This window comes from Pinus tabuliformis, chromosome 2_2 (genome assembly GCF_031772625.1).
Source record: "Pinus tabuliformis cultivar Carrire ecotype Pingquan chromosome 2_2, CPIR1, whole genome shotgun sequence".
In the NCBI taxonomy this organism is placed as follows: Eukaryota; Viridiplantae; Streptophyta; class Pinopsida; order Pinales; family Pinaceae; genus Pinus; species Pinus tabuliformis.
Window position 1 is genome coordinate 1,099,132,570 of NC_142300.1, and position 72,089 is coordinate 1,099,204,658.

General features: G+C 35.3%; 1 pseudogene; it reads right to left on the reverse strand.

Moving 5' to 3' along the window:
- Nucleotides 1-5,465: 5,465 nt before the first annotated feature.
- Nucleotides 5,466-41,751, reverse strand: LOC149197227 (casein kinase II subunit alpha-like; annotated as a pseudogene).
- Between the last annotated feature and the right edge of the window lie 30,338 nt (nucleotides 41,752-72,089).

Consider the following 72,089-nt stretch of genomic DNA (forward strand, 5'->3'; position numbering starts at 1 on the left):
CAATTTCCTATGTGTGAGTTGTAGTAGCTATCTAGATGTAACCCTTGAGATCAATAAAATATAGTGTGTGAAAAGACAGTGTGTGTGATTCGTGTTGTGTGAACAATCTCTAGCTCTCTCTCTATTTTCTATTTTCTAGATCTAGAGTTAAGATGGATCTAGGTTAGTTTAGTTATCAAGTATGATTATAATTATTTATTTATTTTATTTTTAATGTAATTTGATTGAGTCAAAATGTTTTAATTAATAATTATCATTACTAACAAATTAATTTATCCAATTATTAACCCTTTGACAGGGTGGATTGGATAAATATCAAGTTGTTATTGTTTTAGTTGGGGCTTAATACACAATTTGTAGATTATATACCATGGCCCTATTAATCAATTCCTATGTTTCCCCTTTTTTCAATCCTCAGAGGGGGCTTCGTCAAGGATTCCCTCTATCCCCTCTTCTCTTCCTCTTGGTCACAGAAGCTCTATGTAGAGCCATTATGGATGCAAAAATGAGACAAGGTATCTCTATCACACAAAATTGCTCCCTCATGCATCTCTTATTCTTAGATGATATGGTTAATTTTATAGCTTTGGACTATGGAAGCCTCCAAACTATCAATCAAATTTTAGATAGCTTATCCTTGGCCACTAAAATGAAAATAAATCATGAAAAATGTACCCTTTTTGGAAGTTAAATTTAGTTTAGTTATAAGATGGAATTTTTTTTACTAATAATGAGATATTATTATTGAAACTATGAAAAAATAAATTAAACTTAGATGTTTTTTTCAAATAGTTTAACTTTTAAAAAATATTTTTTATTCTAACCTCTTCTCATTAACCTCTGTGTAGAGTAAATTTTTATCTTATTTTGAAAACTTAATGAAAGTACAGTGTCTCCCTACGTGGAGTACACCTCTTTTTGACTACTCAAATATGATGGGCTCTATGCTTTACGTACAACATATGCTTTTACATCTACAAAATGTAATATGAAAATTACGACTTTTCCAAAAAAAAAAACTTTAAACCTAAAACTCCACAAAAACTTAAAACTTAAAACTTAACTCTTAATAAAAACTAAACTAATATTAATTCAACTAAACTAATATTAATTCAGGGAAAAACAATACCCTCAAACTTTAACAACATATCACTTTTACCTTTTTACCTTAAAGATAAATAACTTTCAAGAATAAACACCACATCATATCACATGTCTCAATGACAAATCTGCAATAATCACTTGATTTTAGTGTTAGAAATGTGATAATAACTTTTAAGAATAAACACCACATCATATCACATGTCTCGCGATGACAAATCTGCACTTATCTCTTGATTATAGTGTTGAAATGTGAAGGGTGTTTTCATAATTATACGTAAACTGAATTTATATAATATGAATCATATTACATATCTTAATGAGAAATTTATATGTGATATGAGCCACATGAAAAATATCATGATTTTAATCTTGGAATCTAAATAACTTAAATATTTTTTGATAACCACATGTAAATTAAATTTTTTTATTATTTTTTTTAATAATTATATGTAAATTAAATTTTATAATTTTTTTTTCATAATTATATGTAAATTAAATTTCATCATTATTTATGTAATATGATATTTTAATAAAAAATTATATTATTAATGAAAAAATTTAAATATATATTATATTATATTATCTAAATATATTAAGCCAATCAAATAATCCTATTTGCATCTCAAACGTACCTCGTAAAGAAAATTATATATTATATGTAAGGCCATAATAGTCCTTAAAACTCCAAGAACCTGGGAATAATAAAAATAAATCAAATCACATAGAGATTGGGATTTTAAAAAACACCATTTGGCATATCTTACATAAAAGATTTACACTCATCCTTAATCTAAGTGTTTCAAATCAGGAAGAGAGTATTCTAGAATTTGCTAACCAACCACTTTCCCATTGAAATAGACTATCTTTGAAAATATACATAAATATTAATTTGTAGTAGTGGTAGTTAGTAACTGTGATTTTTTATCTGGTTAGGATTATATATATAAAAGTTTAAGTTGAATTTAATTTATTTATTAAATTAGAAAATAATTTATTTATTAATAAAATATATTATTATCCAAATCATAAAAAATTTGATTGAGTTTAATAATTTTTTATAAAGAATTTAATTTTTTTAAAATAATGTTATGGGAACCTTTCTTTATTGACTTTAAACTTAAAACTCCTTATTACTTTTAAACCTTTAAACTTAAAACTCCTTATTACTTTTAAACCTCAAACTTGATAGAAACTAAACAACACTCCAATCTAACGAATATCAATTAAAAAAAATAATATCCCCAAACTTTAACCACATATCACTTTTAACTTAAAAATAAATATCTTTTAAGAATAAACAACCCATCATATCACATATTGCAATGACAAATCTGCACTGATCACTTGATTTTAGTGTTTTTAATTGTTGAAATGTGAACCACCCAAGGGTTTTTCATATTATATGTAACCTAAATTTATATAATATAAATCATATAACATATTTTAATGAGAAATTTGTATGTGATATGAGTCATATGTGAATAACAAATTTGTAATGTGTATGTGATATGAGTCCTATCACATATTTAAATAACAAATTTGCAGTGATCATTTGATTTCAATCTTGGAATCTAAATAACACCAAAAGTTTTTCATAATTATATGTAAATTAAATTTTATCATTATTTATGTGATATGATATTTTAATACAAAATGTGTATTATAGTATATATTTTAATAAGGAATTTGTAATGAAGGTTATATTGTATTATCTAAATATTTTAATTCAGTCATACATATATAGATATGCTTTAAAGATTCACTTAGATTACTGGTAAAGTTTATTTTTGTATGGTTGTTGATAAAGAGTTTGATTTTCTTTGATTCTTTTAAGGTAAGGTGTTGTAATTAGAGCTAACAAATTACTTATATGATATGTTTTAATGAAAAATTTGTATGAATATTATGGTGTATTATCTAAATATTTTAAGTTTGTCAAATAAAAATTATATATATATATATATATAAAAGTGGTTAGATTTAATTGTGAAGTTTTTTTGATAGTGTGTTTGACTTTTTCCATTCTCTTAAGGTGAGGCATCTTAATTAGAGCTAATAGTATCCCTGATTTACCATCTAGGAAATATGGGGAAGTGCTTTGGAATTTTTCATACTTTTATTCTGAGTGTATATATATATATATATATATATATAACCAACCTAGATCCATATTAACTCAAGTTCTATCAAGTGCTAAGATGGATGAAATATGTAGGTGCAAATCTCTTTTTTAGTGTAAAAGAGATTTGATCTCTCCCCGCACTTGATAGATTTAAATTAAAGTTGATCTAGGTTGGTTTATAACTAAATAATGTTATATATCATTTGATTAACTCATCATTTTTAAAAACACCAAGGGTTAGCTCAATTGATCAAGTCCTCTCATTAAAGTACCTTTGTTATTGAGAGGTCATGGGTTCAATTCTCTTAACACTCTTGGGGTCAAGCTCCGTGGTTGAGCTAGCACAAAGTGTGGAATTGGTAATTGGGGTGGTGTTCTCTTAACGCTCAGGTCAAGCTCCTTGGGGTCAATCTCCGTGGTAATTACGGTAGTGTAACAATCACTGTTGAATCAGTAATTGGGGTGGTGTAGACAACTCCGTGGTAAGCTCCTTGGGGTCAAGCTCCGTGGTAATTACGGTAAATACGATGGTGTAACAATCAAGCTCCTTGGGGTCAATCTCCGTGGTAATTACGGTAGTGTAACAATCACTGTTGAATCAGTTAGTGGGGTGGTGTAGACAACTCCGTGGTAAGCTCCTTGGGGTCAAGCTCCGTGGTAATTACGGTAAATACGATGGTGTAACAATCACCGTTGAATCAGTAATTGGGGTGGTGTAGACAACTCCGTGGTAATTAAGGTAATTACGGTGGTGTAACAATCACCGTTGAATCAGTAATTGGGCGGTGCAGTTGAATCAGTAATTGGGGTGGTGTAGACAACTCCGTGGTAATTAAGGTAATTACGGTGGTGTAACAATCACCGTTGAATCAGTAATTGGGCGGTGCAGACAGTCACCATCGAATCGGTAATTGAGGTGGTGTGGAAGTCGTGGAATTGGTAATTACGATAATTACGGTGGAGTCAAGCTCCGTGGTAGTTGCGGAATCTGTGGTAATTATGGTATGATAAAAATGGATGTTCTATTAATTAACTAGCTCTCCAGGTAAGATACCTGGAGAGTGCCCAAGCACTTCACACATACACATTGTATACAATCAGGAGAACAACCTAGTATATATAGGCTTTCTCACAATCAGGGTGGTTTGAACCACTCCCTAGATATTAGGATCTGAGATCTAAAATTAGAGTCTCAATCCTATCATCACTATAACAGTAATCTAAGTTTAGCTTTCTCCATTATCTCCAACACTCCCCCTTAATGGAGAAAGGGTACTAAACAATAACATATGCCTACTAGTCTAGTCTCAGCTAGGCTTACAATTAAAACATGAAAAAAACTTGGTAACAGAGTTTTCATTTTACTCTTCTTGCAGCAGAGCCCATACTTGTTCATTTGTGGATGAGGCTTCATCTTCACTTTCTTTTCCATGAGGTAGTGCTATATCTTCACCTCATTTCTTCCCCTGTGAAGGAAAACTTGAATTCTTGTTCTCACCCTTCTAAGAATTATGGCAAGCTGGATAGGGAAATTTTCCTTCTCACTATTTCCAGTGTCAATCATCTGAATGTCAACGATGATGTCTTCATCATTCATTGATGCAACTTCTGTGTTAACTTCATAAAGACATGGTGTTTCAAGCCATGCTTCGAGAAACTTCAATTCTTCTTCAAACTTCGTTACTTTTTATTTGTTTTTATTAGTAACATCTGCACACACAAAAATATTAATGAGATCATCATAGTTTAAATTTTCTTGAGCTTTGTTTTCTTCTACCACATCTTTGCAATCAGCTTCGTTTTGCTCGTCCCCTTGATCTTCAATACTTTGTTCCTCTTCACATCCTTCCTGAAAAACAACTCGTGAGTCTTCAATCTCACGTTGTTTTAGAACATATAGAATCTCTTGATAATCGTGGTCATTAATAAAACCACTATGCCTGATGAAAAAAATATCATCAAGATCAAATATATCTAAAAGTGCAAACATATTGGAAAAGTCCAGCTTATCTCGCTTTGAGATTTCTTTTCGACTCCACACGGTCCTCTAACGAGCTCCAACAAACCCATTACCACGCGGGCAGGAAACTTCTCCCTTTGGCAGCTCCTCAACTGTAGAACCTTGTAGACTGTGGCTTCTATGCCACGCAGGTCTTAGTGCCCTCGGCTTTGGTGACGAGCAACTAATCGACATCTCACAAGCTAGAAACGCTATCAGTATCTAATTTTGATGCACATATTAATGAAATGGATCTTTCTGAAAAATCATTCCTGCAAACATACAACCAAGGCTCCACATATCAAGAGAATATTCATATTCTTCTAGATCTACAAGCAGTTCTGGGCCTTTAAAGTATCTGGAAGCCACCCGAACATTGTAGTCCTTTCCCAGGTGGTAAAATTCTGCAAGTCCCCAATCTATCAGGCAAAGTTTCTGTTGTTGATCGTCAATCATCACATTGTGCGGCTTCACATCTCGATGCATAATGCCCTGTGTGTGGCAGTAATCCAGTGCCTTGAGAAGCTAAAAAATGTAGTAGTGTATATCATGATCTGAGAACTTTAAATCTATATTGTTTACGTATTCAAAGATCAAGCAAGGTGTCTTAGATTTTGGATCTCTAACCACATCTAAAAGTTGCACAATATTTTGTCCTCCACAAAGGTTCTACAAAATGCTGATCTCTCTCTTAATCTTTTTCTTTTTGACAGGCTTAAGAATTTTGACAATACATTGCTAGTCGGTGTTAGTAGTGTTGATCCCTTCAAATACCTCACTGTACTTTCCCTTGCCCGCTTTTCTCACCAGTTGATATACATCCGGATCACCCCACGGCACAACGGGAGATTCGTAATCCCAATACTTTGAAGAACGCAACACACAAAATGAAAATGCGTAGCCAAAATCGCTCCCTCCAATGCGTAGCCTTCTCAGATGGAAGCCAGAAAAAACACAGCCAGCACAATCGTCGCAGTTATTTTTCTTGGATCTACGACTAGTCACAGATGTACATCTAAATCCTGCAACGATGCAGAGTCAGCCACAATGTCGACGCGATTACTCTTCAGCTTCCCGCGATGATGTCACGTTCCTCAACTCAGCATACAAGCCTCTCCTTCCTGCAACTTTGATACCATGATAAAAATACCTGGAGAGTGTATAAACACTCATACAAGATACACTATGTATACAATCAGAAGAACAACCTAATATATATAGGCTTTCTCACAATCACGGTGGTTTGAACCACTCCCTGGATATTAGGATTTGAGATCTAAAATTAGAGTCTCAATCCTATCTTCACTATAACAATAATCTAAGTTTAGCTTTATCCATTATCTCCAACATGGTAATTACTGTGGTGTAACAATGTGGTGTAGAAGTCGTGGAATTGGTAATTACAGTAATTACGGTGGGTTCAAGCTCCATGGTAATTACAGAATTGGTAATTGGGGTGGTGTAAAGGTCGTGGAATTGGTAATTACGGTAATTACAGTGGGGTCAAGCTCCGTGGTAATTACGGTGGTGGTAATTATGGAATCAATAATTGGGGTGGTGTATCAGTCATGGAATTGGTAATTACGGTGGGATCAAGCTCCGTGGTAATTACGAAATCGATAATTGGGGTGGTGTATTATTCATGGACTTGGTAATTACGGTAATTATGGTGGGGTCAAGCTTCGTGGTAATTATAGTGGTGTAATAGTCACCGTCGAATTGGCAATTGGGGTGGTGTAGACAGTCACCATCGAATCGGTAATTGGGGTGGTGTAGCTGTCGTTGAATTGGTAATTACCGTAATTATGATGGTGTAACAGTCACCGTCGAATCCGTAATTGGGTGGTGTAGTAGTCGTGGAATTGATAATTATGGTAATTACGGTGGTGTAATTGTCACCATTGAAGCGGTGATTGGGGTGGTGTAGCAATCATGGAATTGGTAATTACGATAGTGTAATAGTCAACATCAAATTGGTAATTGAGGTTTATATGGTGTAACAGTCATCGTCAAAATGGTAATTGGTGTGGTGTAGTAATTTTGGTAATTACGGTGGTGTAACAGTCACCGTCGAATTGGAAATTGGCGTGGTGTAGCAGTCGTGGAATTGGTAATTTTGGTAATTACGATGGTGTAACAGTCACCGTTGAATTGGTAATTGGGGTGGTGTATCAGTCGTCGAATTGATAATTTTAGTAATTATAGTGGTGTAATAGTCATCGTTGAATTGGTAATTGGGGTGGTGTAGCAGTCATGGAATTGGTAATTTTGGTATTTACGGTCGTGTAACAGTCACCATCAAATTGGTAATTGAGGTGGTGTAGTAGTTGTGGAATTTGTTTACGTTGTGTAACATAATTGGGGTGGTGTAGTAGATGTGGAATTAGTAATTTTGGTAATTACGGTGGTGTAACAGTCACCATCGAATGGGAAATTGGGGATGTGTAGCAATCGTGGAATTGGTAATTTTGGTAATTACGGTGGTGTAACAGTCATCGTCGAATTGGTAATTGGGGTGGTGTAGCAGTGATGGAATTGGTAATTTTGGTAATTATGGCGGTGTAATAGTCACTGTCAAATCGGTAATTGGCGTGGTGTAGCAATGGTGGAATTGGTAATTTTAGTAATTACAGTGGTGTAACAGTCACAGCCCAATTGATAATTGGGGTGGTGTAGTAGTTGTGGAATTGGTAATTTTGGTAATTACGGTGGTGTAGGAGTCGCCCTTCAATTGGTAATTGGGGTGGTGTAGCAGTCGTGGAATTGGTTGACGGTGGTGTAACATAATTGGGGTGGTGTAGGAGACATGGAATTGGTAATTTTTGTAATTACGGTGGTGTAACAGTTACCATCGAATTGGTAATTGGGGTTGTGTAGCAGTCATGGAATTGGTAATTTTAGTAATTATGGTGGTGTAACAGTCACCCTCGAATTGGTAATTGGGATGGTGTAGCAGTCGTGGAATTGGTTTACGGTGGTGTAACAAAATTGGGGTGGTGTAGCAGTCGTGGAATTGGTAATTTTGGTAATTACAGTGGTGTAACAATCACCGTTGAATTGGTAATTGGGGTGGTGTAGCAGTCATGGAATTGGTAATTGTCGTGGTGTAGCAGTCATCGATCTCTATCTCCAAATCCGTGAACCACATAGAAAATTTTATCATTTTAAAATTAAGTAATAATTATTATTTTTGTGACGAGTGGAATTGATAATTGGGGTGGTTTCATACTCACGTTGACACATGGTTTAATTCTATCCACTAATACCATTATAAATATTAAGTGCACCACACTCACTCTTAAAGTTAACACAAGTGTAAACCAAAAATAGTATATATAACATGCTTTGTTGAATATTTTACATCGTGAAAACTAAATTAAACAAATATTACTCTATTAAAATATAAAGTATATACCAAATTCACTTTTCCAATTATATTTCATTATTTTTAAAAATTTTATATAAATTTCAACATCTATAAATATAATTATAATAAAAAATTATCATGGAATACAATTACTTAATTTACAAATTTTATAGAGTGGACATTCTATGATAAACATTTATGTTTTAGATTATGTATTATAATTTTCCTTATTTATAGAATAAACATTTATATACTATTGTTGTAATATTTTCCTAATTGGTTTAGATTTATTTTAATTTTAGATTTACAAAGTGTATAGAGGGATCAAATCTCTTTTCACTCTAAAAGAGATTCGCACCTCAAGAAATTTGATCTCCCTTATGATTGGTAGATCTAGAATTAAGATAAATCTAGGTTGGTTTAATTATTAAGTATAATTATAATTATTAATTTTATTTTATTTTTAATGTAATTTGACAGAATCAAAATGTTTTAATTAATAATGATAATTACTAATTTTATTTTATTTTGTTTATTAATTATTTGATTTAATTATTATTTTTATCAGTTAGCATAAAGTGACTTTGTGAATGTAGCAATCATCCATCCCCAGATCCCGTGAATGTGAATCACAAAGAAAAAAAAAATCATCATTTTCAAATTAAATAATAATAATTACTTTTTATGAGTGGAATTGGTAATTAGGGTGGTTTCATACTCATGTGACACAAGGTTAATTCTATCTACTAATACCATTATAAGGTTAACACAACTCAAATTTAAACCAAAAAAATTATATATAACATGCCTTGTTCAATGTTTTACATCCTAAAAACTAAATTAAAATATATATATATATTATTAAAAGATAAAGTGTATAAAAAATTCACTTTAACAATTATATTTCATTATTTTAAAATTTGTATATTAATTTCAACATATATAAATATAAATATAATAAAAAATTATTATGGAATACAATTACTTAATTTACAAATTTTATAGGTTGGAAATTCTATGATGAACATTTATCTTTAACTCATGTATTATAATTTTCTTTATTTATAGAATAAATACTTATATAACATTGTTGTGATATCCTTTAAATTGGTTTAGATTTATTTTAATTTTGGATTTACTAAGTGTTGAGAGGGATCAAATCTATTTTCAGTTTAAAAGAGATTTGCACCTCAAAAAAATTGATCTCTCTTGATGATTGATAGATCCAAAGTTAAGATGGATCTATGTTGGTTTAGTTATTAAGTATAATTATAATTATTAATTTTATTATTTTATTTTATTTTGATTTTAGTTTTAATGTAATTTCACCGAGTCAAAATGTTTGATTAGTAATTATAATTAATAATTTATTTTGTTTTATTTATTAATTAATTATTTTAATTTAATTTAATTTTTTAATTTAATTTAATTTTTATTTTTATGAAATTTGAGTTAGTCAAAATGTCTACATAGCATAACAAGACATGATAGGATATTATAACATTTCTTACATACCGTGCTGGGGAGCATCTCTCAGTGTAATTAGTAAGTGTGTAGTCTCCTTTTGAGATGACCAAGTGGTTGGTTATATGGGATGTTATCTCTTCCACATAGTTTCAAATGCCACGGGGGAGATCTTTGGTCATTTGTGATAAGGCTCAAGGAGTAGGCTCCCACGCCCTTATGGAGTCTCGACTATTACTAAGTCATAAATTCTTGGTATATCTTGCTTACGGACTATTGGAGATATTCCTAGTGTTACAATGAAAGCTACTATATTGATCATGAACTACTCCCAAATTACTCCAACAAGTTACAAATTCATCATAGTAAAAAAAAAATTGTATTTATAACTTCATTTTTTAAGTTTCTATATAACTTTATATTAATGTATAAACTTTACTAACTTATTGACTTTTCGAAGTTAAACGCTTCAAATTTTGATATAAAAATTTTATTCATTTGTAAATATTTGGGATGAAAAGGAGAAAATATAATAACAGACCCCCCCTAGAACAGGCTCAAGAGATCGCAGACCTGCAAATTTTGAAGAAAAGGGACTCGATGTTGGGTATGAATTCCTCACTTCCTCCTTCCTCCTTCCTCTTTTACTTCTGATGTTGTTTCCTCACCCTGTATGAATATTTCATCCCTCATGTCCTCTACCACCTGTTCAATATCTGCTCTTCAAAATATTGCATCCCCCCCCTACTATTCCCATTTTTTCCCCTAATTACCCCTCAAGTAATATGTCTCCTATCTAAAATATACCATTTATGTTGGGTGGTTCTCTTCTCCCCTAGGCCCTTGTGGTCTCTTATCCATATTTCTTGTGTTCTTAGGTTTCCCATAAAGTCGTTGATGACTTAACATTGGCATACTCTGTTCTTGAATTGGGTGGAGGCCTGAGGCTTTTAGATGACGCTTTTCCACACAGCTCGAGAAAGGGAAGAAAATCCTTCATATCACTAGCCATGAAACAATCATCATCGAAGGTTAAATCAATAATGAATAAATCCATCCTTGGGGAACTTAGAGCTTAGGACCTCGCTAAGATCTCGGGATGAGAATCTTATCTTGGAACATCAAGGGTTGGCCAACCCCAAAAAAATGTTGGCCCTAAAAAGATTAGTTTTGATTTTATCCCCTTAGGTTATCTTTCCTTAAGAAATGATGGTTGAAGGCTCCAAAGCAGAATCAATTCTCTCTGGCCCTCTCCCCAAGTAGTCTTTTCACGACACTAATGTTGCTAGAAAACCTGGAGGGCTCATTTCAAGCTAGCAGGCCTTCCCATGTGTTGTGTTGTGGCATGGGCTTCCTCTTCTTGCCTAGCTACATCTCTCTTTGACAAGGCCAATAGATTCTTTTTCATTGGTCTAAATATTTACAACCCTTACGCTAACAGGAAGCCCTTCTGGTAGAACATTTTTAATATGTCATGTTTTGGATCAGATATTTTATGCATTGTGGGTGACCTAACTTTCACCATGGGTCAATCAGAAATATGGGGGCATTCAAACCATGATGATTCCTTAGCTAATTATTTTGTGGATATTCTAGAATTAGTGATTCTGGTGGACATCCTCCCTTCAAGAATCCTTCCCACCTAGTCAAACAACAAAATTGGGGATGACCACATAGCAAAGAGGAATGTTTTCTTGTTTTGGAAGGTTGCTTGGATCAAATTTGCAAATTAGGCTATGGATAACCTCCGAAGGGGAGTTTGATCATAACCCTATCATTATCGATTTGAAAATAGGGTCATATAAGCTAGTGAGCTCTTTCAAGCTAAACAAAGGATGGTTAGAAGACCCCTCCATTATGGAAAAAATATGAGAGTCCAGAGTTTTCTACAAACTAGAACATGGTCCCTCCTCCCGCCGCCCACCCCCCCCCCCCCACCAACAATTCAGTTTCAGGAGAATTTAAAAAGAAAAAAGAAAACCATAACTATCTGGGCCAAGGAAAACATAATTTAGGACGAGAAACTAATAATTGAAGTGGAGAAGAGCTTGCATGACCTCCTTGAAAATTTGGACCATTCAATCTTCTCAGAAGAACAAAAAAAATCCTAAAATCTCTTGAGGAAAAGAGGAGGAACCTTATACTCAATAAGGAAAAGGAGTGGATATTTACAAGCAAAGATTTATGGCTTCAGGTGGGGGATGAAAACACTTAGTTTTTTCATAGAGTGGCCAATCATAAAAATGTTATTAATACTATTTGGGAAATTACAAAATCTGATGGCTCAAAAGCCTCCACCTTCAAGGACATAGCCAGTGAAGGATGCTCCTATTTCAGAGATATCTTAAAAAATAATGAAAATGAAAATATAGATAAAATTATATTTATTGTTGACTTCATCCCAAGGTTTGTAAATGAAGAAGAAAACTTGGATCTTATGAGGGAGGTCACTAAATACGAGCTAGAAATGGTACTAAATAGTTTTCAAAAAGATAAAAGTCTTGGCTTGGATGGACTCCCCATTGAAGTTATTTGGCTTGCTTTAAATTCATTGGTGAGGCCTTGAAAAGAGTTATAGAGTACTCCAGATTAAATGGAAGGATCATTTCTCCTTTTAATTCCACTTTCTTGTCCCTCATTCGAAAAAAACATTCAAGGTTGATTCCTTTGATAAATTTCATCCCATCTCCCTATGAGTTTCCATTTTCGAAGCACAACTCCCTTGAGCAATTCAATTTTTTGAAACATCATCAAGTCCATGAGGCTATTGGTCTAGCACAGGAGGCTCTTCACTTCCTTCACATACAAAACAAAAGGCCATCATCTATAAAGTGGATTTATGAGAAGCCTTTGACAAGGGTGGATTGGATAAATATCAAGTTGTTGTTACTTTATTTGTGGCTCAACACACAATTTGTATATTAGATATATGGTGTATCAACTCCTCCACCATGGCCCTATTAATAAATTCCTATGTTCCCCTTTTTTCAGTCCTCAGAGTGGACTTCATCAAGGATTCCCCCTATCCTCTCTTCTCTTCCTCCTCATCATAGAAGCTCTATTTAGAGCCATTCTGGATGAAAAACGGAGACATCTTATAAAAGGTATCTCTATCACACAAAATTGCTCCCTCATGCATCTCTTATTCTTAGAAGATATTATTATTTTTTTAGCTTTGGACTATGGCAGCCTCCATGTTATTAATCACGTTTTGGATACCTTCTCCTTGTCCACTAGAATGAAGATAAATCATGAAAAATATACCCTTCTTGGGTGTGCACTTGATAAAGGAGAAGTTGACATTTTCAATGGGATTCTCTCAAAATCGCCTCTCCCTTTTGGGGGCCCTTTGAAATATTTGGGTTACATGCTTAAGCCAAACAATCATAGGAAAGTTGATTGGGCCTAGCTCATTGCAAAAGTGAAACTCAAAATTAGAAGTTGGTATAATAAATGGCTCTCTAGAGTTGGTAGACTAGCATTATGTAGATTTGTATTGCAAGATATTTCGGTGTATTGGGTCTCTCTAATTTAGATTCCAAAAGGTACTCTAAATAAGATCAAGAAAATATCTATGAGATATCTCTAAGCAAGACAACAAGATAGAAAAATTTTTCATCGTGATTCAATCTTCACTTATGTATAGAAGAGACTAGGTATCATATTACATCGAGAATCTATTCCACAAAATTGACATTTATCTCATAGATAAGGAAATCTCTTTCAACAAAAATGTAAAAACCTTGGACTTGATTTGTGCAACTTGGACTATTTCTTTCATACTTATATTAGGCCTCAATCATCATTCAAATGTTAAGGATGTATCTCCTCATCATCATGCCTGATAGAATATCAGGCTTAGAGAAGCTTGGATCATCATACAAAGTTCATATCATAATCAACTCAGATCACTGAGCTTAGACTTGGATCATGACATTGAACCAAAGACTTATGTGTCACAAAATTCAGTTCACTTTATTACATATTTAATCTTTGAATCATTGCTAATTGTATTGCACAACCATGCTACATATGATACCAAAAGTTGGACTCCTGTCATGAAAACCAGTTTATGACTTTGTGCTACATTCATTTTGAGAAGTGTATAATCCCTGAATGGCGTCATCCACTACAAGTGGCATCCTCTATCATACCTGCAACTTCTGTTGTATGAATTCACGATACATATGACCAAAATTAGTTGAATGTCAAGAACTCGTTGACAAAGAATTTAAACAACCACTATCGAACCATAATGTCGAGGAAATTGTAACTAAGAAATCATAGATAATTCACGAGTGATCCATAACCACTAAACAATGAATCATACTCTTACTGAAAAAACGAATCATACTAGTGATTTGTAACCAAGAAGAGGAACTCGAATGGGCCACAGAGAAGTTCCATAGATAAGCTTGGATGCTTAATTCGTCAAACTCCAGATTTTGGGTTCATAAAATTCGCACATATGGATCACATTGTTGCGCTCCCCGTTAATGGCAGTGTTGATCCAACGCTCCCCTGTGTTTCGTGGCATGTGCTTAACACTAGCGATGTGTCTGTTTACTAACACCTGCGGGTTTTGGTGTAACAGCAATTGTGTCTCTGACGACGGGTATCAGAGCTAGGGTCGAATATCCACTGTGAAAACCGCTTATTGCCATCGCCTTACTTTGGGAGAATTCGTTAAAACGTTGGTTGTTACTCCTGGAGCTGTTGAAGGATCTGTTGAAACGTGTTGCTGGAGTTTGAAAGGTGGAGATCCATGGAGATTGGAGTTGAAACATGGTGTTTGTAAGTTTTTTTTTACATCAAGCTTGCACGTATACGTCAATTTTTTTTCTCAAACCAACATATGTATGTGTGAAATGTGAAAAGGTTAAAACATTATATATGCTTTTATATTTATTATGAAACATATATAATTATATGTTGGAATTTTGAAAAGTATATTTTAAAAAGGAGCGGGAATTTTGAAAAGGGTATTTTAAAAAGAGGAAGGTCATTATTACTAAATTTTAAAGAGTAATAATTAAAGTTTTATTTTTAAGTGGAGTTTTTTGTGTTTTGGGGCATGAATTTGATTGAAAATGGAGACAAAAGTTACAGATATGGAGAAGTTGAGCGGGGCTAATTTTTCCCTATGGAAATCACAGATGGAGGATATACTGATTTTAAAGGATCAGTATTTGCCGATTGAGGGCACAACAGATAAACCCTCATCAATGACAAATGAAGAGTGGAATAAGCTAGATAGAAAGGCGATTGTAACAATCCACCAATATTTAGCAAAGAATGTTTATTTCAATGTGTCCAGAGAAAAGACGGCTAAAGGATTATGGAAGAAGCTCCATGATCTATATGAGAAGAACACAGCATCAAACAAAGTGTTCTTGATGAAGAAGCTTTATAATGTCAAAATGAAGGAGGGTTCTTCAGTCTCTAAGCACTTGAATGCATTTAATATTATTACTAATCAACTTGCCTCTGTTAAAATCATTTTAGATGATGAAATTAGAGCTATTTTACTAATGTGTTCTATGCTAGACAACCGGGAAAATTAAATTGTAGCTATGAGCACTTCAAAAACTATAGGGACCCTGAAGTTTGATGATGTAAACAATAGTTTAATGAATGAGAAGCTGTGACGCAAGTCAATTGCGGAAAACTAGGGAGGAGAGGCTCTAGCTCTAGCTGATCGTGGTAGGAGAATGGATCGAGGCCGGCAAGGGCGATCAAGATCAAGAAGCCGATCAAAATCAAGGAGAGGCAGAATCATCTTCTTTCATTGTGGCAAACTTGGGCACATGAAGAAATAATTTCCATTCTGGAAAAAAGGACAAAAGGATCAAAGACCATCTAGTACAAATCACAAGTCATCCAACAAAAATGAAGGTGAGACTATTACTGTAGCCACAGATGGTGATGCGTTGTTTACTGTTTCAGTAGAGGATGCATGTGTATATACATCTAGCAGTAGCTTTGATTGGATCCTTGACTCTGGGGCATCTCACCATGTAACTCCATGCAAAGATAGTTTTGTTTCATATAATCCCGGTGATTATGGTAGAGTGCATTTGGGGAATAATCATTTTTGCAATATTGTTGGAGTGGGAGATGTCTAGATCAAGATGAAAGATGGACAAGATATATTGTTGAAACAGGTCAGGCATGTACCAGAAATGCGCATGATTTTAATCTCTATGGGATGACTATATGATGAAGGCTATTCGACAAGCTTTGGAAAAGGGGGCTGGAAAATTAGCAAAGGTGCATTGGTTGTAGCCAAAGGACCCAAGACATGGACATTATACACATTGAAGACACTGATAGGAAAATCAGATTTGGCTGCTGTCACAGAAGAAGGAAATTCAGTAGATCTGTGGCATAAGCATTTGGGTCACATGAGTGAGAAGGGCTTAAAAATCCTTGTTGATAAAAATTTATTGTCAGGTTTGAAATCCTACATTCTTGATCTTTGTGAGCATTGTATATATGGTAGACAAAGAAGGGTTTCATTCCTTAGAGGTGGCCATGACAGAAAGAAAAATGTGTTAGAATTGGTGCACTCAGATGTGTTTGGGCCCGTTAACATCAAATCATTAGGAGGAGCATCATATTTTGTAACATTTATAGATGATGCATCCAGGAAGGTTTGGGCATATACTATGAAAAATAAAGTGAAGTTTTTGGAATTTTTCAAACATTCCATGTTGATGTTGAAAGAGAGACTAACAAATCGTTGAAGTGTTTAAGAATAGATAATGGTGGAGAATATTGCTCAAATGCATTTAAGGAATATTGTAACGGGTTTGGCATAAAGCATGAGAAGACTGTGCCTGGTACTCCTCAACAAAATGGTGTCACAGAAAGGATGAATCACACCATTATGGAAAAGGTGTGAAGTATGTTGTCCAATTTCGGTTTGGAGAAGAATTTTTGAGCTGAAGCAGTCAGGACTGCTTGCTACCTCATAAATAGATCTCCAACTACAGCCTTGGATGGTGGTATCCCTGAAGAAGTTTGGACTGGTAAGAATTTGAATTATTCTCACTTGAAAATCTTTGGATGTGAAGCATTTGTACATATTCCCAAAGAAAGTAGAACTAAGCTAGATGATAAATCTATGAAATGCATTTTTTTGGGATATGCGGATGAAGATTTTGGTTATCGTATATGGGATCCAGTCAAACATAAAATTATTAGAAGCAGGGATGTTATATTTAATGAGTCAGAAATGTTCAAGAGGCCTATAGGTGAGTTGGAGGTTAAGAAGGTTATTAACAAGTTTGAAGAGCAGCAGGAAAACATACCACTAATACAAGAAAATGAACATCAAATTCAAGAGCAAGAAGAACAACAAGTGGAAAATAATGAACAACAAGAAGAAGGAATATTGCAGGAACCTTTACAGGAAATCGAACCTGATAATGCACCACCATAGTTGGTTTGCAGATCTTCTAGGCCTCATAAGCCTTCACAAAGGTATCCTCCTTCAAACTATATTTTGTTGACTGATGAAGGTGAACCTAATTGTTTTCAAGAAGCTTGTAAAGTCGAGCACAGTAAAGAATGGAAGAAAGCAATGGAAGAAGAAATGAACTCTTTGCAGGAAAATAAAACTTGGGAGTTGGTAAACCTCCCAAAAGGTAGAAAGGCTCTACAAAACAAATGGGTGTACAATATTAAGCATGAAGGTGACGAAAAGAAGGAGAGGTATAAATCAAGACTGGTGGTGAAAGGTTTTGCCCAAAAAGAAGGTATTGACTTCACTGAATTTTTCTCACCTGTTGTTAAAATGTCATCCATTAGAGTCATTCTTGGTCTACTTGCTACTTTAGACCTAGAATGTGAACAGTTAGATGTAAAAATTGTTTTCCTTCATGGTGAATTGGAGGAAGAAATTTATATGGAGCAGCCAGAAGGCTTCATAGAAAAAGGCAAAGAAGGCCTTATTTGTAGGTTGAAGAAGAGTCTCTATGGGTTGAAACAGACACCTCGACAATGGTACAAGAAATTTGATTCATTCATGTTGGAACATGGTTTTCAGAGGTTGGAAGCTGACCATTTTGTCTATATCAAGAGGTATGATCAAGGAAAGTATATCATATTATTGTTATATGTGGATGACATGTTGATTGTTGGGCATGATAAGAATAATATCAATAGGTTGAAGAAAGATTTGGGTAGAAAATTTGCAATGAAGGATTTGGGACCAGCACAGCAGATATTGGGCATGTGGATTATGCGTGACAGGAAAAACAAAAGGTTGTGGTTGTCATAAGAAAAATATATCAAGAAGGTGCTTGACAGGTTTAACATGAAGGATGCCAAGCCAGTTGGTACACCACTTGCAGCCCACTTCAAGCTAAGTACTAAATTATGTCCTAGTGATAACAAGGAGAAATAAGAGATGAGCAAGATTCCTTATGCTTCAGCTGTTGGAAGTTTGATGTATGCCATGGTATGCACACAACCAGACATTGCATATTCAGTGGGAGTAGTGAGTAGGTTCCTTACCAATCCAGGCAAACAACATTGGCAAGCCGTAAAATGGATTTTGAGGTATCTCAAGGGTACTAGTCATTATTGTTTATGTTTTGGTCATGATGAGACTGTGCTTGAAGGATTTACAGATGCAGATATGGCTGGAGATATGGATACCAGAAAGTCCACTGCAGGTTATTTGTATACATTTGCAGGTGCAGCAGTATCTTAGGTGTCAAGACTACAAAGAATAGTAGCCCTCTCTACAACATAAGCAGAGTACATAGCTGCAACAGAAGCTTGTAAAGAAATGTTGCGGATGCAGCGATTCCTAGGAGAGATAGGAATAAAGCAGGACAAATATGTGTTATATTGTGATAGTCAGAGTGCCATTCACTTGGCGAAAAACCCAGCATTTCATTCAAAAACCAAGCACATTGACTTAAGGTACCATTGGATCTGGCATGTGTTGGAGGAAGAACAATTATCCTTGGAAAAGATCCATACAGATAGGAACCCTGCTGATATGCTCACTAAGATTCTACCACGAAATAAACATGAGTTATGTAGAGGCATGGTAGGACTCGGTGTGACTTGATGACTCTTATTTGGCTTCAAGTGGGAGAATGTTAAGTGTGAAACCAAATTCACGCAGTATCCTAGATCCTTCTAGATTAGATTTTTCTAGATCTCCAGGATTCTAGATCCTCCCACACCGCCAATAGTTTCTAGATCATTCCAGATCTCCATTTGAATCACATACAGGATTCTAGATCCTTCTTCTGCCTCTATAAATTTGTAATTTCTCTGGCCAAGGAAAGCAAGCCAAGGTCTAGGCTTGTTAAGTAATGCAAAGTAATTTTTGTTCTCCAGTGATTGTTTTATCTATTCCGCTGTTTCTGACTAAGTAATCTTGTTGTTTCTCCATTTATCTGTCTTTGTGAATTATTCTCTGCTATTGCCATCTAAGTCTTTGAGTATAAATCCGCTGTGTGTTATGTATGCTTTGATCTAACACACATAAACATGAAATAATGTCATGTATAGTCTTAAAGTATACAATCCTCTATTACAACCATTCTGATTCAAATCTCTTTTAATTATTTTCCACAAAATTCATGGATCTCGCACATTTCCATAGTAACATGTATAAAATCAAGGAAATTTAACACATAGATGGATGAGAGAACCACTAGGAACCTCTTTAAAATTAGGAGAGATCTATGAAGACAAAGGGATAAAAAGTTGTGAAGAGGTATGCTACAACAATATTAAGTTGTTCTTCTATTCCTCTAATTTTATTTTCTATAAACTGGAGAGTTGATATTTTTTCTGTAAACTGGAGAGTTGATCTTAATGGTGACAACAATTCTATCTCTAAATGAACCAATTAGGGTGACTTCTCTCAATTATAAAAGGATTTGGGAAGGTATCTTGTGTTCTTTTCGATCATTTACTTGTTGTTTAGAAGATTTGATTTTTAATTATCAGCGCTAATGATCATCTTTATGTAGAAAACAAGTTGTCCAATTTCACAATTTGCTTGAAAGATCATCATGCTCCCAGTCTTATTTGATTCCTTGATTGTTGTATATGAGCCTGTACGTTGCAGTAGTTTGAGTTTTTGAACTGGTCAAAGGTCTTCCCACAGACCTAGTGTTAAAATTTAGACTATTATCTTTATCAGTAAAATTAATCTATTTTCTTTACAATCTCTATCTTTGTATACCTCTTATATTTTGTTATATTATTATTCACGGTTTTTCACAACTTATGCTCTACAGGATTTCAAGGTTTTGACCTAAAATCTTGACTAGCTCGTTGTTAATTCAACTCTGATTTTTGTCTTTTTTTAGTCTCCGTTAATCATTTATCTCATTGTGAATATCATGTTTCAGATGTATATACCTATCAGCTTCTCCTTTCTTTTAGTTAATATATATGCAATGTAAATACATCCAAAAACAAAAACAAAAATAACAAAATATTTGCACTTTACCTTGTATATTTTGAACAAACTGTCTCATTATCTTGTTGGGATAATAAGATTCGAGGGGTTGATTAGTTTAGTTTGTTTAACTTAAACCAAACTATCAACATTATCTACATGGCACAAAGGCTACAATAAAATTTTCAAGTTTATGGTCCAATCAAATATGTGAAAAATAACTTTTACAATAATATTGATTTTTTTTTCAAGATTAAACATTATAAATTTCATTAACTAAATTAATAATAATAAAAAAACCAATCTAATAATAAATATAAATATAATAATAATATATATAATATGATTTAATTAATAATAAATATAAATATAATAATAATATATATAATATGATTTAATTAATAACATTTGCACATAATTACAAGGTAAGTTGATCATGCATCTTGTCGAATTAGATAATGACGTTCGACTCAACCACATGCCCTATTGCAACACAACTTTTAGTCTTAAAAAATGTTACAGTTTTGGGAATACAAAACGCGTGAAATCACCAATCGGGAGAGAATATGGGTAATAATCAAATGTTTTGATCTTATCTGCAAATTATATATTATATATAATGTCGTAATAGTCCTTAAAACTCCAAGAACTGGGGAATGATAAAATAATTCATAACACACATAGAGATTTGGGATTTAAAAAAAAATCATTTGGCACATCTTACCTAAAAGATTTACATTCATCCATAATCTAAGTGTTGGAAATCGGGAAGACAATATTCTAGAATTTGCCAACCAAACTGCGACCACTTTCCCATTGAAATAGATTATCTTTGAAAATATACCTTGTATGAGATAATATATATTAAATATTAATTTGCAATCGTGGTGTTGAGTAAGTGTGATTTTTGGATTTTGGAGTTGTTTATAATGCGATTTTTTGGAGATTCTGGTGATGGAATCCGACGGAAGAAATTGAGGTTAAATCTTGATTTGTTGCAGTTAAAATGGTTTTTTAACTATATATTTGGATTCAACACCTGAAAAACCCCTGGGACGCTTTGATTGTGCAGAAACTAGCTATCAAACTTGGGATTCCAATAAATTGCTGCCGGATTTTGACGAGAAAAACCCACCGGAAAGGCTTCCAAAAAATCTCATTATAGACTTGGTCGTGATTTTTTATCTGATTTGAAAATATTTTAATAAATTATTATATATATATATATAAGAGTTTTAAATTAAATTTAGTTGTTATGGAAAAATATTTTACTTATTAGTGAAATGTTATTATTAAAATTATAAAAAATTTAATTAAACTTCAGAAATAATTTTTATTCCCACCTCTCTTCATTAACTTCAAACTTAAAACTCTTCATTAACTTTAAACCAACTAAACTAATATTAATTTAGGAAAAAACAATACCTTTAAACTTTAACAGCATATCACTTTTTCTTTAAAAATAAATAATAAACATCCCCTTTATATCACGGAGTTGTCTTTAGTGCGATTTTTTGGAGATTCCGGTGACAAAATCCGGTGGGAAAAAATGAGGTTAAATCTTGATTTGTATTATTTAAAATGATTTTTTAACTGCATATTTGGATTCAGCACCCTGAAAAACGCTGAGACGCTTTGATTTTGCAGAAATTATTAACTATCAAACTTGCGATTTCAATAAATTGCTACCCGATATTGACCGAAAAAACCCAAAAAAACTTCCAAAAAATCTTTTTAAAGAGAACTCCTATATTACGTATCTCAATGACAAATCAAATCTCAATGACAAACCAGCATTGATCACTTGATTTTAGTGTTGAAATGTGAAAACGCAACGGCATTTTCATAATTATACGTAAACTAAATTTACGTGACATGAATCATATCACATATCTTAATGAGAAATTTACATGTGATCTGAGTCATATCACATATCTAAAAGACAAATTTGTAATGATCATTTGATTTTAATCTTGTAATCTAAATAACACGAGTTTTTCATCTTTCATAATCATATGTAAATTAAATTTAATCACTATTTATGTGATATGATATTTTAATAGAAAATTTGTATGTATCATATACTTTAATATTTGTAATGAATGTTATATTTTAATATTTAAATATTTTAAGTTAGTTTATCTATATTTATTTATTGATATTTAATAAAATTAGAGTTAATATGGATTTAGATGGGTTATATATAAGGGTTGGTGTAAGTGGTTTAAAGTTATTTGTGAAGTTTTTTGATATTGTTATTGATCGTGAGTTTAACTCTTTTTTATTCCCTTAAGGTGAGACTCTCTAATTAGGGTTGATGGTTTACCTGATTTACCATCCAAGAAATGTGGGGAAGTACTATGGAGTTTTTAGTGCATCCTGTGACACTTGATAGATCTAAAGTTAAGATGGATCTAGGTTGGTTTATAACTAAATAATGTTATATATCATTTGATTAACTCATCATTTTTAAAAAGACTTGAGGGTTAGCTCAATTGGTTGAGTCTCACCATTAAAGTAACTTTGTTGTTGAGAAGTCATAGGTTCAATTCTCTCAACACTCTTGGGGTCAAGCTTTGTTTTAGAGCAAATTATTATTACTATTTTGTGACGAGTTGGTAATTAGGATATTAGGAGCACGGCACTCACTCTTAAAGTTAAACCAAAAAATAAAAATTTGATCTCTCTTTATGATTAGTGGATCTAGAGTTAAGATAGATCTAGGTTGATTTAGTTATTAAGTATAGTTATAATTATTAATTTTATTTTATTTTTAATATAATTTGACTGAGTCAAAATGTTTTAATTAATAATTATAATTACTGACAAATTAATTTATCCAATTATTAACCCTTTGACAAGGTGGATTGGATAAATATAAAGTTGTGGCCCTATTAATCAATTACTATGTTTCCCCTTTTTTCAATCCTCAGAATGTTTTAATTAATAATTATAATTACTAACAAATTAATTTATCCAATTATTAACCCTTTGACAAGGTGGATTGGATAAATATAAAGTTGTTATTACTTTAGCTGGGGCTTAATACACAATTCGTAGATTAGATACCATGGCCCTATTAATCAATTCCTATGTTTCCCCTTTTTTCAATCCTCATGCATCTTTTATTCGATATTGTTATTTTTTTAGCTTTGGACTATGAAAGCCTCCAAATTATCAATCAAATTTTGGATAGCTTACCCTTGGCCACTAAAATGAAAATAAATCATGAAAAATGTACCCTTCTTAAAAGTTAAATTTAGTTTAGTTATGAAGTGGAAAAACAATTTACTAATAATAAAATGTTATTATTGAAACTATAAAAAAAAGTCAATTAAATTTCCATATTTTTATAAAATAATTTAATTTTCCAAAAATAATTTTTATTCTAATCTCTCCTCATTAACTTTAAACCTAAAACTCCACATTAACTTTAAATTTAAAACTTAATAGAAACTAAACTAATATTAATTTTGAAAATAAAATACCCTCCAACTTTAACAACATATCACTTTTAGCTTTTTACTGTGTGATATGAATAAACACCACATCATATCACATGTCTCAATGACAAATCTGCAGTGATCACTTGATTTTAGTGTTGAAATGTGAACAACGCAAGGATCTTTTCATAATTAGACGTAAACTAAATCTATATGATATGAATCTTATTACATATCTTAATGAGAAATTTACATCTGATATGAGTCATATCACATATCTAAATGAAAAATGTGTAATGATCATAATTTTAACCTTGGAATCTAATTAACTCAAAGATTTTTTCATATGTAAATTAAATTTCATCCTTATTTATGTGATATGATATTTTAATAAAAAATTGTATCATATCAATGAAAAAATTATAATATATATTATATTATATTATATTATCTTAAATATCTTAACCTAATGAAATAATCTTATTTGCATTAGAAAATTATATATATTATATATAAGGCTATAATGGTCTTTAAAACTTCAAGGACTTGAGATTTTTTCCGAAAATGTTTTTATTCAAAATATAGATCACAAAAATTTAAATACAAAAATAAATCAAATCACACAGAAATGAGGACTTTAAAAAACATCATTTGACATATCTTACATAAAAGATTTACACTCATCCTTAATCTAAGTGTTTCAAATCAAGAAGAAAGTAATCTAGAATTTGCTAACCAACCTCTTTCCCATTGAAATAGATTATCTTTGAAAATATACATAAATATTAAGTTGTAGTAGTGGTAGTTAGTAAGTGTATTTTTTTATTTGGTTAGGATATCTATATATATATATATATATTTAAATTGAATTGAATTTATTTATTAAATAAAAAAATAATTTATTTATTATAAAATATATTATTAACAAAATCATTAAATTTAATAAAAATATCAAAAATATATATATATATATATTAAATAATTTTTATTGTAACTTGATAGAAACTAAACAACACTCAAATCTAACGGATATCAATTAAGAAAAACAATATCCTCAAACTTTAACAACATATCACTTTTAACTTAAAAGTAAATAGCTTTTAAGAATAAAAACCACATCATATCTGCACTAATCCCTTGATTTTAGTGTTGAAATGTGAAGAACCCTAGGGTTTTTTCATATTATACGTAAACTAAATTTATATAATATGAATCATATCACATATTTTAATGAGAAATTTGTATGTGATATGAGTCCTATCACATAATTAACAAATGTGTTGTGATCATTTGATTTTACTCTTGGAATCTAAATAACTCATGAAGTTTTTCATAATAGGTAAATTAAATTTTATCATTATTTATGTGATATGATATTTTAATAGAAAATGTGTTTTATAGTATATATTTTAGTAAAAAAATTGTAATGAATGTTATATTGTATTATTGAGTTTACGGGGCTTTGAATTGATGGTGAATGGGTGTACTGTTAAGGCACTCTTTGTGATAGGTCATTGGTTCAAATCCCCGTGGGTGCTTACCTACCAAAAAAGCCCCACGAGGGTAGGCGAGTTGGTAATCACAATGCAGTGAAGTTCGTTAGAAAGGAGGGCTCCGTACTGAAGGTCACGAGTTCAAATTCCTTGGACTAACCCTGGAGCTGTATAGAGGGGCGAGCGCAGCTGCTAGTGGTTATAGAGGTAGAGGTCAGAATCAACCCCATGTAACGCGAGTCGTGAGGCTGCCCCTGTTGCCGATTCCACTGTAATAAAAAAAAAGAATGTTATTTCGTATTATTTAAATATTTTAATTCAATCATATATATATATATATATATATATATATGCTTTAAAGATTGGTGTAAGTGATTAGATTAGTTGTGAAGTTTATTTTTATATTATTGTTGATAACGGGTTTGATTTTCTTTGATTCTTTTAAGGTAAGGTGTTGTAATTAGAGCAAACAATTTACTTATACTATATATTTTAATGAAAAAAATGTATGAATATTATGGTGTATTATCTAAATATTTTAAGTTGGTCAAATAAAAATAATATATATATCTCTATCTCTCTCTCTTTCTCTCTCTCTCTCTCTCTCTCTCTCTCTCTCTCTCTATATATATATATATATAACCAACCTAGATCCATATTAACTCAAGTTCTATCAAGTGCCAAGAGGGATGAAATATTTAGGTGCAAACCTCTTTCTTTAGTGTAAAAGAGATTTGATCTCTCTCCGCACTTGATAGATCTGAAATTAAAGTGGATCTAGGTTGGTTTATAACTAAATAATGTTATATATCAATTGATTAACTCATTATTTTTAAAAATGCTGAGGATAGCTCAATTGGTCTAGTCTTGTCATTAAATTACCTTTGCTATTGAGAGGTGATGGGTTCAATTCTCTTAACAATCTTCGAGTCAAGCTCCGTGGTTGAGTTGGCACAAAGTGTGGAATTAGTAATTGGGGTGGTGTTCTCTTAACACTCGGGTCAAGCTCCATGGTAATTACAGTGATTATGGTGGTATAACAATCACCATTGAATTGGTAATTGGGGTGGTGTAGACAGTCATCGTTGAATTGATAATTGGGGTGGTGTAGTTGCTCTGTGGTAATTATGGTGGTGTAACAATACGGTCGAATCGGTAATTTGGGTGGTGTAGACAGTCATCGTCGAATTGGTAATTGGGGTGGTGTAGTAGTCATGGAATTGGTAATTACGGTGGTGTAACAATCACCATCGAATTGGTAATTGGGGTGGTGTAGACAGTCATCGTCGAATCGGTAATTGGGGTGGTGTAGTTGCTCCGTGGAAATTACGGTAATTATGGTGGTGTAACAGTGACTATTGAATTAGTAACTAGGGTGGTGTAGATAGTCACCGTCGAATTGGTAGTTGGGGTGGTGTAGCAATCGTGGAATTCGTAATTATGGTAATTACGGTGGTGTGATAGTCATTGTCGAATCGATAATTGGGGTGGTGTAGTAGTCGTGGAATTAGTAATTACGATAATTAATGTGGTGTAACAGTCATCGTTGAATCGGTAATTGGGGTGGTGTAGCAGTCATGGAATTGGTAATTACAATAGTGTAATAGTCACCGTAAAATTGGTAATTGGGGTTATGATGGTGTAACAATCACCGTCAAATTGGTAATTGGGGTGGTGTAGTAATTTTGGTAATTACGGTGGTGTAACAATCACTTTCGAATTGGTAATTGGGGCGGTGTAGTAGTCGTGGAATTGGTAATTTTGGTAATTATGGTGATGTAATAGTCACTATCAAATTGGTAATTAGGGTGGTGTAGTAGTCATGGAATTGGTAATTTTGGTAATTACGATGGTGTAACAGTCATCATTGAATTGGTAATTGGGGTGGTGTAGCAGTCGTGAAATTGGTAATTTTGGTATTTATGATCGGGTAACAGTCATTGTCGAATTGGTAATTGGGGTGGTGTAGCAGTCATGGAATTGGTTTACGGTGGTGTAACAGAGTTGGGGTTGTCATGCCCCTACCTTGGCGGTAGTCTTTCAATCGCACGAAGGTGGGTGCGGCACCACCACCTGTTTTCTTTTTAACATACTCACACATATGCACAATAGATATTTAATGAGAGGGGAAACTCCATGAAATATGAGTCTGCCTGATGATAATAACAATATTTTACAAAATATACAAGTTACAGTCTTTGCTAGGAAACCCCAAGTTTCCTCCTTGAAATTTCTGCCATAATCGTGCAACCCGGCCTGCACTATTCGGTCCATCCGAACCAACGTTCAGAGTGCCCACCAATTCTATCATTTTTCACAGCTCGTTAAATGAAGTGATCGTTCAGCCTACCTCGCGCCTCTGTTCAGACTAGCCCATGGCGTTTCTCCCACTCGGCACCCACCCACAGTTCGACCTGTCATTCTGCACTTGCCTGCACCTTCGTTCACCTCAACTTGTCTCGTCGCACCAGGCGCTCTCCGCCCGTTCACCGGCTCATCGTGCCAACCTATCTACTCAAGCTCATTGTGTCACCCGACTTGCGGGTTGCCCAAATCACTATTTGGATGTGCCCACCCGCTCACCGATACACCGCCAACTCTCCAACTCACAGTTTTCCCAACTCACTGTGTCGGCCAACCTTCAATCCACGGGCGCCTCAACTTGCCCTGCCAACCCGCCCAACTGTGGTTCAATCGACTCGATGCGCTCCCGTTCAGGTCACTCGGGTGCCTCCACCCAACTCACCATTCAATCGGTCGAGTCACCCAAACACGCCCATCGATCAGTTGTATGCCCACTGCAATAGCTCGTTGCACCTTTGAGTGCTCCCACCATTCAACCTGCGGTTGCCTCCCTAACTCGTCCACTACAGCCCGAACGACTTGTCACCCACCCGATATGAGAACACTATATCTCGGCTCCGTGCTTCGGCCCAAGATTCCGCTTGCACTTCATCACCATTTTAGAATCTCCAAGATAGCTCGCATGAACACTTGGAAGAATTGCTTGATGATTTGTCCCACCATCCACCACTTGGTTTATATGGTGGTTGGCCCTTTGGTTGGGGCATCGGCCCACCAAGCCGACCCACTGTTTTGTCCAACTCGCCCCTTCATCACGTCGACCCATGGTGTGGGTGCCCATACATGGGATTGCCCTCCATATAAACTTGCCAACCCATCCATACTTGGCCATTTTTACGATGAGCTATCGTGCGGTCGTTTCACATGTTTCCTCCGTTTGGCTAGCTTGGTGCATTGTGTAGAATTTTTCTACAAATCAGTCAACTCTGATACCATGTAGAAATTCCTACTTGTAGATCACCTGGTAATGCAATGTACTAAAGCGAAACACTTGATCTACTTCTACAAACAATTTAGTGGAAGCTTAATCGAACATGAGCAACATCAATAAGAACACATATAACTGATATGAAGGAACCAATCACACATAACACAGAAGAATTTATCTGGGGAAAGCACCTGCCTAAAACCCCATTTCTGTATTATAATACAAGTGGAAATATAGTCCAGATTACACAAAGCCTTAGCTCGGAAGCTATCTAGCTCTTAGTAGAATCCCTCTACTACTCATAGACAGTCAAAGGCTTCTCACAAACCTTCTCCTTTTCTCTCCAAGCCTCCTATTTCTATGCACAGTTTTTCCTGGGTCCTCTAGCTGCAACCTGTGTGATTCTCACCTCACAAACAACACTGACCTTTGAAATAACTGCACAAACCTGAAGGAGATAAATCCTCATCATGGATGAGCTTCCTTTATAGGAAAAATATTCATCCAACTGATAGTACACTGTCCCTTCTCTGATCTCAACTGGGTCTTTGTTTTAACTAACATGCATGAGTTATTTAAGCTATAATATTCAATTATTTGAAAATACCAATTGTTACATGCATGCAAGCATTAAAAAACTGAATCTCATTAATTTAACAACTTGTTAAATTAATCTAACTGGACTTGACTTAGTTAACTGAGCCAACTCATTACAACTCATCCTTATCTCTTTAACTAATGGATAAATTCACCAATAATAGTTAAATTGTTGCATGTCCTCACATAGACTTCAAGTTTGTTTTTCCTTAACTAATTAACTCATGGAGATTAATTAATTAATATTTTAAACTGTTGTTAAGACCAAATTCGTTTTTACTTCCTATAGATAGACTAGAGACTACTATAAATAGGAAGGGACCCAGAAATGCTATTTTTAGAAATTTCTATTTTTAGCAGTTTCACCTCTCACCCAAGGTGGCCAATGACCTCACTGGCCAAACTGTTATTTTTAGACACGCTGTTTTTAGCACATTCTAAATTTAACATCTCTTGTTGCACATTTTTCAACACATCGTGCGGGCACGCCTTGACTCGCCGGTGACCACCCAGCTCGTTGCTCGCCCTCGCTGACTCGACACATCGCACAATGACTTGGGGGTCTTACATCCTCCCTCACCTCAAGTCATTGTCGTCCTCGACAATACCATCACACGACATCGCAGAGTGTCACTAGCTCCAACATCAGAAATGTCCATGCTGCCCACCTTTGCTTTGCCAGTGCACAAACCATAAAGGCTCATGTCTCCATGAATCAGAAATTCTCCTCAACCCATGATCGTCAACCACGTCTGCCGCAACCCCACATGCTACCCCACCGTCGAAGGCTAGTGTTGAGTCCTGAAAATGTCATCCATTTGCATTACACTTTCACTATTATGTCCATTATATCACTTCCATTTCACCTCCATTTCACTACTATGTCACCACATTCATCCCACTTTCATTATCATTGGGCCACCTTTATGTTTTTCCAATCATTATTATTTCTAAGCCTTTTAAGTGAATTTGTGGTTAAACACTAGAAAATAATGTGCATATGCATATACCTAACAAATGGGTTGAGTTTGTTGACATGTGTAGGTTGAAAGGAGACTTCTAGAAGACCCTTATGTGGCACTCTAAGGCCAAATTCGAATTTGGTTGGAAAGAATCATGAGGATATGTGTCACATCTCCTAATTGTATTGTAACTCTAAAAAGACATGTGTCTTATTAGTTCCTATTTTGACTAGGACTCTAGAGGTAGAGGGAGAGATTCATGGATTATCATTAATGAGATGGCTCTCATCTTTTTGTATAAATAGGAGATCTCTCTCCTTCATTTGTTAGTCTTTTAGTCTTTCCTTTAGTCTTTTCTTAGTCCTTTTAGCTTGTTAGTCCCATGGCTTTTGAAAGCTTTTGTACTTTGTACTTTTGAAGAAATTGAATAAAGCTTTGATGTTCTCAACATGGAAGGAGATGTGAAGTAGATGTCATGGAGCATATTAGGATGTAAGTAGAGTAGATTTCATTTTGTAAATATTGCTTTGTAGAATGTAAGGTAGATTAGATTTTTCATTCATGCAATTTTAATTCATGCAAGTGTGTTTAATTTTGCTTTGATTTCATGACTAATGGCATATGTGATCATCTTGTCTATGTTGTTGACCTTTATTTTTCTAGTTTGATTTTCATTAGTATCATTTCTTTAACTTGCACTTTACTTTCTGCTCTTAGATATCAAGTTGTTCATCTATTGATGGTTCTTTTTCCATAATCAAATAACTTTATTGGAGCCAAAATATCACTTAGTACAACTTGGTTTAGTTTGCCTTAAGACTCACATTGCTGACTTGTTCATAACTGTTATCACATGATAAATCTAGCTGAAAGGCAAAAAGGTTAAGAAAAGGTTAAAGTAGTGTGATTTGTCTCCTTTATGTAGTGTCACTTAGATTTCACATTTCATTTTCATTTTAAATCAGCAGCATAGATACTGGGCCGATGTCATTAGTTCTTTATTTGATGTCTTTATTTTCGTTTAAGCATTTGATTTCATAGGTAGTAGGGGGGCCCTGCCTTGTATAGTTGTCACTTTAATTTCTTGTATTTCTTTTTCTGATTTTCATGTATATTAATGTACAGTTTGAATTACTGCATTTTTTTTTTAACATGTATATTATTGTACATAAATTGCTTTCAAGTTGATTGTATATTAGTGATGCACATAGCCTTTTAATGAACTAATGACGTGATAGAATCATCTTGTCCTTTTGCTGAAGCAGCAAGGATACTGGGTCTCATAGTCATTCTCTCATTATTTAATTATTGCATTTTATTTTGATTGAACTAGTTGTATATTTACACTTTTGTTTAAATACCAACTCCATCAATAACATGTTTTAAGTTCTTTTGAAGTGCTAAGTTTTGGAAGTTACCATTAAGGACATAGGCCTTGTCTTGAAATCTTTATCCATACTTGTCCTTTAAAAGTATTCTTAAGACCTTAGAAAACCAACAAGAACAAAACCCCAAAAACAAAATAAACTATAAAACAACGAAGTAAGAGAAAGGTTAACTAAGCACATATAGTGCACCACACTTCATCAGTTTACGATACCCGGATTGATAATTTATGTAGAGCAATTTAAGACATTAAATTGACTAGACATTTTGGCGCCGTTGCCGGGGAAGTGTAATTAGGAGACCTTATTTCTTACATCTGAAAAAAAAAATTAATAATTCTTGAGTATGCTCTCCTCTTGCACTTTGTGTGATCTAGAGGATCAGAAAAAGGATTGTTAAGTAAAAAAGAAAAACAATAATTCTTGAGTATGCTCTCCTCCTGCACTTTGTGTGATATGGAGGATCAGAAAAAGAATTGTTAAAAAAAAAAAAAAAAAATAGGAGACAAAATAAACTTCATCACTTCAATTGATTCAAGAAAAAAAGAAAAAAAAGGGAGAAGAAAAAAATAAACTTCATTTCATTTCCATTTTCACTCCATGCCATCCATTTCATCAATAAAAGTTATTTCCCCATGATCATTTCCATTAAGATTGCCTAACTATCTCTATTTAGCTAAGTGGTTGCTGTGACACTGGTTTCCGCAGCTGATACTGGTTTCCGCAGCTGATACCGGTTTCCGCAGCTGATACCACTCTGTTTTTCAAACTTACAGTCAAGATGTTAGTGCAATAAAATGAAAATGCAGGAATGACTAAGCAATATAAAAATTCACAATTTCAGAGAAAAAAAACAATCTATGGCTATCTCCATTCCTAGTTTTCGCTATGGCTTCAATAAAAAATTTGCCTCCCTGATCAAGCTTTGGTCCATTTGGATTCAGTGGTGGATTTTGCTGCCATGTGTGGTTTCAATTGGGGTTCAAAACTCTCTTCAATCATGCATGGGCTTGCTGGGTTATGTCATGGGAATGATTGTCTCAGACCCTAAGGACTTTGGAGTGTTAATACTTGCTTCCTTCCTATCAGTTTCATGTATTCTCTTCATACATATCATATATGATTCTTGTAATTAGATATGCGGCTATCAATAAGACAAAAGTGGAGTAATCTGTTCTTGCCTTGATTGTTTCCTTGATGGAGGAGCGCTGTACCGTTTTGAATATTCTGACAATCCTGCCTTCTTTCTTGCAAAAGTTCGAGGTGGAACTTGCACACTCGCTGATGAAGACCCAGCTGAAACTGTGGTGCATAGAGCGACATACTTATTTCAGAAAGGATTTGGGTTGTACAATGTCTTTAAGAACAACTGTGAAGATTTTTCTATCTACTGTAAGACTGACTTGCTTGTGATTGAGGGAATTAATGTTGGTCGAAGTGGTCAAGCAGCATCAATCCTTAGTGTGCTTGTTGCAATATGTTCTTCACCTCTTCGATTCCTGACCACCAGTATAGGTTGCAAGTGGATTGTATTGTATTAGTAGGGTTGAACCTGTCTAACACACCTGCAAAACAGTAGATCAAACAAGAAAAACGAATGCAAATTCATAAAAGGCAGAACAGTGAGAACAGTAAAACTCAGGAAAAAACGTAACAGCAGAAAAAACGTCAAACTTCAAACGTTTGATTTTCCCAAATGGGGACAAATTTCAAAAAACTAAAACATGGGTTTTCTTTCTAGGACGGTTAATTAGATAACCCAGAAACCGTTTGAGGACATTCGTAGCGGTCTGGGAGAAATCTTCGGTTCTTTGGAGCCTCTTTTTTGCCGCCACGTGAAGAAAAACGTGAGTTAACTGATAGTTTGATGTGTTCGGCGTACCTGCAGAAGGGGAATTCAAATTTGGTTCTATGCTGCCACCTCTACCACGTTCTTTGCCCATATGCCACCCGTTGCAATTCATTAAAACCAGCAGTGATCCAAGTGAAGACGGCTCTGTTTTCACTCCATTACGTGATTTGGTTGGATACGGCTCTTCACAGCCGATTGATAAACGTGGCGTGAACCAAGTACGGCTCTTCTCCACCGTATAACTCTTATTTCCATTGCTTGTCTTCCACTCCCTCACTCACTCACACCATTTCCACTCTTATTCTCGCTGCAAAATCCACGGTTCTGTTTTAAACTCCACGGCTTTGTTTCAAACCCCGCAGCTCTGTTTCAAGCTCCACAGTTTCGTTTCAAACTCGTATTACCTTGCATAACACTGCGGCTATTCTACTTACAGCCGTATTCCATCCATCTTTCCCGTGAGCATCCTCCTTGAGCATCCATACACAGTCAAAGCTTCAGCTGAAGTTGAGAGGGGGAAACTGCTTAGTTTGTTCTTCCCTTGAACGTCCACACACAGTAAAATTTTCAGCCGGAGTTGAAAGCCAAGAATGGGAAAGCTTGGCAGAGCTGAACCGTGAATTGCACTAGTTAAGTTAGTTGTCTTGAAGGGGCACATTTTTTTTTCTCTTCCACGTACACAGCCACTCCATTTCATAGTACTTTCTACACTATGCACTTTCCGCAGCCAATACAACGTTTCCGCAGCTCACACAGCGTTTCCGCAGCCAATCCCAGATTCCGCAGCTGTTTTGTTAAACTCTAGGTTGCAGGTGTCATCAAGCAAAACAAGTCACATGGGTAGCTGGGGGAATGTTGGTACATGGATGGTGTCCTATTCATTCGATCAAATTTGATGAAAAAGACCCCGGTCAAAGGGAAGTCAAATTGTGTATTATCACAAAGTCGCCACACTGAGTCGCCACACTAAGTCGCTGCATGTCAAGAAAAAAATAATAATTTTGAATCAATGAAATGAACAAGTTATTTTCTCACTTTTTTGAAGGTATTGATTAATTTTGGACTGATAATGAAAGATGAATGGCTAACTTTTTATTCAAGATTTTTAGCTACAGAGATGTTCCCCAATTCCGCAGCCAGAAAAACCTCATTGTTCAAATCAGCCTATCTTTCTCATACAAAATCAGATTTTGATGATTTAAGTACCATTGGAAAGATCTCAACAAGATCTATACAATGAGAAATATATCATTAGAGTTTGAAATGGCAAATAATGAAATAAATTGTTGAAAAGAAGCAACATCAACTTGAGGCACTAATTCCAAAGCAGGTATAAATTCTTTTGATTTTTCCTTTGAGAACTTGTTTCATTAATACAAATTCTTAGTTTTGTGTGTAAATATCATAACTAGAGAGATTTATCACCTCTCTCCTTTGATAATCTTACATTCCATTGTAGAAGAAGTATTAGTTTTTTTGCAGGTTTCAGGAGGAAGGACAAATGACTACAAGAGAATGGTGTCTCTCTAAGAGACCAATTTGTTTCATAAGAGGATGATCAGCAACAAAGAGGAAATATGCTGATGTAAAATCAGATCCAAACACTTGAAAAACTTTCAGATACTATTGTCTCCATAATATCCATCCATCACATCCATACCTCATAATAAACCATTCATCCCATTTTCCTCCATATTTTCCACTTACATTCACATACACTTTCCATCTCTTTTTGTCCATTCATAACCCACAAATAAAAGCAAGAGGCTCATTCACATGCTTATTGCCATTGCCATTTCTGTTCTCCATTGCCATTTTCCATTTTCATTTTCCATTCCTTGTCATTTTCATTCCGCAAATAAGCCCTGCTTCAATGCAAATTATTGAGTCCATAGTCCTTTGAGTCTAAGTTCTTTGTAAAAAAACCTTGAGGCTTGCATGTCTTAATGGCAAGTCCTCATGCTGACAAACAATGGGAATACATTAATGTCCCTTGTTTGTTAGATCTTCTAGGTGACTCGACATCAGCAAATTCATTCGTACCTAGCAAGATGTGTTTGGGCATCTTGACTCTCATTGTCATCAATGGTGAGAGTTCTCGTGTTGACTAGTGGCATCCATTAATGGCCACTAAGCCAACAATTTCCTACTATGTTCGACATCAGAACATATTTTCACATAGTAGGAATTGTGCCAATGAGTTTTGAAGACATGAAGACTATTATTTTCAGCATTTTGGAGCAGATTCAACAAGTTTTAGTAGAAGCAATAAAAAATCATCTTATCTCTCTATCCATGACTCCTCTTGATTAGCCACTTGAAGAAGAAAATGATCAGAAGTTTTCACCCACCACACATACAACTCATCCATTCCAAAGGGTAAGTGAAGGTACGGAATTTTCTAACTTTTAACCATAGAATTCCATAAAAAGCTGGAATGATAATTGTTGGAAAAACATTTCTCTTCCTCATTTCATAAAATTGCCAATATCATCAGTTGGGGGGGGGGAAATACATTCATATTCATATCTTGCCATGTCCATATCATATTCAAGAGCTCACATACTTCCAACATATATTAATTATTACATTGCTATTATGAGCATACAATGGCTTTTGAAAAAGTGCTTAAATGATAAATTGGATACAAACAAAATCATGGTTGTCACACAAAAACCAACCATTATGCAATCCAATAAAGATCTACTTTGCAACAATAATCAAAATATCATTATGCAAAGTTCAAAGATCAAAATAGAAGGCAACAAAAAATGGTTGTAACACAAGAACCAACCATGTTGCAATTCAAGTGAAACACTTTGCAGAAATATGAAGTTATCAAATGATATCATGCAAAGTTAAGCCAAAGCTCAAGGATCAAAAGAGTTAATGTAATATATATTGCATGAGGACATGCAATAGCTTCAGTTGGGGGGTATGTTGAGTCCTGAAAATGTCATCCATTTGCATTACACTTTCACTATTATGTCCATTATATCACTTCCATTTCACCTCCATTTCACTACTATGTCACCACATTCATCCCACTTTCATTATCATTGGGCCACCTTTATGTTTTTCCAATCTTTATTATTTCTAAGCCTTTTAAGTGAATTTGTGGTTAAACATTAGAAAATAATGTGCATATGCTTATACCTAACAAATGGGTTGAGTTTGTTGACATGTGTAGGTTGAAAGGAGACTTCTAGAAGACCCTTATGTGGCACTCTAAGGCCAAATTCGAATTTGGTTGGAAAGAATCATGGGATCATGAGGATATGTGTCACATCTCCTAATTATATTGTAACTCTAAAAAGATATGTGTCTTATCAGTTCTTATTTTGACTAGGACTCTAGAGGTAGAGGGAGAGATTCATGGATTATCATTAATGAGATGGCTCTCATCTTTTTGTATAAATAAGAGATCTCTCTCCTTCATTTGTTAGTCTTTTAGTCTTTCCTTTAGTCTTTTCTTAGTCCTTTTAGCTTGTTAGTCCCATGGCTTTTGAAAGCTTTTGTACTTTGTACTTTTGAAGAAATTGAATAAAGCTTTGATGTTCTCAACATGGAAGGAGATGTGAAGTAGATGTCATGGAGCATATTAGGATGTAAGTAGAGTAGATTTCATTTTGTAAATATTGCTTTGTAGAATGTAAGGTAGATTAGATTTTTCATTCATGCAATTTTAATTCATGCAAGTGTGTTTAATTTTGCTTTGATTTCATGACTAATGGCATATGTGATCATCTTGTCTATGATGCTGACCTTTATTTTTCTAGTTTGATTTTCATTAGTATCATTTCTTTAACTTGCACTTTACTTTCTGCTCTTAGATATCAAGTTGTTCATCTATTGATGGTTCTTTTTCCATAATCAAATAACTTTATTGGAGCCAAAAAATCACTTAGTACAGCTTGGTTTAGTTTGCTTTAAGACTCACATTGCTGACTTGTTCATAACTGTTATCACATGATAAATCTAGCTGAAAGGCAAAAAGGTTAAGAAAAGGTTAAAGTAGTGTGAGTTGTCTCCTTTATGTAGTGTCACTTAGATTTCACATTTCATTTTCATTTTAAATCAACAGCATAGATACTGGGCCGATGCCATTATTTCTTTATTTGATGTCTTTATTTTCCTTTAAGCATTTGATTTCATAGGTAGTAGGGGGCCCCTGCCTTGTATAGTTGTCACTTTAATTTCTTGTATTTCTTTTTCTGATTTTCATGTATATTAATGTACAGTTTGAATTACTGCATTTTATTTTCTTTTTAACATGTATATTATTGTACATAAATTGTTTTCAAGTTGATTGTAGATTAGTGATGCACATAGTCTTTTAATGAACTAATGACGTGATAGAATCATCTTGTCCTTTTGCTGAAGCAGCAAGGATACTGGGTCTCATAGTCATTCTCTCATTATTTGATTATTGCATTTTATTTTGATTGAACTAGTTGTATATTTACACTTTTGTTTAAATACTAACTCCATCAATAACATGTTTTAAGTTCTTTTGAAGTGCTAAGTTTTGGAAGTTACCATTAAGGACATAGGCCTTGTCTTGAAATCTTTATCCATACTTGTCCTTTAAAAGTATTCTTAAGACCTTAGAAAACCAACAAGAAAAAAACCCCAAAAACAAAATAAACTATAAAACAACGAAGTAAGAGAAAGGTTAACTAAGAACATATAGTGCACCACACTTCATCAGTTTACGATACCCAGATTGATAATTTATGTAGAGCAATTTAAGACATTAAATTGACTAGACAGCTAGTCCCTCCAACTCAAGCTACAACAACATATCGTGTCGACCCCATCATGTATCGACATTGTGTGTACTGCTGCCATGATACTCCAACACAATGCTAACATATCTCTGTACATTGCTATAGCCCCCATGACTTGAACTAGTTGGGTGATCAGTCCAAATGTCGTGCTCAAACCATGAGAATGCACATCCTCATGCCATCATCAGTCGTTTCTGCTACCCTCCTATCACAACGTCAACTCGATCCAGAATCCATCTCCATCTCCAACAAAATGTAAGCCATACCCAGGTCCATGAAGTAACCCTCATCTCATCTACAACATGTTTTCGATGATGTTGGTGTCAATGTGCTGCAAATCAGTCGCATATATCCCAACATCATCATCCATATATGTGTAGAATCCATATCCTCAAAGTTAAGAGATCCTCTCATCAAACCAACTCTTAATGTGCCACATCCAGGTCCATGAAGCAATCTCCATCTCCTCTGTAATGTGCCATCCCTTAAACCTGCCAAAGAAACAAGTATACACCTGTCTCATCATCCATGTGCTGCCCATGATCATAGACCAATCAGCTTCCATGTATTAAAAGTGGTTAAGTCTCAACTCAACCCATGCCCAAGTTTTGCCACCAAGGCATCGTCACTGCTGCAACTCTATCACTCCAAAGTGTCTCATATCGATCCTCCACATCAAGTCACTCTCTCAAGCACAACCATAAATGTACTCAAAAATATGCACCCCATCCTGCATCAAAGTGCCTGACCTCAGCTCCTCAATGCATTAGATCCTCTGAGTCCACCATAATATGAAGTCCCAAAAAGTCACGACCTCGTGTCATCATGAGCTCCATGAGTCATCTCCAACCGACATCCTAGCAAGCATACATGTCTCAGCCCAAAGGTCTCTGCAAGATGCGTCATCTCTCCATGTAGTAGGAATGCTCCATAGTCTGCTCACAACTCCACCAATTCCATGGCCTTGTTGTACAAGAGTGCATAACATCCCCATCGGCTCATAAGTAAAAAGTCTCCATGTCACATCAGCAAATCCATTCGCACAACATCACTGCCTTAGCACTCCTCATTGGATACCCATAAGTGACACCACTACAAGTGCTTCTACATAATTTCCCTACATAAGATTGCCATGATCCATCTCTCCAACATGATGTCCATGACTCAAGTTGTCTATGTTGTCCAAATAAGTAGACCCATCACAACATCGGTCATCCTCATCCAAGTCTGCAATCCGGTCTAGTGAACTCGGTCACCCAAACCATATAAGTCATATGAGTCCCTTCCATCACAGCTCCCCCACTAAAGGTTCCACCAAGACTTTCTCTTGGTCTCAGCCATGAGAATTCCACCCAAGTATTATCAAGTGTGTGCCCTTCTCTAATCTATCCATGGTCATGCCGGGCACTTAGCCAATTTCTCCATATGGCTAAAGCATGACCCATTCCTCCGCAATGATCATCACGTTCCTCCCTTGTCAAGGGAATTTTCACCTTCTGCCATAAGGTCACAAACAACCCCAACAAGCTCTGCAACAGTCAATGGTCCTTGCCTCTCCATATAAGGTCTCTTCGTAGACATCCATTGTAATATCTTCCACTACATCAACAAACTAATTTTGCCCTTTCCTACATATGGCCCATTTACCAAAAGCTCCAATGAAACACAAGTATAAGTAGCACTTACTTCATCATGAGGTTCCTCCATGTGAGTATCCTCATTCACCCAATGTTTGTAAACTGCACAATCTTGGTCCAACTTGATCAATTTCAAGTTTCTCCTCCATCGTTGTCATGTTTGAAACATCCTCAAACATCACAACTTCCTCTTCTTCATCATCGCAATCTGCAGCTACATCCTGCTCCATTTCCTTCAAGTTCATATCGAATCCGTGGGTTCTCTTCTTTCATTCACTACAACCTATACAAGGTCAGCAAGAGCCTCCCTTGACATTCCTCAAAACTTGCCATGTCTTGTCGTTCAACTTGGCCCAAGTACGAAGCTTCACCCCTGCTAAACCTTCATGAAGTGTAACACTTCCCTCGGTATGCTTGGTTTGACTAAATCAACTTGGCTTTGATACCATCTGTCACAAAGTGATAGTGGGATCAACTTCTCTTCAAATCTCCAGCGAAGCCTTGTGGAAAATCAAGCCTCTGATACCATCTGTCATGCCCCTACCCTGGCGGTAATCTTTCAACTGCACAAAGGGGGGTACGGCACCACCACCCGTTTTCTTTTAACAATACTCACACGATGTGGACTACGCCTACTTTCTATACTTAGTTTATTTTTTCACTTTTCTAAGTATAACATTCACATACACAACGAAAAAAATTCAATTATTCATCTTCATCGTTATTACCATTTACACATATGCACAATGAATATTTAATGGGAGGGGCAACTACCTGAAATATGAGTCTGCCCGATGATAATAACAATATTTTATAAAGTATACAATTTACAGTCTTTAACAGGAAACCCCAAGTTTCCTCACAATTTCTGGCACAACTGTACAACCCAGCCTGCGCCGTTTGGTCCACCCGAATCATCATTCGGAGTGCCCATCGGTTCTACCATCTGTCATAGCTCGTTCAACGAAATGATCATTCAGCCCAGCTCACGCCTCCGTTCGGACCTGCCCACGGTGTGCCACCTACCCGACGCCCACCCACAGTTCGACCCTCCCGTTCCACACTTTCCTGCACCTTCGTTCACCTCAACTCGTCTCGTCACACTGGGCACTCTTCGCCCCTTCACCGGCTTGTCGTGCCAACCTGTCTGTTTAAGCTCACAGTGTCACCTGACTCATGGGTCACCAAACTCGTCATTTGGACGCGCCCACCCGCTCGTTGATACACCACCAACTCTCCAACTCGCGGTCTTCCCAACTCACCGTGTCGACCACCCTTCGTTCCATGGGCACCTCAACTCATCGTGCCAACCCACACAACCGCGGTTCAACTGCTCATTGCGCTCCCATTCAGGTCACCTAGGCACCTCCACCCAACTCGTCGTTCAACTAGCCGAGTCACCCAAGCATCCCGTCGTTTAGTTGTCCGCCTACTCCTACAGCTTGTCGTACCTTCGAGTGTGCACACCATTCAGCCTGTGGCCGACCTGAGGTTTCCTTCGCTAACTCATTCACTGCAGCTTGAACAACCTGCAACCCACCCGATATGCAAACTTTGTATCTCGGTCAAAGAGTCTGCCTGCACTTCGCCACCATTTCAGACTCTCCAAGATAGCTCACCCTCCTAGCTCGCATGAACACTTGAAAGAATTGCTTGATGATTTGTCCCACATTTGCCGCTTGGTTTATATGGCAGTTGGCCCTTCGGTTGGGGTGTTGGCCCACCAAGTTGACCCACCGTTTTGTCCAACTCAACCCTTCGTCGCGTTGGCCCATGGTGTGGGCACCCATACATGGGACCACCCTCCATATAAACTTGCCAACCCATCCACACTTAGCCATTTTTATGATGACCCATTGTGCAGTCGTTTCACTTGTTTCCTCCATTCGGCTAGCTCGTCACACCGTGCGGGCACACCTTGACTCGCCGGTGACTGACCAGCTCGTCACTCGCCCGTCGCACACCCTCGCTGACTCTCCACACTGCAAAATGATTTGGGGGCCTTACAGGGGTGGTGTAGCAGATGTTGAATCGGCAATTTTGGTAATTACGATGGTGTAACAGTCACCATCAAATTGGTAATTGAGGTTGTGTAGCAGTCGTGGAATTGGTAGTTTTGGTAATTACGATAGTGTAACAGTCACCGTCAAATTGATAATTGGGGTGGTGTAACAGTCACCGCCAAATTGGTAATTGGGGTGGTGTAGGAGTCATGGAATAGTAATTTTGGTAAATACGGTGGTTTAATAGTCACCATCAAATCGGTAATTGGGGTGGTGTAGCAGTTGTGGAATTGGTAATTTTGGTAAATATAGTGGTGTAACAGTCACCGTCGAATCGATAATTTGGGTGGTGTAGTGGTCGTGGAATTGGTAATTTTGGTAACTACAGTGGTGTAAGAGTCACAGTTGAATTGGTAATTGGGGTGGTGTAACAGTCCTGGAATTGGTTTACGGTGGTGTAACATAATTGGGGTGGTTTAGAAAACATGGAATTTGTAATTTTGGTAACTACCGTGGTGTAAGAGTTTTCGTCGAATTGGTAATTTGGGTTGTGTAGCAGTTGTGGAATTGGTAATTTTGGTAATTATAGTGGTGTAACAGTCACCGTCAAATATGTAATTGGGGTTGTGTAGCAGTCGTGGAATTGGTTTACAGTGGTGTAACAGAATTGTTGTGGTGTAGAAGTTGTGGAATTGGTAATTTTGTTCATTACAATGGTGTAACAGTCACCGTCGAATTGGTAATTGGGGTGGTGTAGCAGTCGTAGAATTGGTAATTGTGGTGGTGTACTAGTCATCGATCTCCAGATCCATGAACCACATAGAAAAAATTTATCATTTTAAATTTAAGTAATAATTATTATTTTTTGTGACAAGTGGAATTGGTAATTGGGGTGGTTTCATACTCACGTTGACACATGGTTTAATTCTGTCCACTAATACCCTTATAAATATTAGGTGAACCACACTCACTATTAAAGTTATCACAAGTAAAATTTAAACCAAAAGTAGTATATATAACATGCTTTGTTGAATATTTTACATCCTAAAAACTAAATTAAACCAATATTATTCTTAAAATATAAAGTATATAACAAATTCACTTTTCGAATTATATTTCATTCTTTTTTAAAAAATTATATTAATTTAAACATATATAAATATAATTATACTAAAAAATTATCATGGAATACAATTACCTAATTTACAAATTTATAGGCTGGACATTCTGTGATGAATATTTATGTTTTAGATTATGTATTATAATTTTCCTTATTTATAGAATAAACATTTATATAATATTATTGTGATGTTTTCTAAGTTTAGAGGGATCGAATCTCTTTTCATTTTAAAAGAGATTTGCACCTCAAGAAATTTGATCTCCCTTATGATTGATAGATCTAGAATTAAGATAAATCTAGATTGGTTTAGTTATCAAGTATAATTATAATTATTTATTTTATTTTATTTTTAATGTAATTTGAGAGAGTCAAAATGTTTTAATTAATAATTATAATTACTAATATTATTTTATTTTGTTTATTAATTATTTAATTAAATTTTTATTTTTATGAGTTAGCATAAAGTGATATTTACACGTGGATTTGTCTAGTACAAACACTTTGTGGAAGTAATTGTAATTACTATTTTTTTTGTTTTGTTTATTAATTAATTATTTTAATTTAATTTATTTTTTATTTTTATGAGTTAGCATAAAGTGATCTTTACAGGTGGATTTGTCTAGTATAAATACTTTGTGGGTGTAGCAGTGACCGATCTCCAGATCTGTGAATGTCAATCACATAGAAAAAAAATCATCATTTTAAAATTAAGTAATAATAATTATTTTTTTTGTAACCAATGGAATTAGTAATTGGGGTGGTTTCATACTCATGTGACACAAGGTTAATTGGGGTGGTTTCATACTCATGTGACACAAAGTTAATTCTATCCACTAATACCATTATAAAGTTAACACAAATCAAATTTAAACCAAAAAAATTATATATAACATGCTTTGTTCAATATTTTACATCCTAAAAACTATATATATATATATATATATATATATATATATATATATATATATAATTAAAAGATAAAGTGTATAAAAAATTCACTTTTAAAACTATATTTCATTAATTTAAAATTTAGATATTAATTTTAACATATATAAATATAAATATAATAGAAAATTATCATGGAATACAATTACTTAATTTACAAGTTTTATAGGTTGGACATTCTATGATGAACATTCATGTTTTAAATTATGTATTATAATTTTCTTTATTTATAGAATAAATACTTATATGATATCCTCTAAATTGGTTTAGATTTATATCAAATCTAATTTCAGTCTAAAAGAGGTTTGCACCTCAAGAAATTTTATCTCTCTTGATGATTGATAGATCCAAAGTTAAGATGGATCTAGGTTGGTTTAGTTATTAAGTATAATTATAATTATTAATTTTGTTATTTTTTATTTTTTAATGTAATTTGACCGAGTCAAAATATTTAATTAATAATTATAATTAATAAAAAAAATTGTTTATTAATTAATTACTTTATTTTATTTTAATTTTTTAATTTAATTTAATTTTTATTTTTATGAAATTTGGCTTAGTCAAAATGTCTACATAGCATAACAATACATGATAGGATATTACAACATTTCTTCCATACTAGATTGGGGAGCCTCTCTCGGTGCAATTAGTAAGTGTGTAGTCTCCTTTTGAGATGACAAAGTGGTTGGTTATATGCGATGTTATCCCTTCCACATAATTTCAAATGCCATGGGGGAGATCTTTGGTCATTTGTGATAAGGCCTCATGGAGTCTTGGCTCTTGCTAAGTCATAAATTCTTGGTATATCTTGCTTACGAACTATTGGAGATATTCCTAGTGTTACAACGGAAGCTACTATATTTGATCATGAACTACTCCCAAATTACTCCAACGAGTTACAAATTCATCATAGTAAAAAAAGAAATTGTATTTATAACTTCATTTTTTTTTAATTTCTATATACTATTATATTAATGTATAAACTTTACTAACTTATTGACTTTTTGAAGTTGAAGGTTTCAAAATTTGATATGAAAATTTATGGATTTGTAAGAATTTGGGATGAAAAGGAGAAAATATAATAACATACGCCCCCTAGAACAGGCTCAAGAGATCACGGACCTACAAATTTAAAAAAACAGGGACTCGATGTTGGGAATGAATTCCTCACTTCCTCCTCCCTCTTTTACTTTTAATGTTGTTTCCTCACCCTGTATGAATGTTTCATCCCGCTTGTCCTCTACCATGTGTTGAATATTTTCTCTTCAAAATATTGCATTGCAACCCTCCCCTCCTCCCCGCTCTCCCCACTATTCCCATTTTTCCCCCTAACTACCCCTTAAGTAATATGTCTCCTATCTAAAATCTACCATTTATGTTGGGCGGCTCTCCTTTTCCCTAAGCCCTTGTTGTCTCTTATTCATATTGCTTGTGTTCTTAGGTTTCCCATAAAGTTTTTGATGACTTAACATCGGCATACTTTGTTCTTGAACTGGGTGGAGGCCTGAGGTTTTTAGATGACTCTTTTCCTCACAGCTCGGGAAGGGAAGAAAATCCTTCATATCACTAGCCATGAAACAATCATCATCAAAGGTTAAATCAAGAATGAATAAATCCATCCTTGGGGAACTTATAGCTTAGGACCTTGCTAAGATCTCAAGATGAGAATTTTATCTTGGAACATCAAGGGTTGGCCAACCCCAAAAAAAGGTTGGCCCTAAAAAGATTAGTTTTGACTTTATCCCCTTTGGTTATCTTTTTTTAAGAAACGATGGTTTAAGGCTCCAAAGAAGAACCAATTCTCTCTGGCCCTCTCCCCAAGTAGTCATTTTGTCACTCTAATGTTGCTAGAAAACTTGGAAGGCTCATTTCAAGCTAGCAGGCCTTCCCCATGTGTTGTGTTGCGACATGGGCTTCCTCTTCTTGCCTAGCTACATCTCTCTTTGACAAGACCAATAGATTCTTTTTCATTGGTCTAAATATTTACGACCCTTATGCTAACAGGAAGCTCTTCTGGTAGAACATTTTTAATATGTCATGTTTTGGATCAGATCTTTTATGCATTGTGGGTGACCTAACTTTCACCATGGGTCAACTGGAAATATGGGGGCCTTCAAACCATGATGATTTCTTAGCTAATTATTTTGTGGATATTCTAGAATTAGTGAGTTTGGTGGACATTCTCCCTTCAAAACTCCTTCCCACCTAGTCAAACAATAAAATTGGGGATGACCACATAGCAAAGAGGATGGAATGTTTTCTCATTTTAGAAGGTTTCTTTGATCAAATTTGCAAATTAGGGAATGAGTAGCCTCCGAAGGGGAGTTTAATCATAACCATATCATTATCGATTTGAAAATAGGGTCATATAAGCCAATGAGCCATTTCAAGCTAAATAAAGGATGGTTAGAGCACCCCTCCTTTATGGAAAAAATATGAGAGTCCAGAGTTTTCAACAAACTAGAACTTGGTCCCTCCACTCCTCCACCCCAAAATTCAGTTTTAGGAGAATTTAAAAAGAGAAAAGAAAACCATAACTATCTGGGCCAAGGAAAACATAATTTAGGACGAGAAACTAATAATTGAAGTGGAGAAGAGCTTGCATGACCTCCTTGCAAATTCAAACCATTCCACCTTCCTGAAAGAATTAAAAAAATCCTAAAATCTCTCGAGGAAAAGAGGATGAACCTTCTACTCGATAAGGAAAAGGAGTGGATATTTACAAGTAGAGATTTATGGCTTCAGACGGGAGATGAAAACACTAAGTTTTTCCATAGAGTGGCCAATCGTAAAAATGTTATTAATACTATTTGGGAAATTACAAAATTTGATGGCTCAAAAGCCTCCACCTTCAAGGACATAGCCAATGAAGGATGCTCCTATTTTAGAGATATCTTAAAACATAAGGATAATGAAAATATAGATAAAATTATATTGATTATTGACTTCATCCCAAGGTTTGTAAATGAATAAGAAAACTTGGATCTTATGCGGGAGGTCACTAAAGAGGAGCTATAAATGGTACTAAATAGTTTTCAAAAAGACAAAAGTCTTGGGTTGGATGGACTCCCCATTGAAGTTATTTGGCTTGCTTTAAATTCAATGGTGAAGCCTTGAAAGGAGTTATAGAGTACTCCAGATTAAATGGAAGGATCATTGCTCCTTTTAATTCCACTTTTTTGTCCCTCATTCCAAAAAACATGCAAGGTTGATTCCTTTGATAAATTTCATCCTATCTCCCTATGCATTTCCATTTATAAAATTACATTGGAGATTATTGCTCTTATCTTAAAGCCCATTCTTTCGGAGCACAACTCCCTTGAGCAATTCAATTTTTTGAAACATCCTCAAATCCATGAGGCTATTAGTCTAGCACAGGAGGCTCTTCATTTCCTTCACATACAAAAACAAAAGGCCATCATCTATAAAGTGGATTTATGAGAAGCCTTTGACAAGGGTGGATTGGATAAACATCAAGTTGTTGTTACTTTATCTGTGGCTCAATACACAATTTGAATATTAGATATATGGGTGTATCAGCTCCTCTACCATGGCCCTATTAATCAATTCCTATGTTTCTCCTTTTTTCAGTCCTTAGACGAGACTTCGTCAAAGATTCCATCTATCCCTTGTTCTCTTCCTCCTGGTCACAGAAGCTCTATGTAGAGCCATTCTAGATGCAAAAAGGAGACATCTTATAGAAGGTATCTCTATCACACAAAATTTCTCCCTTAGGCATCTCTTATTCTTAGATGATATTATTATTTTTTTACCTTTGGACTATGGAAGCCTCCAAGTTATTAATCACGTTTTGGATACTTTCTCCTTGTCCACTAGAATGAAGATAAATCATGAAAAATATACCCTTCTTGGGCGTGCACTTGATCAAGGAGAAGTTGACATTTTCAATGGGATTCTCTCAAAGTAGCCTCTCCCTTTTGGGGGCCCTTTGAAATATTTGGGTTACATGCTTAAGCCAAACAATCATAGGAAACATGATTGGGCTTGGCTCATTGCAAAAGTGAAACTCAAAATTAGAAATGGTGTAATATATGGCTCTCTAGAGTTGGTAGACTAACATTATGAGTTATTTTGGTGTATTTGGCCTCTCTAATTTAGATTCCAAAAGGTACTCTAAATAAGATCAAGCAAATATCACTGAGATATCTCTAAGCAAGACAACAAGATATAAAACTTTTTCATTGTGATTCAATCTTCACTTATGTATAGAAGAGACTAGGTATCATATTACATTGAGAATCTATTCCACAAAATTGACATTTATCTCAAAGATAAGGAAATCTCTTTCAACAAAAATGTAAAAACCTTGGACTTGATTCTTGCAACTTGGACTATTTCTTTCATACTTATATTAGGCCTCAATCATCATTGAAATGTTAAGGATGTATCTCATCATCATCATGCCTGATAGAATATCAGGCTCAGAGAAGCTTGGATCATCGTACAAAGTTCAGATCATAATCAACTCATCATTGAGCTTAGACTTGGATCATGACATTGAACCAAAGACTTACGTGTCACAAAATTCAGCTCACTTTGGTACATATTTAATCTTCGAATCATTGCTAATTGTATTACACAACCATGCTACATATGATACCAAAAGTTGGACTCGTGTCATGAAAACTAGTTTATGACTTTGTGTGTGTATAATCCCTGAATGGTCTCATTCACTACAAGTGGCATCCTCCATCATACCTGCAACTTCTGTTGTAGGACTTCACGATACATATGACCAAAATTAGTTGAATGTCAAGAATTCGTTGACAAAGAATTTAAACAACCACTATCGAACCATAATGTCGAGGAAATTGTAACTAAGAAATCATAGATAATTTATCAGTGATCCATAACTACTAAACAACGAATCATACTAGTGATTTGTAACCAAGAAAAGGAGCTTGGATGGGCCACAGAGAAGTTCCATAGATAAGCTTGGATGCTTAATTCGTCAAACTCCAGATTTCGGGTTCATAGAATTTTCACAGATGGATCACATAAACACGAAATGGTGTCACGTATAGTCTTAAAGTATACAATCCTCTATTACAACCATTCTGATTCAAATCTCTGTTAATTGTTTTCCACAAAATTCATGGATCTCGCACATTTCCATAGTAACTTGTATAAAATCAAGGAACTTTAATACATAGATGGATGAGAGAACCTTTGAATTTGGTAGATAACTTAGCCTATCACCCCAAAGTAGGGTCTCGACCCCTTCTAAAAATTTGCTCGACAATGACAGAGAATATCACAGAGCTCAGAATTTGTATAGCTACGGGATTTTTGCATGGTATTTAAAAAAAATTCGTAGAGGAGTGCATAGAAGTGATCATAATCATGATGTCCTTCATTCCAAACTGCTTTTCGATCTTTCATGCCTTTGATACCATGTTTATTTTGCAGGGAACCGGGTAGAATTAGTTTTTTTTCCAGATCACTGTTTCAATGATCCATTAAACATTAATTTCACATAGTATTAAAATTCAATATCATATGAAAAACACCCACTAATAAACATTAAAGTGTATTAAAGTAACCATGAAACAATAAGACAAGAGACATAAGAATTAGGCACACAACAACTCAGGAAAACCCCATAAGGGGAAAACCTAGAAATGTTCTTTCTTATGGGAAAGAGAGTTTCCATATTAATCTATACATTATAAATAACAATAGCATAATAATAACCAAACCAATAGCCAAAATCTTGATGAAGTGCCTTGTCAAAAACCATATTCCTGAAATTTCAGCCCTCCTAAAATTGTTGCCTCCTCTAATTTAGCTGGATCAAAGATATGTGTGACAAAATTGTGTGTCCAAATGCGAAGAAATGATCTCCAAATAGGGTTAAAATAAATGGGGTGAACTGGGTTGCACTTTTGTGAGAATTGCTTGCAAAAAAAATATGATTGCACCTTTTAGGTGGAACTATTTTTCTTTTCGGCCAAATTATATAAAAAAATTCAGTCGAACTATTATTTTTTTCAACCGAATAGTTTAACATACAATTTGGCTGAAAGTTCGAACGTTAAAGTTAACAGAAACCCCGAATACCGTGCAACAGATTTTTGCCTGGGGGATCTGACCACTAGGTTTTTCGGCCGGAAAAATATATTCAGCTGAAAATCTTCTTAAGCTGAAAACATTATTATATATAAGTGGGTCATGATCCCGTTGCAAAATTTTCTCTCTATTGAACATTGTTTTGCAGTTGTTTGTTTGCACACTGGTTTTTTTTCTGTGGTGCAGTGAAGGGAGAAGGTAGTTCCTATATTGCCAATTCTTGCAGGTCTGCACATATATTAGTTGTTTAGTAGTTATTTGAAGCTTTTTATTTATTTTTTTGTATTCTTTGTGTTTGGTAGTTTTCGGAATTGATTGTTGGTTTTCGCATGTCTGTTAGGCTGGAGGAATTCTGTCAAGCTCCTCGTCCTCCTGTCAATTGGATCCCACAGGTTTATTTAAGTTTCCTTCAACATTTGATACTAGAAAAAAAGAGTTAAGGTGTTTTTCTTTTACCTTTGATGAATATAGCGAAAATAGATTTTGAAAATGGATTTTACCGGCCACTGAAATTTTGACTTTTGGTGATTCTTCTACCAGACAAGAACAACCAAAAACTACTAGAAGCTTGCCTTCCATAATTTTCCCCTCATCAATAAGTACATCCTTCAAAACTTGCCTAGTAGAGAGAATATAGCAAAATGGAGGAATGCCTGCATTTTTCAGGACTCCAAGGCTCCTATCAGCTCCACGTTGGTGCACATTTCAGCTCCAGTTGGTGCACATTTCAGCTATGTTCGAGCCTGCTTGTCAATGATGGTTCTTCTTCTATAGTTTTGTTTCTATCCCCTCTCAGCTTTCTTTCTCTGTACTATGCTGATCCTTTTCTACAGCTCCTCCTTTTCTTTTTTGGAAGACAACCTGTTTGTTTTGATATTTTGGGTCTACTCATAGGAATTTGTTCTGATCTCTATGGACAATGACCCAGATTCTCGCTTGAGCCAGGCTTCAGCTATACTTTTCCTGCATTTTCAGTTCTGGATGCTGACATGTAATGGTTCTCTTGTAAATGCTCATTATATTTTCTTAATATAATATTGTAATGATTTTCTCTCTGAAAAAAAACAGTAGCACCACAAGAAACATCTTTATCTATTGATAGATCACGTTTCACACGGTTGAAAAGACAAAATGAATTTAGATCTTCTTCACAATCATGGCCATTTTTTTAACTTCAAGCATGCTCGTCTTATTAATCGTAGCTTGAGTAAGTGATTTTGTAGAAATTCCAAACTCATTATCATTATCTGGTTTTTCATCAAAAGTAATTTTTATGAATGAATAAAAATCCATGTCAGTAAATTGCACCATTATTCACATAAGGGTTGGTAATCTTCACCTATCACAGGGTTAATGATGGAAAACATATCCAGTTCAAGTTTGCAGGCAAGGATTTTGGGAACCAACAATGGGATGCTTCCCTTCCCTGACCTTTAGTATGAATTTCAACTATTCAGTTTCACATTGTGACCCTTTAGTGTCACTCTTTTGATTTCTTTGCATGGCAGAAGCAAGTAAATTTAGAAAACTATCACATAATGTTGCATTGTGTGTATGCATGTTGATGCTAGCTTGTTTTAGAACAAGTTTATCACGTAATGCTTTTTATGAGGCAATGAGCTTTAGTGGCAAATAAATACATTTTACTACCCACATCAAAGTCCTTTTTAAAACACATTACTGCAATATTATGCTCCAAAGTTTGAGATTCACTGTCCACTACCCTTTTTTGTGCATCTACGTTTTCAAAGTGAATTTTTTTTTATCTTCGTATAGACATAGAGCTTACTATCTAGTTGTCAATTGTAAATTAAATAAGAATGATCGGCCTGTAATTTCTCCATTGGATGTAACTTCGATAAGTTGTCAACCGGTTAAATGCAATCATACTAGTTGACTTTAAATACCATCATATACATTATCAATGAATCAATAATGTCTCTATCACTTTTATGTGAGGTTTTAGTATCCGTAAAGGACATATACTAAAATCATCATATAGTGTCTTCTAATAGAAATCTTGTTTTAAACTATATCTTTGTCCATATGATGTTTGTCATCTTCATAAGAATGTTTTCGTAGGATTATTTTTCTGGACCATATTTTCCCATAGCATGTTATGAATATATGTTTTAGCTATGTATCTTAGGCCTCTATCTCATGGGTTGTCCTTATATTCTCTGCATCTTTGATACCTTCTTGAATAGAGAGATCTCTACAATCACAAGTGTTATTTCTAGAGAAATATCTACCAACACAAGTGTCATTTCTTTAGATGTTTTTGGTTTTTCAGGAATTATCCCAATGCATATGCTCTTGGGTACAAGGGGGATTATTCATTAAAGATGACCACGTGTTGTTACTAAGCAAAAATATGCTCATTAAGCTCACAAGTGTCAGGTATGAAAGAACATGATAAAAGAGTAGGAGATAAGAGATGGAAGTAGATTGTAAACCTCTTAGATTAGAGGCCTTTTCATTGAGATGACAAGGTCCATTTATTAGAGCACAATAGTTGATAATGACAGGTTGAAGAAAGGATAAAATTAAAATCTCTGTTTTAAAAGTGTGTAAGGAAGTTACTATTAATATTAGATGAATAAGAACCATTTTCTAAGCATAATATAGTGAATCCAACATCAAGTGTAAGGGTTAAACACAACAGATAAATTCAACTTACTAACACTTTCTTAATGATTTTAGTAATTAGCTTTAAAATATATCTATCCAAAGTCATAGAAAATCACAGAAACTAACTTTGAATCCTTTAGCTATGCTCTATATATCATATAAACATTTCATACAACTCAGAAATTACAAAGAAATCTAAAAACTTCAAGCGTCTCTATAAATCCTTGGCTATATAAGGACCTTGTTTTAAAAGTTGCAATAATTACATTCATAACAAAAATAAAAAGAGATAAGGAATGCGAATATTAACATAGTAAAAAGAGAGAAAACAAGACACCTAAGTGTCACCTGACATGAGGACATGGGACACATAGGACACAAAAATACGAGTATCTGACATGTGACAGGAAAACCCCAAAGAACATGACACATCAGACACATTATATATTATATATTAAAAATATAAAAAATTAGTGAATTACATAGTCATTTAGTTATTTTCGCACTCTAGAGCATATAAAATTGTATGCTCAACTTAGAAACTCTCAATCTTATTTTCTATATATTATACCCCAAATCTTAATCTCCACATCTTATATTTTAACATTGTTTATATTTCTTGTTATAAAGGATTTTCCTAACTGCCTACATATCAATTCCACTACTCTTTTTCTTGTAACAAATATCAATATACCACTAGGTGACAACTTCTTTTGTTGATTTCTTCCTCAGAGATTAAACTGGTGCGTTTCATTTTCTTAATTCATATTATAATTTACACTAGGTACATTCTTATCATGCTTGACCTTAGTTCTAGGTATCATTAATAAACCAATAGGAAAACAAAGAGAAGGTTTTCAGTAGCAACAAAACATGGGGAGACTTAGTTTACATAGTCCTCTCAAAAGACAACTAGCCAAAGACTCATTCCTGCCAATATTATCTATAGTTGTAATGACATCCAATTATGGAAATACTAGTTCCAAAGCCTTAACTCATTCTAGCTAAAAAGCACCACAAATGTTTCATGCCACTAGTACTTCCACTAGAGACCACCAATGAGACTATGGTGGTAAAATATTTCTCTGAAGAATCATCTTCTTCTTGTATGAATTGAATTTACTAGATTCACAGTTACTATCGATTGCTCATCTTGCTGAAGTTGTTTTGAGCAAGTTCTAATTAAATAACAATTTATTTATGTTTCAAGTAATAAATTTGATTGATTCAGCAATGTTCCACTTTCAAGAGTGATGACAATGCCCAAGTTGATATGCATTTTGAAAATCAACATTCACTCATCACGAAGCAGAAAAAGTGTAAAAATCGGCATCTCTAATAAGGAATCAAATTACATACAACACAAAACAATTAAATAGGCAATTTAATCCCTGTCATAGAAAGGAGGGTTTCCAAAGAATTAATTTGTTCTAAATTGAAGCCAGGTGAAGAGATTATTTTCATTCAAAAAACAAATCTATTCTTGAATGGTAAGAATCCACTTTTCATTCTTTTTGTTGTGCTAAATAAACATTTCTATTGTAAATGAACAAACTGGAGTAATTCAGAATAATTATCTCCAACACTCTTCCTAATTATGACCATTACTATGTGCTACTCTTCCTAATATGCTAGGATTACAATACTCTTGAATGCTAGTATAGGTTGTTCTCAATTATATGTTGTATAAGCATTTTTTCCCTTTTTTTCTCCAAATTTTATATTCTACAAACATTTTCTTGTTCTTTAGCTTCATCTTTACTATGGTATTCTTCTTCAATAATGTCCTTGTCTTCTTTATTTTTATTTATTTTCTAGGTCTACTTACACCCCATTCTTTGCTAATTAAACTTTTTTATTGACCCATGTGAGATAAAAAAACAATATGTTCATTTGATTTCATCTTCTCTTCCTTTATTCAAAAAGCTTCAACAATTTTGACGGTTCTCTACATGGTTATAAAAAAACAAAATTTGAACTTTATAGTTCTAAAAATTGACAAGTTTTATCTCTCCACTTGAATCAAACAATCAGAAATAATGTTTCCAAATGGAAGTAAAATTGGAATCCTCCCCACTTTCCATGCTAACCATCTACCTAGTACCTAGAATGTATTCCATGATAGAATTTGATTTTAGATATCTATTTTTCATCATTCTCTCATTAAGTTCTTGATCAAACTTTTTATGGTCAAGGAATTTGCTAAAAATAGATATATTATTCCTTTTATTGAATTTGTTTTTTATAGGGATAAGAAAACCCATTAAACATGGTAAAAAAATGGACATTATGCATTGAAGTTTCATGTTATCCCAATCCAGGGCAAGCAATGATTACATATGTGTTATACAATATTGTGATGAAAAAAGTCCTCCAAAGGAAAAGGGGTGTAAGTGGAAGGACAATGAACAATGAAGCATATTATATTACACTTATAGAAGGCTAAGGAAGAACTAAGGGCTATGGATCCAATGGAATTGTAGTATTCACCAATTCTAAACTTGTGTGTAACCAGATGGAAGGCATGTACCAAGTCAAAAAGGAGAAGTTAAAAAAAATTACATAGAGAAGCAAAAACTATTGCTAGTCAATTTGAATCATTTAGAATAATTCATTATGCAAATGTTAATAAGATGTCTAGTGATCTATTGTATGGGGAAATGCCAATTCAATATTTGTGTGTGAAAGATGAATTGGTATCAAGAACCACTCCATGAAAATTTTTTAATGGACACTGTAAGATATCTCTGATATGTATGTTTTTTTTAATTATAAATGTGGTGTATTTAATGACCATGTGGTTCTTTCAATACTATACTAAGTGCGCCCCCACTGTGTAATCACTACTTGGTGAATTATTCGATGAATTATCGAGGTGAGAAGTTTAATCAAATTTTATATTTAATTCTCAAGATGTGCACTTTAGCATATGTGTTTTTAGTCTTGAGTATATTTGAATTGAACATTTAAATATTGAGTATTTAATTGTTGTTTATATTTATTATCTTCAGCTGAAAAGAAATATACACCAAATAGTTTTGAATAAACCCTTAAATAGTTACATTTATCTGTCCTATTAATTTTTGGAATTCTTGATATTTTTAAATAGTAATTTTAAATATTTTTAAATGCATTAGTAACTTGGGTTTTTTGAAAGATTGTATATATAGAGGGAGATATATATATGGAGTGAGGGTCCGCATAATCGCATGATCAATCACCACTTGATTGTTCGAGGCATAAAGGAGATAGAACATCAACTGAGTCTCGAGCGCAAATTTCTATGGATGCCGACGAGATTGGTAGTGGATCGAGGAGAGTATCAGATGAATAAGGGGAGGACCATCGCTTGTTATATCATCATCGTTGTGTGTGTGTGTGTGTATATATATATATATATGTGTGTGTTCAAACTTGAATGATATTCCTAGAATCATATGTACATACATACTGAATTTACTTTTGTCACTTTAGCTTTATTAATTTATAATAAATTCCATCTTTTTTAGAAGCATATCTCACTAGGTCAAGGAGAGTATTAGATCAATCAATGGAGGACCATCATTCATTACATCATCGTGGTATGGTATATATATGTTTATGTGCATTTACTTAAATTATAAATTGGTAGAATCATATGTACATACATATTGAATTGATTTTTGTCAATTTAACTTTATTAATTTATAATTTGTATCTTTTTTAGAAGCATCTCTCACTAGGTCTTCGTGTGTAGGTGCTCAACCTTCTCTTGGTGGTAAACAAGCTCAATCAACTGATGTACTTGGGTGTGATGGTGCTCAACCATCTTCAGGTGGTCATGAATCTCAATTGGATCATGATCATCCATTTGGCAAATTATATGACTTAATTTTTTATTTTTATTTTTATGTTAAAACAAATTTGTACATAAATAAATTGTATGTACATATACATGTATGTCTATTTTGCATGTATATAAATACATTGAAATTTTCTAATATTTATGTAATAATATTGAAGCAGGGGGTGAAAATTTAGATGAAATTCAATGTAGGTGAAGGATGGTGTTTCTTTTTTTTTGATCCAGTAAGAGTGGAGCCTTCCATTAATCGAGAAAAAATACATAATGTACACTTCTCTAATGGAGCGAAGAACAACAACACCAGCTCTGTGAACATTCAGCAGACAGCTGGGTTGACACAACCATGTACCTGACTCAAACAAAACTACAAAAGGATTGATGCTTAAACCACCAATGAACTGTTCATCCTCAGATCTATGCTTTAGAAAACCTGCCTTCCTTCCTAACCTGAAAGATAAATTTGAAAAGTTCTAAGGTACTTTCGGGTTCGCTAAACATCGTAATTCTTGAGAAACAAAGAACCTGACAACCCTTAATGACGAGGGCCCACATATCCTACGGCCCTCATATCCTATGGCCCACACAACAATAGTAAGTGACTATAAAACAAGCCTTAACCTGTGGTTGACTTGGCAACCCAATGGCCAATAAATCCAGCCCTCGAAGATCTGACGGTCTTTAACTGATTTCGGGTCAACAACTTGCCCACTCCTTAATTTGCCTTTTAGACCCTATGAGAAACCAAAACCATATTTTTATAATATTTCGGGTCCGTTTTGTGGATTAGCCCTTGATTAGCTTTATGACCCGACTACCATGTGATCCGGCCCTCGTCGATCTGACGGTCCAGAGTTGATTTCGGGCTAGCAACATGCCCACTCTTTATTTTTCCATTCGGACCTGATGAGTGGCCTAAACCACCGCTCTATAGTTTTTCGGGTCCATTTTATGGGATATCCTTCGTGCAACTATCCGCCTGAAATCCATAGGATGCTGGAGTTCACTGCCATCTTTGGTCAACTACCTGTCAACCTGCCCATTGTTTACCCCTTGCTTCTTCCCTGTTATTGGTTCACTTTCTATTGTTTCCATTGGTCTATTTACTGCTTATCTTTCATAAATTGAAAATACTCCCTATCTGCGATTGCCTATCTGTGACAGTCCTCGCGCAAATTCCCTGAGGGTGTCGACTCCCAAGCATAGCTTCTGTTATCTCTTGTACAAAGCACTCCTTCATTCACCAGATGATCTGCTAACCTGTTGGTTGTTCTGTGCACATGAACAAATCTGAGTGTTCTTAGGGCTCTCAGGTGGGATTGTATACGTTGATAGACCTGCAATAACCGCCAGTGATTTGATACTTTTTTTGGTGTTGTGTCGTTGCCTATCTTTTTGACCAAATTAATTATCAATTCAGAGTCTGCTTCTATGATGGCATTGTGTAAATTGGATTTAATCAAGATTTCTAGGCATTGCTCTAAGGCCATGAGTTCCACCATATTATTAGTGGAATTCCCCAAATGACTATGAAAGATGACTTTTATGTTTCCCTGCTCATCTCTTATGACTCCTCCATAACTAGCAACCCCAGGGTTTCCCTTAGAGGCTCCATCTATATTAAATTTCAAAAAGCCATGAGGAGGCGGTTGCCAGAAGTCCTTCCCCGCTGTTGTATGTCTTACGATATTGCTTATGCCCTGGGGGATAGGCAACTGGAGACCCAAATGCAAAAGTATATGAGAATCCTGGTTTAGAGGAGGGTTCTCGGGGAGTTGCTTTAGAAGGGTGCTCACAGTTTCTTTGAGCTATCTTATAATCTGAGCTATGATGCTCTGGGTTGAGCCAATTCTATTCTTGAAAATCCTATTGTTGCGTTCTTTCCATACATCCTAGATAAAAAAACCTGGTACCAGAGTCCAGGCTTTGTTGATTATTTCATTTTCTGAGAAGTCTTTCCTCCAGTTCTTCAAAGTGCCAGTGATGCTGAATTCGTCCCTGTCAGTTTGCCTGAAGATTGAGGCTACCTAATTCCACAAGGTAGAGGTGAATGGGCAGAGGTTGAGTAGGTGATCCATCATTTCTTCTTGTAGACCACATAACTGGCATCTAGATGGACCAGCTAAACCTCTTTTTCTAAGATTTTCCCAAGTCAGAATTTTTTTATGTTGCACCAACCACATGAATAGTTTGATTTTCATCCAGTGTGGGTTCTGCCATAGGTCCTTCCATATCTTATCAGGGTTTGGAAAGTCAAGCCCAGTGGCAATTCTTTTGGCTTCTTTGAGGTTGAAGTTGCCTTCGCTGTTTCTTCCCCATCTTAGTTGGTTAGACGATGTTGAAGTCAAAATCTTTCTCTATTCCAGGATCATTGCAAGAGCTTCTGCTTGGGCCTTCAAAGGGGTCTCTTCACTGTATACTAGGTCCTTCCATGTTCTCCATTTTCCCTTGTCCCTTGTCTGATCCCAAAAGTCACTTACCCTGAGTAGCCCTTTATTGTCAGTGTCATTCTTGAGAATGGCTAGTTCTTCTCTACATAGGTTAGGCTCCTGCTACCAGTTATCCTCCCAAAACCAAGCTAGGTTTCCATCTCTGATCTCCCAGAAACTATGCTTCTGAACAATGGCTCTATTCTCCCAAGCATTGTTCCAAATGTGGGAGCCCTTGATGAGCCCTGTCATTCGAATATGATCCCTTTCTTCCCAGTTATTTTCATACTTCTGTTTCCAGAGCTTGGCCCAAGGGGTTCTTGTTTCCTTTAGCCATCTCCACCAAAGTTTTTCCCCCAAAACTTTGCTTAGGATTTTCGAGTCATGAAGTCCCAAACCTCCATGGGTATTGGGTTTGCAGAGCTTTTCCCAAGCTACCAGAGCCCATTTCTTTTTCTCTTGCCCTTTGCCCCAAACAAAATCTTTTTGGATGTTCCCGATGTGTTGTAAAACTCCTTTTGGAGAAGGAAGAGCTGAAAACATGAAGATGGGGATGGTTTGCAGGACAACCTTTGCAAGCACTAGCCGTCTTACTAGATTCAAAGATCTAGAGAAATTCAAAGATCTGATTGTCCATTTCCTAATTTTGCCCTACAATTTATTAATCACTGGCTCCCAAACTTCCTTACTCAGAGGTTTGTCAGTGAGATGTATTCCTAGATATTTGGATGGTAGTTGATCTCTTTAAAAGCTGAGAATTCTGGAGAGATTTCTCTGAATAGCAATGTTAGTATTAAAAAAGAAAATTTTTGATTTTGTGAGGCTTACCTCTGTACCAGCGGCCATAGAAAAATCGTTCAGGATTTGTTTGAAAGCTTTAGCTTCCTTGACCGTGGGTGTACCCTGCAGCATAGTGTCATCCACAAATTGTTGATGAGTCAAGGTATCCCCATTCAGGGTTAGTTTGAGACCCTGGATTCTTCCTTCTGCATTGGCTGATTTGATCGCTTTGCCTAATCCTTCCATCATGAGAATAAAGAGGAAGGGGGAGAGCGGATCTCCTTGTCTGAGGCCTCTCAAAGGCCTAAATGTTCTGGATGGAGAGCCATTAAGTAGGATTGAAAAACTAGCTGTGGTAACAAGGGCCATTACCCATCTTATCCAGTTGTGGTCGAAGCCATACGCTTTTAGTACTTCCCTGATGTACGACCAGCTTAGCTTATCATAAGCTTTCGCTAGGTCAAGCTGTATGATCATACCCACTTGCTTATTTCTCTTTAGAGAATGAACCACCTCGTGAGCTTGAATGATGTTATTTAGAATTTGCCTTCCTTCCACATATCCAGTTTGCTCCTCAGACACAAGAGTTGGAAGAAGGGGTTTGAATCTATCTGGTGTCATAGCTTTTTCCTGCTTTGGAATTAAGGCTATGAAAGATGCATTGAGTGCCCTCAAAACTATTTTAGATTTTCTCGAGTCCTCCACAACATCAAGGATATCTTGTTTGACTATTTCCCAACATGTTTTGAAGAAGTCTACATTGAACCCATCCAAGCCTAGAGCTTTCCCATTTTGCATCTCTTTGATGACTTCATTGACTTCCTCTTCAGTCACTGGCCTATTAATATTGTAATTATCTTCCCTGGTTACAAGTTTTGAAATGTACTGTGTGAAGTTGTTGATAAATTGAGATCTGTCTAAGAGAGGCTCCTCTGCTATGATTTGGAAATGTTGTACTAGAGCAGATTCCATTTCTTTATGGGTACTTAGCTCTTTCCCTTGAGTATCTCTGAGTTTTGAAATTTTGTTATGTGCCCTGTGATCCATGGTTGACTTGTGAAAAAACTTTGTATTTCTTTCCCCTTCTTTAATCCATTGCACTCTCGATTTCTGTCTCCAGAAGATCTCCTCTTGCTGGCATCTGTTTTCCCATTCCTGTTGAAGAGAGTCAGCTTGCATTTTCCTTTCCTCGGTAAAGCCATCTATGATGAGGATCTGGTTAATTCCCTGTAGTTTCTATTCAACTTCTCTTTTGGCTTTGAAAATATTTCCAAACTCATTTTTGTTCCATTCTTTAAGCCTGAGTTTGATGTGTTTCAGTCTTTGTTGCAGTAGGAACATCTTCGTGCCTTGAACGGGTATGTCTTCCACCCACAATTTTCTAATATTAGTGATGAAGTCAGGGTGAGTGAGCCAGACATTTTCAAACATGAAAGGTCTATTCCTCAGAGTGCCTATAAAATAAGCTTCAAGCTGGATAAGCCAGTGATCCAAGCGTCCGAAAGGAAGGATTAAAGCAGTCAAGTCAAGGCCAGTGAGAAAGAGTTCCTCCGAGATTATGAATCTGTCTATTTTAGAGGCAACATGAGAAGCCCCTCCCCTCTTGTTGTTCCAGGTGAAGGTGCCATTTATTGTCTCCATATCCACCAGCCTCATGTTGTTTAAGAAGTTCTGGAAGGCAATGGAGTCTCTGCCTAGTATTCTAGTCCCACCTTTTTTTCTGTAAGAGATCTGATCATATTAAAGTCCCCTCCTAGAATCTAGGGCATAACAGGATGTCTCTCTCTCAACTCCTCTAGTGAGGTGAAAAGCCTGAGTTTTTCTTCAAGTTTTTGAGGACCATAGACATTTGTGAGCACATAGAGTTCCTTGTCACCCAAAGGTTGGATAACCATCGAAAGGTAGTTCCTAGATGTTGAAGCATCCATGATTCCAAATCTTTGGGGATTCTAAGGAGTGAGAATCCCTCCTACTGTGTTGTTTGCTTTAACTTCTAGATACTCGTACTTAATGAGCCATTTGCTATGTATCTCTCCGATTTTGTCTATTGAACATTTTGTTTCCTATATAAACACCATATCTGGTTTTTCTTCTTTTATTCTATTGTTGAGATTTCTTTGTTTTCTTTTACTTCCTAGACCCCTAATGTTCCAGGTTGTGAGCTTCATTATGAAAGGTTTTTAAATGAGTAACTATTAAGATATTTCATCTTGCTTGAGTTAATCATGAGTTTCCCACACTCTATTAGCAGCTCATTCTGTCTCTTCCTTCCTCTTTTTCGGCCTAGGTTCTTGGAAGAGTGCCTTGATGTTATCTCCATTGGTTTTACCCCTCTATTTTCCTAGCTATCATGGTTCCTTTTGACTCCAGAACCCTTTTCTTGAGATCTCCAGAGGAAGAGCTATTGCACTCTATCAAACTCCTCTTGTGGTAGAGAATCAACACCTTTGGTGGTTCCCTGCTCCAGGAACTTTTCTAGATCGAGATTCTCCCTCTCAAGAATCTACTGTAGTTTGTGGTCCTCCATACCAACTTCACTTGGGGTCATCCCATGGTCCCTGCTGTTGAGTTCCAAAACTGCCTTTCCCTTAAGCAACTTTCTCATCCTTCTTTCTTTGTTTTTCCATGAAAAATGCATCCTTAATCATCAAAAACAATTACACATTGCCTCAAGGAGCATATTTCAGTGATTTACAAGTTATACTATTATGTTTTCTATTTGAATAGGTTTTTGTCTTTCAGCTACGGAATGCAGCCACATTCCGCAGCTAATCGGCTGTGGAACACTTTTGTAGGTTACAGGTGTCAAGAGAGGAAAAGGACCACATGGGTAGCTTGGAAAAAATCAGACCATGGATCGTATCCTATCCATCTGGCCTAGATTGATGAGGAGAACTCTGGTCAAAGGAAAGTCAACTATAGAAACCTATGGCAAACAGGACTCTGTTTTGCACACGTTTCTTGGTGATGGGATCCGAAGCAGTCTCCTAAGGTCACGGACTTCATGTGCCACCTGCGCAAATGGAATCTAACAGCCACTACCATAGATTTATGTTTCCAAGCAACTAGGGACAAGAATTCCGCATACTTGCCTGTCTACGTGTTTTGTTGTAGCTGATTTCTCTCTTCAAAACAGTTGTATATTTCTCTATAAATACCAGCGTGTAGAACGCAGAACAAGTTAACATTTTTTTGCTTATGTAATAGTTCAGATTTCTGCCTTGCAGTTTGAAGAACTCAGTTCTCTGTTTTAATATAAAGACTCTATTTTCAATGGATACCTGAAGTGTTGTTGGTGTATTAACTGAGTGCTTATAATCCGAGACCTTTGCAAAGGGCCCCTGCGTGGTCAAGAGTGCCTTTTATTTCTGTTTTGTCTTTCATAGTTCAATTGTAAATTCACTGTGTTTTTTCCATTATGTTTATAGTTTTTTTCTAACTCTGTTTATAATGTAGCTTGTGTCATCTTTTCACTAACTTAGTGTAGTTTTATTTCAGTGCAGAATAGTTCTTTGGTTAATCACTGCTCTCTAGTTTCTTACCAGTAGCTTTAAGTTGATGTCAGTAGCATAAATTGCTTCATTTCATTTGTTGTTCATTAGTTTTTCGATTTTGAATTAAGTTATTAATTGCCATTTTCTTATTAGTTTAAGTAACTCATGTTATAAATGAATATTTCCAAAAGCCCTTTTAGTTAATGGTTAATCTTAAAACTAAGTGGTGAAATGTTTCATTTTTGAATGAGTCTTTCTTTGCATTTTCATGTTTACTTTTCTTAGAATAATGAAGAATGAAATCTCTCAAAATTATATCACAAGGAGGTAGTTCTCCCTAAATTGTGTAGAAGAGTGACAAAAATACTTCATTTAGCTTTTATTTCATAATAGAATAGTTGCAACTTCGTTTTCAATTATGGTTTTCACTTAGTTTAGCTACAATTCCATTTTCAGTTGTTCATTAAGTTTTGATTCTGCAATAGATTAGACAATAGTGGTAATCTTACTTTCAGTATTTCATTTTTGATTTATCATAGATAGCTGCAATCTCATTTTCTCATTTAAAGCTTTGGTTTTGTAATTGAGTAGATAGTAGTTTTAAGTTCTTCTAGTTCATGTTTTGGAAACAATCATAAAAGCAAGAAGAGAAGCTTTGTTTTCATTTTCTTGGTTAAAACTTTATTTCCAAATCTGGCTTAAAGCACTTTTAGCTCTCATTTCATTTCTCTAGATTCTTAGTAGTAGTAGATTAAGATTTTGTAGATTACATTGCAGAACATTAGGAATCAAAAGAACAAAACCCCAAAGAAAACATAAAACTGAAAAATAGTGAGGTAACAGGGTCATCTAGCACATGTAGTGCACTACACTTCATCAGTTTATGATACCTAGATTGATAATTTATGTAGCAATTTAGGACACTAAATTGACTAAACACCTGCCAAGTTCATAGTGCTTGGTAGATCCTCCTTTAGTTTGTTGTTATCATGTATGTCCTCCATGTTAGCATCTTTTTCCTTCTCTACAGGATTATCCTTCGGTGCCTGGTTCGTTCCATTGTTCCCACCTTCTTCTTCTAAAATCTTGAAACTATTATGACTTGGTTTCTTATCCTCGTTAGTTTTATTTTGATACTTTTTCCTCCTTTCCCTTTACCTCCCACCTTGGTAAAGCCTTCAAGATCTTTTCCTATGTTGGTTTTCATATTGTCCTCCAGTTTGTTTAGTGGGCAGTCTTTGAAGAGGTGCCCATGTTCATGACATTTACGACATCTGAATGGGACATGTTCATAGTCCACCGCCTGCACCCATTCTGCATCATATACTTCTAGAATGATTTCATCTGAAAGTGCTCCTGATAGGTCCATTTCTACACATATGCGGGAGAAAGAGGTATATTTACCTCGCAGTGTCGCATCTGATATTTTTAAAAATGACCTAATTTATTGCCTATGGCTTTTAAAATTCTGGCAGCCAATAATCTAAAGGTAGGGAGTAGAGTCTTATCCATACCGGTACCGATGTGAATGTTTCTCGTTTCAAGACAAAATTCATCACCCATGGTCGCATGTAGAGGCCTGCAGCAACAAAGAAATATGGTCCTCCTTCGAACACTCTGTCTTTATCCTCTAGGTTTGTGAACACCACTGTGAAGAATCCCTTGGACCCAAGATGAAGGTTTATATCTCCCTTTGGTTTCTAGTGGTTTCTTATCCACGTGTGAAAAGCCTTCTCCATTGGCCATATTCCCATAAATTTGCATATAACCGCGTATGCCGCCATGTCATCCCTGTGCACCTGTAGCATTGGATCATTTAAAACAACCTGGGGTTTAATTGTTGACCTGGGTTTATAGAGTCCTGTCACAGTCTTGTGCTCAGTTCTCTGACTGTTGTCTCCTGTTCTCTTCTGTCTTCTGACTTCCTCGTGATTCTCTTCCTATTCATGAGATTTGATGCTTTCCGAATTTTTTGTGTTTATCTTCTCTGTTTCTGCCTCCATTGGTTTCTTAAATCGATTTGAACTAGCCACCTTGCTTCTGTTCGCAACTACATGACTGTAGGAGGGAGTGGAGCTCCCCCCTCCTTGCCCCTCAATGGTTACCAGCTCGCACCCATCGCTCCCTGTTCAAAACCCTCGTTCCTCTCATTCCGCTCCAATCCTCCATGCCCAAAAGGATGGTGTTTCAAGAAGAAGACAGTATGCCAATTACCACATATTTGTTTGATAACCTTGATGAGCTTCCTTGGGAGACAAATATCCAATAGTGTACGTTACATAGGTGCATAACTCATTATTCAAAATTGAAGGACGATCTTGGGAGGTTAGAGTTCCTTGTAGAGAGTTGAAAAAGCTTAGAAATAGTTTTGCACTCTCTAAGTACATTTCTTGATATTTACAGGAACCTTGGGCCAAAAATTGATGGATTTATAGATATGATGAGGCATAGAAAGGAAACATTGATGGGTACCGATAAATGGGTTGAGGTAAATAGGAGAGTTACAAAATCACATGCCAAATCTATGTTTAATTTTAAAGAAGGGTTGAAAAGAAAGATGTTGAAGGTGCAATATTTCAAGCACCCTAAAATAGACCACCATTTGTATGATAGGTTCCTTACAGCATATGGGAAAATACCATGGAATGATGAGGTTCCATATTATTTTACTCAATTGTTTTATGCAGAGTTTTGTTGGGTATGAAACCTGATTATACTGACCTTCCATCGAAATATTATGGTACTAGAAAAGGTTAGACATATGATCAGAAGGGTGCATTAAGGGATATTGCATTGCCTCGTCCTCTGCCTCCTTTGGTACCTCAACCACCACCTGGTAACTCTGCAGTTGGAGAAGGATGCCACTTCTAGGGTTGGTCGAGAAGCAAGGGATGTCATTCTAGACAACATACATACTATATTTACTAGAATTGATGTCGGTTTAAATCATCAAAGAGCACGAGTTGATGCACGTGCTAATTTTGTATTTAAATCAGATGTGGAAATAGATAATATGAATATTTAAGAGGTTAGAGTGTATGCAAAGGCTTTTCGTGATGGCTGGAAATACCTAATTGGTCATGAGGAAGAGGGCATGGGATTAGTATGTGTTAATGTTTAGGGTTGATATTTTAATGTAATGTAATGTATGTGTTAATGTTGATTCACATACATTTTGTAATTTTTTTCAAATATAATCTAACATGAATGTTTCATATGTTCACCATTTACAGTTAAGTCATTTGTTGAATGAAAATTTTGATAATATAATGTTGTCGGGTTTGGGTTCAAATGAAGATATGTTGAGAGATGTTACTTTTCTTTTAAGAACATGTTCATACTATTAATTTAATTTTATTATATTGGTATTGTGAATACATTTTTGTAAAATAAATAATTACATAATTAAATGTTAACATATTTCCATTCCATCTGGCATTTTTGACACTACGCGACTCTCTTCCTCCCTATTAGGAGATGTGCCAGAGATTGGCTTGTCACAAGTATTGAATATTTCAACTTTGTTTCATTATAAATTGAAGCAAGTTTTGTTAAAAAATGAGATCTATCTTACAATTTTAAAATTTTTGAATTTTAGGTTTGTGAAGGCAGTTTTCCTTCTCCAAGGACGTTAGCAATGGAGTCAACTATGGGGATTGGATTGTCTAGAAATTTTGAAAATGTTGTTACATTTTTTTTAATATTACGAGTTCATGCTTTTTCATGTGCAATTTTAAATTTTAATATATAAATGTACATGTGTTGTATAGGGCATCCATGAGGTCGCAATGTAGAGAGAACACCATGAGGTAACACATGGAATTTGAACCCTTTTCTAATTTTGTTTTGATGATAAAATTCTCATTTAATTTTAATACAATAAAATTTAAGTTAAAAGTACACAATCTTATAGATATATATATATATATATATATATATATATATATATATATATTACACATGTTGTGTAGGGCACCCATGAGGATGAGGATGATGATAAATCATAGATGCGAGTGAGATTCTCCTTGATGCATATTTGTATTTGACAATCTTTTTATTATATTTACTTTTATCATGATATAAATTTTGGACATATTTTTCATAGAACTCTTTATTATGAATTGATCTTTAATATAAAAAAAATTGAGTTTATACATTTTGCATGATGATTCTTATAATGTTGTAGAAGATAATATGGATTTGGGTTGATACTTAGGTTTTGTCAAGTTGTTTAATGAATAGTAAAATTGAAAATTATAAAACATGGTACATTTTACATTCATGAATCTTATCATGGTGTAGATGTCTAAAGAAAACATAACTTAAAATTTCATTATAAAACATGGTGTATATTTTTCATTCATGAATAGATCATCATCTTGTATAGGAGAACTACTATGGATGTGGGTTGATACTTAAGTTTTAAAATAAATTTGTTCAAAGCAAACATATTATAAAATTGCATTATAAAACATGGTACATTTTGCATGATGCACAGTTCGATGCTTAAAGGATTTACATTTAAGTTCATGAATATGAAGCAATGGAAGTAAATTCAAACATAGTTGGTACTTTTTATGGCTCACATATGTAGAGTTTTAGAACCCAACTTTTGATACCATTTGTAATAGTTATAGTTTCTTCATACCAACTTTTCAAGTGATACATGTTTGAAGTTAAATGATAAGCAGAATGCATCAAAATTGTGAACAAGTGTAGTCACATATAGGTCACATTTTGGATGCCATTATTACCCACCAAAGTTCTCATTGATCAACCTTTGCTTGGTTGTTCTATTTAATTTCCAGATTTTTGTTTGATGTAAGGTTTCAAGTTATAGTTTGCGAGTTTAATCAACAATCTACATTATAAACATGGTACATTTTGCATGATGCATGGTTTGATTCTTAAAGGTTTTACATGTAAGTTCATTGATATGAAGCAATGAAAGTAACTGTGTATTTAGTTGGTACTTTGTATGGCTCACATATGTACAGTTTTAGAACCCAACTTTTGATACCCTTTGTAATAGTTAAAATTTCCCCATACCAAAATTTCAAGTGATGTATGTTTGAAGTTAAATGATAAACATAGAATGCATCAAGTGATAAGTAGAATTCATATAGTTAAAATGTGGATAAGTAGAATGCATCAAAATTGTGAACAACAACGAAATTTAATTTAGAAAATGTGGTCATTGACTTTGTATAATAAAAATTTAATAGGTATGAGATGAAATATTTCATATGAACATGGGAAGAAATTATATTATAGCCTCATGAACTTCTTTTTCATAAGAAAATTTGTAGTAAGTACCTGATATATAATAGACACGTTGTCGCTACAATAAACACCCTCCAAAATTTTTCCTATACTTGAATTTTGGAGCCTATTATGGATCTTGCGATCGGTCGTTCCATAGTCACTTCTTAGTCATTTGATACTTTGTTAAGTATTTGAGTTCCCTGCTTGGATTGTAAGTGTCGAAGTCACCCGCTCAAACATGCTCAAACCGTAATAAATTTAGGAGAACATTCCTTCATGCAAGCTTGAACAGGCTTAGAACAGTCCACCAAGACAGTGCATATGTAATGTTGAATTCATGTTGACAGTCAATGCACATTGTCATTGATAGTTTCTTATTTTTGGCTGCATTTGCACTTCTTTTTCGGTGAGTTTTTTAAACTATCGCTTTTGCACACCTTCACTTTCACAAGTGTCGCTTTCATGTTTTTTACCTTTTTTTTTATTTAACTTTAATTAGTGTCATTTTCATGTTATATTCGCTCTAGAATGTGTCTCTTTCATTGTCGTTCGCATATCACAAGTGTCGTATGCACTTTCTCTTCATATAGAAAATGGCATCTTTTGGCAAGGGAAGTGTCGCTTATCATGTAAAGTAGATTTTTGGCTTGTTTCAAATGGTAAATTTGGTGTTGATGAGTTCCTCTATTCTTGTAGACATGTTTTACACTCATTCCCAAAGTTTTATGCATTGTCTCACAAGTATCATCACCGTCGTCGCAAAGTGTACCTTTAGTGTCACACTTGGGGAAAGTTGTCGTATTGAGGGAAGAATGTTGTTCATGTATTTTGAGTGATCAATGTTTTGTCTTCAATTTTCCTAAGTGTGTGATCATGCTCAAGTTTTTCCTTGTTCACTTTGATCCCACTAATTCCACACTTAGCCTCATCCGAAAAATTTCACTCCCGGGAAACCTAAACTCACTCAACCTTCCTAAATTGCGCATTTTGCATTCTTAACCCTCAAGCCCTGACCTTGCCTCTTGGAACTGCACATTGCATAGTCACAGTTCCCATATTTGACCCTTCAGCTCCAGAACTGTCCAATTTATGCCTCCCAGTAAGCCTTAATTGGGCACTACACAATTTCAAGCCTCAAACTTCCATCTCAACACATTGAGTTGTGCAATTTCACAATCCATTAGACTATCCTTCCTCCAGAATTTAAAATTTGGAAACTTCAAGCCTGAAGCCTCAACCTTGATCTCTTTAATCCCTTAATTGTGTAATCTTCTAGTATGTTCTCTTGCCAAAATTGCATATTAGGAAACTCCAAGCCTCAAGCCTCAACCTTGAGATCTTGGGCCCCTCAACTGCGTAGTCACCTAGCATGGGCTCTCAAAATTATGCATTCGGAAACCTCAAAACTCAAGGCTCAAGCTTGACCTCCTTATTCCATCAATTGTGCAATTCCTTGAGTTTGTCCTTCCAGAACTATGCATTGGGCAACCTCAAGCCTCAAGGCCTAGTCTTGAGCTCTTTATCCCCTCAATTGTGCAATCCTTTGAACCTTGTGTCCTAAACTACACATTTTGCAGTCTCAAGCCTTAGTCCCAGGCCTTGACCTTTGGAACTCTGTAATCCCTAACTTAGTCACACAACTACTCACCAGTTTCAGCCCTAACAAGTGATTATGTGAAACATGTTAGATTAGGAGCTTTTCAGATTGATGGCATCTTGTCATGAATGATTTTCAGTTGTAGGTATTCTATCTCATCATGACATGACGATGATGTATGAAAAGGAGAGGGAAACTATGTTAGAAGACACCTATGGACTTGAAAATATCAGATGATCATCAAGCGAGAGGATCAGATGATCATCAAGCGAGAGGATGGAGGACGATGTGTCAAGGGATGAACGACATATTTAAGAAATTTCTATAGCATGTGCCAAAAAAAAAATGGCCCTGTTATCCTGGCATTGGCTGAGCAATCCATTAAAAGCAGGAGGGTTGGATCTCAAAGACCCTTATATTCTAAACAAAGTCATAGGGACCAAGCTATGGTGGAGATGGTTCCAGGAAGGAACAGATCTATGGAAATAAATATGGGGGAGAAAATATGGAATGCCACGATCAATCAAAGGAAGGCTAAGAGTCTAGGAAAACATCAAGGGATTGGCCATATGGAATTTAGCATCATAAAATAGGGAACTGAAAAGAACTGACAGATTTTGGGAAATAAGGGGTGGAGACAAAGCCAATTTCTAGAATGAGGGGTGGAAGAAGAAAGAAAAATTACATAATAGAACTCATCTGGGGGAAATATGTCAATTCACCAATAACCCTGCAAACCAAACAGTGAAAAATTATTGAAACCCAGATGGAGAAAATGGAAGTAGAAACAAGACTAGACGGATGCTCTAAAATCCATTCAGTGGGAAACATACGAGAAGGAGATGAAGTCCCAAAAAATTACAATATCGGAAGGCTCGGATATAATAAGATGGGGGTACAAAATCAAAGGGATGTTCACCATACAAGAAGGCCACCACCTACAAGAAGCACACCACCACTAGCAAGGGCCACCCATATGGGATCGAATTTGGCAGGAAAAATTATGGTCGAAAATTGCTTTCTTCTTGTAGATAACTCGGCATGGTAGATCTTTAGTTTGAGGAGATAACTAATAGAAGATGGAGAAAACGATGGCGGCAAGAATGGAACTAGGGTTTCAACTGCGCACGAATGCATCTCTGGGTATGGCCGCCTGGCTCTATCCTCTTGCCGGCTTGGAGGGCAGTCATGGCGGCCAGGACACAGGGCGGCATCGGAGAAGTCTTCACCATTCGTCCTTACCGCCCATGCTTGGCCTCTCTGGTTTATATTTAACTTATGGGCCCTCGGTTTTTTGGTTTCGCAGGACAACTGAACGGCAATGGACGACAAGGGGTTTGTTGTTTCTGACAGATTTGGGGGACCGACGGCTGCAGCGGGCTATCCTCCACAGCCTTTTCTGCGCACAGGAAGCGGGTCGAGCAGGCTTTGCGCCCAGCGGCGACTCTGTGACTGTGATGGGGCTTTTGTCTGACCATCGTTTGCTGCAGGGGATTGAGCGGGGATCTCCCAGCGATTTATCGGGTCCAGGGGTGGCCTTGGGGCGGACATTCCTTCTGTGCTGGTCACCTGCCGTCTCGGGCATTGAATATTTCTTCCTGCTGGTAGTTTTGGACATCGGAAATACTGAGGAGGTGATGCTCTGCCTCTTCTTGAAACTGTTTTTATACAGGGTCACCATGAAACAACAGACCGGCGCAATGATATTGGCAATGGAGGTGTGGTCTCAAAATCTTTTGTGTGACATCAACTACTCAGGGTGGCCCTCGGTGACTTATGCTCTCTCCATGGACTCGCGACCTGGGAGGTACATGCGTGAGGTGGGCGCCAGGATCCAGGCTGCTCTTAGCACTGAAATAGAGTGGAGCTCTGCTTTGCCTTCCTGGCTATCATTTGGACAGAGAAAATACAGTAAAATAGTTAGGGGGCAGCCCACTGTGGTTTCTTTTGAG